Here is a 72,089-nt window from a genome sequence, read left to right as displayed (position 1 = left end):
TACAGTTCATAACCAATAGATCTGCCCCTGGAAATGTCTTACAATTTAAAACCTGGTTTCTAAATCTCTGTCTCACTATTATATAATCTATTTGATACCTTCTAGTATCTCCAGGGTTCTTCCATGTATACAACCTTATTTCATGGTTCTTGAACCAAGTGTTAGCTATGATTAATTTATCTCTGTGCAAAATTCTATCAGACGGCTTCCTATTTCATTTCTTACACCCAAACCATATTCACCTACTATGTTTCTTTCTCTCCCTTTTCCTACTCTCGAATTCCAGTGACCCATGACTATTAAATTTTCGTCTCCCTTCACTACCTGAATAATTTCTTTTATCTCATCATACATTTCATCAATTTATTCATGATCTGCAGAGCTAGTTGGCATATAAACTTGTACTACTGTAGTAGGCGTGGGCTTCGTGTCTATCTTGGCCACAATAATGCGTTCACTATGCTGTTTGTAGTAGCTTACCCACACTCCTATGTTTTTTATTCATTATTGAACCTACTCCTGCATTACCCCTATTTGACTTTGTATTTATAACCGTGTATTCGCCTGACCAAAAGTCTTGTTCCTCCTGCCACCGAACTTCACTAATTCCCAGTTTTCTTTCTCCTGATAACGACGTCCTCCTGAGTAGTCCCCGCCCGGAGATGCGAATGGGGGACTATTTTACCTCCGGAATATTTTACCCAAGAGGACGCGATCATCATTTAACCATACAGTAAAGCTGCATGCCCTCGGTGGTAGTTAGAAAACCAGAATCACGCATTTCCTCGATGAAAAAAAGGCCCGATAACGGTAGATGTGGTAAATCCAACCCATACCGTGACTTTCTCGTCGTGCAATGGAGTTTCCACGACAGTTCTAGGATTTTCGGTAGCCCAAATTCTGCAGTTGTGGGCGTTGACAGACCCTCGGAGCGTGAAATGAGTTTCGTCTGTCCACAACACGTTACTCAACCAATCGTCATCTTCCGCCATCTTTTGAAACGCCCACACCGCAAATGCCCTCCGCTTCACTAAATCGTCAGGTAACAGTTCATGATGCCGATGGATTCTGCACGGATAGCATCGGAGGGTACGCCTCAGTGCCAACCAAACAGTAGTGTATGGAATGCCGGTGCGACGTGCGACTGCACGAGCGCTGACTTCCCCGTGCATAGGCGAACCCGCTACAGTCTCCATTTCTTCCTGAACTGTCTCAGCAGCATTACGCCTTGTGCTCGGTCGGCCACTACGGGGTCTATCGTCTAAACAACCCGTGGCTTCGAACTTCGAAATCATTCTCGCCACAGCTGCATTTGTCAACGGACCTTTACCCGTTCGAATCCCCTTCCTATGGCGACAGGATCGTAACGCTGAACTAGCACATTCCCCATTCTGATAATACAGCGTCACTAAAAGCGCTTTTTCAGGTAACGTCAACATGCTGCGACTGCTGGCGCATGTGATTCTCTCTCTCATTACAGCTCCTTTTATACACGATTGTCACTCGCAGTCACTGACGTTTTGCTGTCCAGCGCCATCTGTCGGACATGAATTTTTTTTTGTTCTAATAAAACCCCATGTCATTCCAAGCATGTGTGTCAATTTTTACCTCTCTATCTACATTATTCCGTGGTTTATTAAGTTTTCAAATTGATACTGACTTTTTGATCACCCGGTACATACTTCTCTGTTATATTTATTAAAAATTAGCACACTAAAATTGGGTACCTAATAACACGCCAGCATTAGAATTCAGCATTGTGTCAAAATTTCAAAGCAGTTGGTCCAGAACTATCGGAGACACACGGCTTTGAGGAAATGAACAATTTTTATTTGTATAGAGTCTCCAGATCCGAAGAAAGATATCTGTTTAATTGCAAAGCGTCGTTGAACCATTGCAAAACAGTAATGACCATATTCTTGAAAATAATTAAGCTGAAAGGATCGTAAAGGAATGAATTTTTCTGCCCACATACGAGCGGGCCAGTTCCGCGAATGATTCTGCATGTCTCGTGCCCGGTATCGTGTTTCCCGCTAGCGTGCTGTCCCGCCCTTCGGCTGCAGCCTCGCTGATCAGCCCAGAGGCCGCGTCGCTCCGTGCGTGGAGTAAATGGGCGGATAAGCATATCCAGACACTCCGGGATGATGATGGCATTGAAACAGAAGATGACACGCGTAAAGCTGAAATACTAGACACCTTTTTCCAAAGCTGTTTCACAGAGGAAGACCGCACTGCAGTTCCTTCTCTAAATCCTCGCACAAACGACAAAATGGCTGACATAGAAATAAGTGTCCAAGGAATACAAAAGCAACTGGAAAGTCCACTGGACCTGACGGGATACCAATTCTACACAGAGTACGCGAAAGAACTCCCCCCCCCCCCCCTTTCTAACAGCCGTGTACCGCAAGTCTCTAGAGGAACGAAAGGCCCCAAATGATTGGAAAAGAGAACAGGTAGTCCCAGTCTTCAAGAAGGGTCGTCGAGCAGATGCGCAAAACTATACACCTATATCTCTGACGTCGATCTGTTGTAGAATTTTAGAACACGTTTTTTGCTCGCGTATCATGTCATTTCTGGAAACACAGAATCTACTCTGTAGGAATCAACATGGACTCCGGAAACAGCGATCGTGTGAGACCCAACTCGCTTTATTTGTTCACGAGACCCAGAAAATATTAGATACAGGTTCCCAGGTAGATGCCATTTTCCTTGACTTCCGGAAGGCGTTCGATACAGTTCCGCACTGTCGCCTGATAAACAAAGTAAGAGCCTACGGAATAACAGACCAGCTGTGTGGCTGGATTGAAGAGCTTTTAGCAAACAGAACACAGCATGTCTTTCTCAATGGAGAGACGTCTACAGACGTTAAAGTAACCTCTGGCGTACCACAGGGGAGTGTTATGGGACCATCGCTTTTCACAATATATATAAATGACCTAGTAGATAGTGTCGGAAGTTCCATGCGACTTTTCGCGGATGATGCTGCAGTATACAGAGAAGTTGCAGCATTAGAAAATTGCAGCGAAATGCAGGAAGATCTGCAGCGGATAGGCACTTGGTGTAGGGAATGGAAACTGACCCTTAGCATTGACAAATGTAATGTATTGCGAGTACATAGAAAGAAGGATCCTTTATTGTATGATTATATGATAGCGGAACAAACACTGGTAGTAGTTACTTCTGTAAAATATCTGAGCGTATGCATGCGGAACGATTTGAAGTGGAATGATCATATAAAATTAATTGTTGATAAGGCGGGTACCAGGTTGAGATTCATTGGGAGAATCCTTAGAAAATGTAGTCCATCAACAAAGGAAGTGGCTCACAAAACACCGACCTATACTTAAGTATTGCGCATCAGTGTGGGATCCGTACCAGATCGGGTTGACAGAGGAGACAGAGAAGATCGAAAGAAGAGCGGCGCGTTTCGTCACAGGGTTATTTGGTAAGAGTGATAGCGTTACAGAGATGTTTAGCAAACTCAAGTGGCAGACTCTGCAAGAGAGGCGCTGTGCATCGCGGTGTAGCTTGCTGTCCAGGTTTCGAGAGGGTGCGTTTCTGGATGAGGTATCGAATATATTGCTTCCCCCTACTTATACCTCCCGAGGAGATCACGAATGTAAAATTAGAGAGATTCGAGCGCGCACGGAGGCTTTCCGGCGGTCGTTCTTCCCGCGAACCATACGCGAGTGGAACAGGAAAGGGAGGTAATGACAGTGGCACGTAAAGTGCCCTCCGCCACACACCGTTGGGTGGCTTGCGGAGTATAAAAGTAGATGTAGATGTAGATTACCTGATTTTTCCGCGGACGCGGCACTGCGGTGCTTGCAAGAGAGGCCAGAGGTCAGGAGCCGCGATAGTACGTTTTACAGTGTGGCGTTTTACGACTCATCTGATTGTGGTACATATTCGCCTTTTGAAACTCGTTTGTATCGTAGAAGGGGAGTTATTATAGACGATAGAAGGAATAAAACTGAGGCGACCGCCAGCTACTTGGACTCAAGGCACCTGCACAGCTTGTCGTTCTGCGGGAGCGGCAACAGTGCTCAGTGGATGAGCAACATCAAGATTTGCAAAATTTTGGAAGCGAAATCGACAAACTGAGCAATACTCTGGAAGGTTTCCAGGTGATTTTTTTTCGATAAGTATGTTTTTGGGGTGGAAAACTGGAAATCACTCCTCAAGAACTATAGCAATTCGCTTGGGGGAGCTTATTATCAGAACCGTCAGTCGGAAGTAAGGGCACAAATTTTGCAAAATGGGCCGGTTAGACAGCTACTGAAGGTGAGTTCCTATGGTCCGTGACCTTGATGCTACACATGCTGTGAGGTACTTCTATTTCTTTAGGAAGGTAGTTCAAGGTTTCGGCTGTGACTGTTACTGGCGACAATGGGTCAGAGGAACTGTTGTGAGAGTCTGGTCAGACTGCACCTGTGCACACACCAGCCACTGCCTTGCATCTCACGCATGGAGCGTAGAAGCCATGAAGGCTTCTGACACCAAACTCTTATAACCAAACTATAGTGTGCGTCATTTACGATGGCGGCCGAGTTTAGGTTCCTTCTGCGCATCTGACGTCAGAAAACACAGCCAGCCAATGAACAGAGAACGACGTTGCCAGAGCTTGACTGCAGTGCAGAGCATGGACGAGTGTCTTCAGTTTTAGATACGTTCAGTCATGAATAAAGTAATTGAAGAAAAACAATATCTTGATAGCAGACTATGTTTTATACAAAGTTTGGAAAAAGCATTCTTTATATCAATTGCTTCATATTCTATTAATTAATTAAATCAAACAAACTATAAGCCTCCTAATTCAGGCGATAGCAAGGAAAGGTGTTTGTATCATTCTCACAAACCGCTTTTTCGCAATAAAGAACAGCGGTAATTGTTTATTTCCTATCGTACTTCGACGAAACGTGAGTAATTCGTAGTCATACCAAAAATGTTTGTCGGTATTTTGCGCGATATTTTACAGTCCTCCAGGAGTTCTATTAAACGACGAGCTGCGTTAGCAAAATGGTTAGGGTGTTTGCCTGCTAAATGAAACGTTCTGAATTCATACCTTGTTCGGTGCTTAATATTTTCTTTATTTAAAAACAATATCGAAGTGTCTTACCTCATGAATTTTATTCGTTTGAATGTAATTTTTTGAAATTACTAGTTCCTTGTCTCTTCAATGTAATCATAATAAGTTTTCGGTTTTTCTAATTTTGTCCTCCAATATTTCTTTTCACAACAATTAAAAACAATGAAAAGGCACACATACAATATTCATGTTATCTGGTTTGTTTGTATATCTTCTCTTCCACAGTCGCTGTTTTACTATTCATCGAACATTGAACATCGAAACAAAATTAGGTCATTTATGAGGGAAGGTATCAGTCAAGATGATGTGTAAAAATCAAATTTTTGGGCCAAATAGTTTTTGTGAAATCGAATGATAAGTGTGTCAAAGCAGTCGGAACACCATGTGTCTGCACAGGCGAGCAGTCATGACAAAATCGCGCTCAGCGCGGAATGCGGGGAACACGTTTCTGTAGCATAGAAAGGGTTAATGCGGCCGTGGTGGCTTTACTTCATAAACTGCGCGCTCACCCCTAAACTTAAGTTTGCGAACTGTACTATACTATGGCGCTGCTTCTCTTGGCGCGTGTGTCGTTTGCAACTGGCAACGCAGCAACCTCCCGCGTCTGGGCGGGCATGCGCGAGCCGACAAGATAAAAGAATGGAACTATAGCTGAGCTCCTCCTTCCCCCTTTTCCCGTCCATATTCTCCACCCCCTCTCTGACCGACCCCTCCCCCCTCTCTCCATACAGCCCCTCGCGCTCTTTCCATCTCCGTCTACCTCCTACTCCCCCCCCCCCCCCTCTGTCTAAATGCTCCACCACTCCTCTCTGCCTCTGTACTCCACCCCTTCTCTTTCTCCATCGGTTCCTATTCTGTCCCGCTACCCTCCTCCCTACTCTGCACATTTCCACCCCCTCTCTCAGTAGGTCTATGCTTCCATATTTTCTCTTTCTATCTCCATCCACTCTCTGCTCATTTGCACCTCCCTCACTCTCTGTTCATCTCCTCCTCTACCCTTTCTATGACATTTTTCTCCTCTCCATTTCTCTATACAACCCCTCCTCCCCCTGTCTCTGTCTGTCTTCTCCTTATGCCTCTCTGTCTGCCCATCTCCTCCTTTACCTCCCCCTATCATTCTCCACCAGTCATCATCCCCTACTCCAACAGAAAGTCGACGATTGTTGCGTCGTTCTCAGCAACACAGTATATCTTTCCAAACAGCAACAATATGTGCACCAAGTTTGGTTGAAATCGATCCAGGAGTTCGGGAAGAGCTTTTGTTCTGCGCTTTTGCCGGGTCCCCACACCTCACATGCATTTCACCTGTATTTAACATGTTCTTGTTGTTTTGGTCTAGAGTCCAGAGACTGGTTTGATGCAGCTCTCCATGCTACTCTATCCTGTGCAAGCTTCTTCATCTCCCAGTACATACTGCAACCTACATCCTTCTGAATCTATTTAGTGTATTCATCTCTTGGTCTCCCTCTACGATTTTTACCCTCCTCGCTGCCCACCAATACTAGATTGATGATCTCTTGATGCCTCAGAATGTGCCCTACCAACCGATCCCTTCTTCTACTCAAGCTGTGCCACAAATTTCTCTTCTCTCCAATTCTATTCCATACCTCCCCATTAGTTATGTGATCTACCCATCTAATCTTCAGCATTCTTCTGTAGCACCACCTTTCAAAAGCTTCTATTCTCTTCTCGTCTAAACTATTTATCGTCCACGTTTCATTTCCATATATGGCTACACTCCAAACAAATACTTTCAGAAACGGCTTCCTGACACTTAAATATATACTAGATGTTAACAAACTTCTCTTCTTCAGAAACGCTTTCCTTGCCATTGCCGTACATTTTATGTCCTCTCTGCTTCGACCATCATCAGTTATTTTGCTCCCCAAATAGGAAAACTCCTTTACTACTTTAAGTGTCTCATTTCCTAATCTAGTTCCGGCAGCATCGCCCGATTTAATTCGACTACATTCCATTATCCTCGTTTTGCTTTTGTTCATGTTCATCTTATACCCTCCTTTCAAGACACTGTCCATTCCATTCAGCTGCTCTTCCAGGTCCTTTGCTGTCTCTGACAGAATTACAATGTCATCGGCGAACCTCATAGTTTTCATTTCTTCGCCACCTACACCAAATTTTTCTTTTGTTTCCTTTACTGCTTGCTCAATATACAGATTGAATCAAATCGCGGATAGGCTACAACCCTGCCTCACTCCCTTTCCAACCACTGCTTCTCTTTCATGCCCCTCGACTCTTATAACTGCCATCAGGTATCGAGACGTGGCTGCACGATCCGTTACAGCCATGCAGATAAGACGCCTGTCATCTCGACTGCTAGTGGTACGAGGCCGTTGGGATCCAGCACGGCGTTCCGTATTACCCTCCTGAACCCATCGATTCCATATTCTGCTAACAGTCGTTGGATCTCGACCAACGCGAGCAGCAATGTCGCGATACGATAAATCGCAATCGCGATAGGCTACAACCCGTCCGTTATCAAAGTCGGAAACGTGATGGTACGCATTTCTCCTCCTTACACGAGGCATCACAACAACGTTTCACCAGGCAACGCCGGTCAACTGCTGCTTGTGTATGAGAAACCGGTTGGAAACTTTCCTCATGTCAGCACGTTGTAGGTGTCGCCACTGGCGCCAACCTTGTGTGAATGCTCTGTAAAGCTAATCATTTGCATATCACAGCATCTTCTTCCTGTCGGTTAAATTTCGCGTCTGTAGCACGTCATCTTCGTGGTGCAGCAATTTTAATGGCCAGCAGTGTAGATTAAGAAGAGCAGAGGGCCTGAAACGCCACCACGGTTACCCTAGATATTGCCTTGGTTTAAGTCGGTGACGTCCTGTCTGTTACAAATCTGTGACCATTCTGGCAGGAAATCACGGCTCCAGTCGTACAACTGAGACAATACTCCATATGCACGTAAGCCATACATATTACAAAAATTTACGTATACGTGAATTCGTTCCACATCTCCTCCTAAAACACTGGATCGATTCCAACCAAAGTTAGTACACACATCACTTCCTGTCTGGGGGAAGGGGTGCGGGTGGCTGTGAAAAAGTAGCGTAGCTTACAAAGCGTAAACAGCGAGTTATATTCATCCACTAATTGAAAAAAAGAGCACTTAGTGACTTGTATCAAACTTTACACATAATTTCAAACCTTTACGAACTTTTTCTCGCTGACACTCTCGGAAAATGATGAAAGATGAAAAGTTTACCACTTATCACATTTTGGAAGCGTGTATTCGTCATCGCCATACTGGCGTATCACCCGGCGTGATGGTGTGGGGTGCCATTGGTTACACGTCTCGGTTAACTCTTGTTCGCATTGACGGCACTTTGAACAGTGGACGTCACATTTCAGATGTGTTACGACCCGTGGCTCCACCCTTCATTCGATCCCTGCGAAACCCTACATTTCCGCAGAATAATGGACGCCCGCATGTTGCAGGTCCTGTACGGGCCTTTCTGGATACAGGAAATGTTCGACTGCTGCCCTGGCCAGCACATTCTCCAGATCTCTCACCAACTGAAAACGTCTGATCAATGGTGGCCGAGCAACTGGCTCGTCACAATACGCCAGTCACTACTCTTGATGAACTGTGGTTTCGTGTTGAAGCTGCATGGGCAGCTGTAACTGTACGTGCCATCCAAGCTCTGTTTGACTCAATGCCCAGGCGTATCAAGGCTGTTATTACGGCCAGAGGTGGTTGTTCCGGGTACTGATTTGTCAGGATCTATGCACCAAAATTGCGTCAAAACCAGTCACATGTCAGTTCTAGTATATTATATTTGTCCAATGAATACCCGTTTATCACCTGCATTTCTTCTTGGTGTAGCAATTTTAATGGCAAGTAGTGTATATAAACGATTTAGGAGACAACCGATTAGCATTCTTAGGTTGTTTTCTGGTGATTTTGCCTTTTACACTCTAGTAAAGTTGCGAGAAGATCATAATGTGCCATAAAATCATTTACACAAGACATTCATATGGTGCGATTAATGGCAGCTGATGCTGAACAATAAAAAGTGTGCCGTTCTCCTCACGGGCACTAAAAAAAAAAGGAATTTAAATTTCGGTTACATGAAAAATCCCCCAAATTTAAGGGTTGTCTTTTCAGTTAAATACCTATGAATTACAATTATAATCAACTTGAATTCCAGCCCTCACATAGGAAATGCTGTGGGGAAGAAGAAGAAGCTATGACTATGTTATGCTGGCAGAACACTCTGAAGGTGCAACAGATTTACTAACGAGACTGCCTATACTACGCTTGTCTGTCCTATGATAGAGCATTGCTGGGAACTATGGGTTCCTAATCGGATACGATTGGCAAAGTATATCGAAACAGTTCAAAGAGGAACAACTTGTTTTGTGTACTCGTGAAATGGGTAATAAAGTGTAATGGGTATGATAACCGATTTGGGGTGCCAATCTTTTTTTTATTTCTCCTCTGAAATAAAAAAAATTTTTTGACTCCACCTGTGTAGGGACAAATGACCATCGTGATAAAACAAGAGAAATCAGAACTCGCACGGAAAAATTAGGTGGTAATTCTTTCCATGTGCTCTTCAAGAGTTAAACGATAGAGGAGTAGTGTAACAGTTGTCCTGTAAACACTCTACCAAACACCTCAGTGTGTACTGCAGTGTAATCCTTTAGATGTAGCTGCCATTCCGCCAGCAGTGCACCATGTGCTAAAGAAGTGAAATGCACTAAGTCCGCCTGTCAATTTTAAAACTGTTGCGTATAAATAACTAACGCTCAGGAAGTTTGACCATGGTATAATTATTAAATAAATTGATATACTGTTTTATTTAAATCTTACGTAGTGATAGAAAGACGTTTATTGTTTTGTTTCAAACACTTTCGAGTCAGGCTAATGTAATTTTGAAAACGGCAGTTACCATCAACATAAAAATGGCTCGAAACGAATAATTCATATGGAAATACGAGTAAAAAGAATTTATGATGGGCTTGAATTGCGTTCTTGCAGTTAATGAACTTAATGCTGTAATTTTGTAACTAGCTAATTGCTGCACTCAAATATGTTTCTTGCATTAGTAGGTCTGATTGCAATTTGCTGCAAGTAAGTATGCTATTTCCTAGTTAACAACTGTAGTTGAAGCAAATTTTTCCAAGAGCTGGATAGCGTAATAAATCCATCAACACGTGTACAGAAATTTACTTCTCGTCAAGGCACTAACAAGATGTTCACTGCGATTTCAGATGAGTCCTCGTAAGTTTCCCTATGCAAGAAAGAGCATGGTATGTCCTGATATTTGCTGAATTTAAGTTTATTCTTACAGTTCAGTATAACTATAGACAAGAGCGTAATTTTGCTACAGTTTGCTCCTTAGGATTAAGGAAATCATTAAATAAGACTATACGCGTGGACATCTCCAGGAGACAACTTTTCAATAATCAATCAGTTTGATTATACTGGCAGACGAAAGGTACAGAAATAGAACTACGAAAGTGCTCATTGTCGTACTTTCATTCATCAGTTCATTAATTCATTCAATCATTCTCTTAGAAGACAAAGGCTATGGGAAATTCGCACCTAGGAAAAATAAGAAAATAAAAAGCCGAGGCATCTCAGGCATTATCACATAGCCACGACATAAAGAAACGAAAAACCGAGAGATAATAGTGAATATTGAAATTGGATTAAGGGTTCGGTAATAACTAGGAAGAAATTTGTGCGCTATGTAAAAGGAACGAACGTGTCACGCGAAATATTACTACGAAAATTGAGCTGAGGAGAAAGTTCAGAAACAGAATCAACTAAGAGGCACAAAAAGCTTAACGTTAGGGCTGCGATGAAATGTCGAGTGTGCTAGAGTGAAGTCATTGGTATAAGAGTGCATTGGACACTCATCCATTAGAAAGGAAACGGAGATATGACATCATGTATGAAGATTAACAGTGTGGTGTGGAAACAAAATACATGGGGAAGAAGCAATGTGGAAATTCCTAGCAAAAAATGAAAAGGAAATGTACAAGGGTCAAAATATGCTTCTTAAATGATGTGATGAGCACTAGGGGAAAGACTTATTCAGAAATTTAAATCTTTTATAGACTGTGAGAAGATTTCTGATAATGTAGAATGGAAGAAACGTTCACAAATAACGAGGAAACGAAGAATGGCCTGTAAAGGTGGAATATTTATTAAAGCGCTGTACTTAGCACAAAATATAATGGTCAGAACGGAAGTGCAAGAATGGATCTTATAAGAAATAGATAAAGATGTAAGACTAGCTGTGTTATTCCATACTTTTCAAGGAATATCTACAATACACGATAATGAATTTCCCAGAACAGTCAAAGGTATGCAAGATATGGAAAAAATGTGTTGACTGAAATTTGCAGACCATGTGGTCCTCCGAACAGACAGTGAGAAATAACTTCAGGAATTGTGGAAAGAGTAGTATACTGAAAATGTTTTTGGGATGTAAATTGTTGTGAAAGCTGGAAGAAATGTTAAGTGGAGAAAAACTAGAATACGTACAATAATACAAATATCTAGGAAGCAGAACAGAGGATGGAAGGAGGAATTTGAAGTGAGCAGAAACTCGACTAGCAACAACGTAGAAGGCGTTTGTTAAGAAGTGTATGATATTTTGCAAAAATGCCATCCTCAGCCTGAAGAAATGGCTGATACATTTTGTCTGGAATGTCCTGTTACATAATGCAGAAAATTGGATTACATAGGTTGGCATGGTGTGAAATAAGGAAGTGCTCAAAAGTGTGGGAGAAGACAAGCAATTACTAACAGCAACAAAAGTAAGAAAGAAAAATCTCATTAGGTTTATGCTAAGAGTATTTTGAATCACAAAAAAGGAACGTGGCAAATACTGCAAACTGGGAAAGGAAACAATGGCTTGTACAAAAGTAATGAAGTAATCCAGAAATCAGACATCTGCCATATTAGGTGAAAAATACTGATTTTACACGAAAGTAACTGAGTCTAGGTATCAAAGATTGGAGTTTATAAATTCTGTGGATTTGAAGAATATTATGCCATGTAATTTTTTCAGAAAAACTATTTTTTATGTGTGTGGATAGTTGTGTTGAAGAAATTGTCGCACTTGAGTTCTCAGGTAATACTCAGTACACTGGAAGTGTTTTGTATCTCGCACAAAGTGCGAGCGATGAACAGGTCAACTAACAGAAACATCATGGCACTCGATCCCTTTCTGTAAAAACTGCGGCTAGTGAGAATTATTTTGAAGTCATGATGTGGGATTCCTCTTGCAGAAGCTGAAGACGAGTAGGAACGCATTCTTTACCCACAGGACAGTGCTTCATCGCATTTCGGCTCAGAAGTGCTAAATAAGCTCGCAACCGTTAGGCTGCTGACGGACATGTACATTGTGCACACTGACTGCGCCTTCACGTTCCAGATCTCACAATTCTAATTTTTTTCTGAAGCCATATTAAGGACGTAGTTTAGTCTGCGAGTGTTGTTTCATTCATTTGCAAGCACAGCAGAAATAATAATTGCAGTTTTACTATGTGGGGCCCAGGTATAGGATAGAAAGGGAATCTCGTTGAGATTTATGGTAGAAAGGGAATCTTGTTGAGATTTATAGTGCTGAAAATCTTACCCATAATGGAGTTTATTAACGAGATGATAAAAACATACATAGCTTGCCAATATTTTTACATAGTGTATATCATTCTTATGTGCAATAACATGTTACAGTGTCAAATATAGTTACTGTTACTGAAATACTGGTCATCTAGATATTATCAGTGCTGAGTGACTGGAAATATACGATTGGTACTTCAGGTGACAGGACTAAGAATAAAACATGGAGAAAACATGGTCACTCTACTTAATTTTCAGATACACAACAGTCAAGTTTGTTTCGCCAGAAAATAAAAAAAACTAATTACTTGAGAATAAACCTTTCTTTTCAAATTGTGGAAGCATCTGCTTTACAGCTTCCACATACGAAGCACCTGCGAAGGCCTTTCTGTTGGTATCACTGTCATTTTCTTTGACTGAAGACTCTACGTCGAACCTCGTCTCTTCTTCAGTGCGTACAACCGGCAACACACCTACCGATGCGAATACGGCGTACAGACAGTGCTCTTCGAAATCTTCCAGAAGCTCCTCGAAGGATATCTGTTTGTCGGTACTGACACCAATATCGCTCATCACTTCGACTAAATGGTTGTGGTACTCTTTCAAAAGGTCTGTCAGGTGATCGGAGTACACTTCTTCCGTGAGACTCGTGTGTGTAAAATACTGTAAGTCAATCGAAGGCGAGTTGTATGAAGCCAACTGGAAATCAAGTAGAACCACGTCTCGGACGACTCCACCTGCATATTTGAACATGATGTTGTTGACCCAGGTATCTGCGTGGGTTAGCACACGAAACTTTCCCTTCCGTTTCACCAACTCTAGTAGCCGTGGAAATATGTTTTCCGAGAGAGCTCGCACTTTGGGTGCGTACTTGGAGTACGATTTCTCTAACGTCTCCAGCTGATCTGCAAGTAATTTGCAACCCTGTTTCACGTAGGGTTCCAGGTGCTTAGCCATGTCTCCCTCAAACATTCGAAAGGTCTGGTAGCGGTCCAGCGCAGATGGTCTCTGCTCGTACAGCCTGACTGAAGACGCGTGGAACTCCGCCAGTTTCCTGACCACGAGTCTGGCGTGCGCCAGATCCAGTCCCTTGCACCTCTTCGCCAAAGCGAACCCTCTGGCCTTCAAATCCTCGAGCACTACGTAGCTGACTGGCTCCCGTCCGGAGGCGAAACACTTTGCTGACAGCTGCGTGTATTTGCCGGGGGCCGCTTCCTCCAGGATTTTCGACATCGCGGGAATCGTCTCGCAGAACATGAGAGTCTCTTGCTCGAAGGCTTGCATGTCCTGTGCTATTGTCTTCATGACTTCGCTGTCTGGGAGACATTTTATTATCAACGACACGCTCCTTTTATACTGTTTCACGTTGTGCTCTAGGTGAACGGTCATGCGGTAGACTTCACTCAGGTAGTTGTCACCCGGAGCTGTCGCTCGTTGGACGTCTACTGACAGGATCTTGAAGTCTCCACAACTGTTCGACTCCTTCAGCGAACTTTTCGCGAAGTCTTTGTTAAGCCACACGGGCAGAACGACGGCGGCTTCGGCGGTCATTTCCTGCAACAAAAGAAACGAACTATGTGTTAATCTTTGATTAAAAACTGAACTTCCACGAATGTCTGACGGAGTCTCGATGTCATACGTTTCAACAAATACACACAGTGATACATATTTTATTTTCAAGTCAATTTTATTACTAATTTGTTAAAATATTAATCTGTTGAGGATTACATGACAAGTATCATTTCGTACTCTCGTGATTCACCAAAATACAGACATCAGCTTTTTAAAGATTGTAATTATCGATGCGAGACATTTCTTATAAAAGATGAGCTACCTTACAGTGTTATTCTGTAAAACGTGATGTGCAGTATATTAACTTCTTCATTATTGTGACGTTCATTGACGTGAAGAGCAGAACTTTTCGGCCCTATTTTTTCGAGAAGCATTAGCATGTTCTATTTGTAATTCTTGTTAATGTATAAATGCTAAAAGATTCGAAAACCGTCTAATTATTAGCACCTGAGTCTGTACAACATTTATCATTGGTATCACATCATTTGTTGAACAGATCTGAATAAATTACATATTTGTAAATTAAAAGAATGTCTTTTAGAACCATTTCTACAATTTGCTTTGTTGTTATCAACCTTTATGGACTACAGTAAAATTAAAATCAATGAAAACGATCTATCTTGGCTTATCATTCGCATATATGACACATAGCAATGGACTCAAGAATAAACATTGCAGAACTTCGTAAGTGATTTAACCATAGTCAGACAGTTCTGTTTTACCTCCACTAGTTCAATGGTTTAGCGTTTAAATAATGTTTAGTATTCTGTTCAAAGACAGTAAACTAAATTATCGTTTCTTTTACTAAAATATTTATTAAAACTGTACAAATTGCGTTTATCTGTAATCATAGTTCTTTAGGAAAACTTTTTATCTGCCAAGAGCGTAGGGATGGGTAGTTCGATTACTGTTTTCGACAACTTAAATGGCCATCTTCAGATCTGAAAGTATAGGTACGGCTACAGTCCAGTATTCATAATACGAACAGTGGACGAAATTAGCGATTTTATAATAGTTGTAACAATACATATCGCATAATAGAAAGTAGTGTCTAGATCACCTATTGATGCAAGATGCATTGTCACAAGAGTATTTACAATTCCAAAGCGTAAGATGAAGTTGAATCAAATTTATGGAAATAATCCACAGTCGTCAATAAAAAAAACTACATACGAAGAGATTTTTTAAATAAAACTTATCTCAGAAACTGTGATTATTAAATACGCTATTCATCTTTTCATTGTCCAGTATAACAGTTACATCATAGTCAATTAATGAGACAAGATAAGAAGCATCTTCCCTGTTGACCGTATCGGATGAGGTTATCAACCGGCAGCAACAGGCAAACTGTCCGCTATTGTGGATATCACTTTTTGTCATTGAAGCTGTCAACAGGCTGCATTTCAGTAAACAAAGAATTCTTTTACATATTAATATAAAGGAATTAAATAATGTGCAGTAGTCTAAAAACAGGTTGACGCAGAGTACATCAGAATGTTTTTAAACTGCTGCAAATTTTGCATTTTTTTATATTATTCTGTAAGAGTATGATATGATCACGTAACTGTCACCTGGGGCAGCTTCTATGATTAAAATGTTCGTATTCACAATATCGGTCAGTCTGCCTATTACTGTCAAATGGTTAACTTCATCCGATACTGTCAACAGACAAAATGGCTCCTTAATGTTGTCCCATTACATCAGAATGGTTCAAATGGCTCTGAGCACTATGGGACTTAACATCTGAGGTCATCAGTCCCCTAGACTTAGAACTACTTAAACCTAACCAACCTAAGGACATCACACACATCCATGCCCGAGGCAGCATTCGAACCCGCGACCGTAGCAGCAGCGCGGCTCAGGACTGAAGCGCCTAGAACCGCTCGGCCACAGCGGCCGGCTGTATCTGTCGTACTGCACAATGAAATAGTGCATAGCGTATCTAATATCTATTCAGGGTTATTCAGCTGTTCCTACCACTGTCGTTTTAAGTAACCCCATTGTTATAACTGGCCTTCAAAAACCATATGTGAGGATTTCGTACCATCTCTCTCGCTATGAGCAAACTATTAGTTCTACAGGAAAAATTGAGGAGGACACTTTTCGTGGTTTCATTGATTCACAGGTGTCATGCTACGGTCGCAGGTTCGAATCCTGCCTCGGGCATGGCTGTATGTGATGTCCTTAGGTTAGTTAGGTTTAAGTAGTTCTAAGTTCTAGGGGACTGATGACCACAGCAGTTGAGTCCCATGGTGCTCAGAGCCATTTTTCACAGGTGTCACATCGGACAGCATTGTGAAAGTTGCACTATATTTCAACGTGACAGCTGCTCGTCATCTTCAGGTGCTTAGTTACGAGTTGCTGCAGTGGCGCGCCAGAATGTACGCTGACTCGCTAGAAAAGCGCAGGCGCCAACGGGTGGCGCAGTCGCGTCACCGTAGACGAGTCCTAGAGCACGGCGACATACACTCCTGGAAATGGAAAAAAGAACACATTGACACCGGTGTGTCAGACCCACCATACTTGCTCCGGACACTGCGAGAGGGCTGTACAAGCAATGATCACACGCACGGCACAGCGGACACACCAGGAACCGCGGTAGCATGCCGCGACAGCGTGGACGTGAACCGTATGTGCAGTTGACGGACTTTGGGCGAGGGCGTATAGTGGGCATGCGGGAGGCCGGGTGGACGTACCGCCGAATTGCTCAACACGTGGGGCGTGAGGTCTCCACAGTACATCGATGTTGTCGCCAGTGGTCGGCGGAAGGTGCACGTGCCCGTCGACCTGGTACCGGACCGCGGCGACGCACGGATGCACGCCAAGACCGTAGGTTCCTACGCAGTGCCGTAGGGGACCGCACCGCCACTTCCCAGCAAATTAGGGACACTGTTGCTCCTGGGGTATCGGCGAGGACCATTCGCAACCGTCTCCATGAAGCTGGGCTACGGTCCCGCACACCGTTAGGTTGTCTTCCGCTCACGCCCCAACATCGTGCAGCCCGCCTCCAGTGGTGTCGCGACAGGCGTGAATGGAGGGACGAATGGAGACGTGTCGTCTTCAGCGATGAGAGTCGCTTCTGCCTTGGTGCCAATGATGGTCGTATGCGTGTTTGGCGCCGTGCACGTGAGCGCCACAATCAGGACTGCATACGACCGAGGCACACAGGGCCAACACCCGGCATCATGGTGTGGGGAGCGATCTCCTACACTGGCCGTGCACCACTGGTGATCGTCGAGGGGACACTGAATAGTGCACGGTACATCCAAACCGTCATCGAACCCATCGTTCTACCATTCCTAGACCGGCAAGGGAACTTGCTGTTCCAACAGGACAATGCACGTCCGCATGTATCCCGTGCCACCCAACGTGCTCTAGAAGGTGTAAGTCAACTACCCTGGCCAGCAAGATCTCCGGATATGTCCCCCATTGAGCGTGTTTGGGACTGGATGAAGCGTCGTCTCACCCGGTCTGCACGTCCAGCACGAACGCTGGTCCAACTGAGGCGCCAGGTGGAAATGGCATGGCAAGCCGTTCCACAGGACTACATCCAGCATCTCTACGATCGTCTCCATGGGAGAATAGCAGCCTGCATTGCTGCGAAAGGTGGATATACACTGTACTAGTGCCGACATTGTGCATGCTCTGTTGCCTGTGTCTATGTGCCTGTGGTTCTGTCAGTGTGATCATGTGATGTATCTGACCCCAGGAATGTGTCAATAAAGTTTCCCCTTCCTGGGACAATGAATTCACGGTGTTCTTATTTTAATTTCCAGGAGTGTACAATGCCCGGACTCTTTCGTCTGTGGTTGACGATGTCTTAGTATCGCCAATGCTAGTTCCTATGCTATGCTGAGCTGAAATGCCGTGTCTCTATTAATCAGGTCGTTACTTACAGGGCCGGCCGGGGTGGCCGAGCGGTTCTAGGCGCTACAGTCTGGAACCGAGCGTTCGCTACGGTCGCAGGTTCGAATCCTGCCTCGGGCATGGATGTGTGTGATGTCCTTAGGTTAGTTAGGTTTAAGTAGTTCTAAGTTCTAGGGGACTGATGACCTTAGAAGTTAAGTCCCATAGTGCTCAGAGCCATTTGTTACTTACAGGTATTTCGACTGCTTCTATAAAGATGGAGTCCCAGTACGTGCAAGCGGACGGAAGGATCTCTCCATAGTTCACGCTGTGTCCCGTGTCAAGACAGAGTTCCGTAACAGCAGACGTTTCTGGCTGACCCAGAATGGTGTGACATCTGTGTCTGTCCGTAACACTACGACACGTCTGACCAACGTACGATTTCCTACACTGGCACGGGATTTTATATATTCCTGGTCTCCTTAGACCTAAAGCGTCTTTAACAGAAGCCAGCATCGTTTGCAATCGCTCTAAAGGGCAAAAGACAAATTTCATTTGATGTTTCTTGGACGGTCTGCCGATCATAAAGGACACACCGCCGACGTAGCGTAGAAGAACCATCCTCGTGGGGTTCTCCGTTTCTTCTGGCTGCTCTTGAGGTGTAGCGAGTGCAAGTTGAAATGCATTACGAATCTGTTTACCAGAGTACCAGTTTTGTACAAAAACAGAGCGAAGATGGCTAAGCTTCGCTGTTAAGCTCCCTGCATCTAAGTATGAACGAGATGAGTGATGGCAACTCGTAGCTCGTACATAGGAGGTCAGTGTGACTTGGTTCACGAAGTACAGTGTGACCCAAGAAACAGTTTTCTTTTCTGCGGACCAAGGCATCTAACAACGGGAGGTCTCCATTTTTCTCTACTTCCATGGTGAAGTAAACGCTCGGATGGAAGGAGTTAAGGTGTTCCGAAAACACAGGATGTCTTACTGCTCCATGTGGCCATATTACGAAGGTGTCGTCCACATATCTTCAAAAACATTTAGGTTTCAACACCGCTGACAGAAGTGCTTTTCCCTCGAGGTGTTCAAATGTGTGTCAAATCTTATGGGACTTGACTGCTAAGGTCATCAGTCCCTAAGCTTACACACTACTTAACCTAAATTATCCTAAGGACAAACACACACACACCCATGCCCGATGGAGGACTCGAACCTCCGCCGGAACCAGCCGCACAGTCCATGACTGCAGCGCCTTAAACCGCTCGGCTAATCCCGCGCGGCCGAGGTGTTCCATAAAAAGGTTAGCTACTATGAGAGACAAGCGGTTAACCATAGCAACACCGTCAGTTTTCTCAAAATATTGTTCATTAAACGTGTTGACAATGCCACGAGGTCACTTTCGGACAGGACACTGCTCCAGGCCGTAGCGCGAAAACTTCCAAGTTCCACCACCTTACATGCCAATCATCGCAAGAACATAAACCCATGCAGACGCACTGTGTTTAATTTCACAAATAAACAACTGAGTAACACTGCAATATCAGAGTTGGAAAAGGGACTGAACTTTGTGCCCACTCCAAATACCTTTCCTATCAAGATTTTTATTAGTGTCATTGAGCAAGATGTCCTGAAACTTCCCAGCGAGAGTGCTGAAGAAATGAGACGAGAGACTCGCAGGACCACAGCTAGGATGCCCGAACACAAGCAGAACATCAACATCGAAGAAAGAAAAGCGGTCCTTTCCTTAAGAGAATACACAGAAATAATAATTTCACCTGCTGGTAAGGGAAATGCTACTGTTATTTTGCCTGCAACATCTTACATCGGCGAGATGACGGATTTACTGCAATAGTCAACGCATCGTCGCCTCCAGAAGGATACAACTATTGCATTACAACGGAAGGCATTCGTCCTTTTCAAATCCAGTCAGTTTCCTGATCATCATGAAAGGAGTTTAAGAGAACAAGCTCCAATTCCACAGTGACTTTATGGGCTGCCTAAGATCCATAAGGAAGGGGTTCCGCTTCGCCCCGTTGTGACAAATATAGAAGCCCCAACATATTACCTAACAAAACATCTGCCTTCTTTTCTGAGCCCATTCCTAAAAACATCACATTCGAAACTCAGAAGATTTTATACAGGGACTGAAGACGTAGCGCCTCGAACCAGCTGACGTCTTAAGTGAGTTTCGATGTCTCTTCGTTCACTCGAGTTCCTCTGGTGGAACATTATCACGCCCCTCGTGAACCGATTTCGACAAGTTCGACCACATGTGGAGGTTCTTCTCACTGTTTATTTCGATTACAGTGGGATAGTGCATCATGGGTTTCTGACTTATGGTTGTATGGTCAATGAGGAATACTATCTGGAAGTTATGCGCCGTTCGAGTGATGCTATCTGAAGAAAACGACCAGAATTATGCCAAAACCACTTGTCGAAATTGCATCGCGATAATGCTCCCGCTCACACCTCAATATCTGTTTGTGTTTTTTGGTAAAAAACGAAACCGGTATGTTGCCTGAGCCACCTTATTCGCCGGACGCGACTTCTTTCTAGACCCGAGGCTGAAGAGAACCACAAGCGGACATCGTTTTTTCACCTCTGACGGGATAAAAACAGAATCGCTGAAGGAGCTGAACACCAGAACGAAAAGTGAATTCCAGAAGATTGGAAAAAGCGCTGGCACAAGTGTATTATATCTGAGGGGCGTAACGGGACATCCTCCTCTGGCATCACTTTTCCTCAGCAGTAGTTGTCGACACCAGTTTTTTTTTGTTTCGAAATTTGGACGGGTAAATATTTTCTCATTTGCTTTTCTGAAAACTTTCATATAATTGTATACACAGTATGTTATATTTCAAGCTAAAATTTATGAAAAGAAATTACTTCATATAATATTTTAGTTTCATTGTTAGAATCGATAACTACTAGTTCTGAATGTACAGTTAAAATTATTTTTTTAGAGACATTTGAAATTACGAATTATTTGCACACTTAAAATTTCTATTATTTATTACGCAATCCTGTACTGTTTACTAAGTTTATTTCTGGATTCATTTATGAAATAATAATCGAAATTAATAATGTAACGAAAACTAGTAGGAATTCATTTGTTACGAAAAAGTGTAAACCGTTGGAATATTGTTATTTCCGCAGAGTGTGAGAGCCGTAAGCTTGCCTCTGATGTGATCGGACGTGTTCTTGTGTAACAGGTGCGAAAAAAATGTAATTTCGGCTTTGTTACTGTATGAAATACTAAAATTTGAGAAAATCAGTGGAAAACATATTTACAAAAAAAAAAAAAAAAAATTCTGCAGCCACAATCTTCCAACTTACTTAGTTCATACCAACCGTGAGGACCTGGGATGTTAGATTTTCAGCTTCAAGAATCAGACCCCTTGACAAGAAGAACTGAAGCCATCTCAACATGACAAGCTAAGTAAACTTGAAACTTTATTGTAACCTTTGCCCCTCTCAAATCTTCGTAAAAGACTTTGCTTATTAATTACTTGGACTGGGCATTATTTAATGTGGACAATAGATGGAACAAGGAAGGAAGGTGGAGATTACAGGGGGATTACTTTGAAGTTGAAGTTGATAAATAAGCAAAGACTCGTAAAACATTCCCGCTGTTTTTGATCACACCTCGTGTGTCTACTGTGGTTTACTAGACACTTGGGTTGTTCCACAGAAATTGTAGATTGCTGTCGTTACTTTAAAAAAAATGTACAAAAGTGAAAGAATACGATCATTACGGAACTTCTGTCAACACTGATTTTGATAAATGAAGTGAAGGAAGAAATTATGAATAATATTGTGTTGCTGAAAGTCGAGGCACTGTAAGACAAATTTGGTTAAGCATTTTAATTTATCACTGTTGTTATAACTGAACTGGTACACTCTACAGTTACGGTAATAGGTTTTACCAGCAGCTTAGGAACGCGTACGAAGAGGCGTGTGCTTCCTAGGCGCTCTGCAGTACTCTCTCTCCAAAGCGCAGTCTCAGACGCTGAATCCTGTTATTGAGGTCTCAGCGATCTACGGCGCCCACTTTGCACGGTCAGAGGCTGGGCAGCTGGTGTGGGCTAGGCCAGACTTCCTCGGCCTACTGGAAAGAAATGAACGTAAAATTAAAAGTTAATAATAATTCAGAAGTATGTATCAGAAAGTTATAGGGATGGATGTAATATCTCTTTATATTCTACTAATTATCCCTGCACAATTCTATGAGTGAATTACGTTTCCTACTTGACCATCTATATACTCGTAGAATCGATTCACAAAGTAGTACAGTACTATTACTATTCCACGAGCGCATAATTACTCTTTGTAATATTCTCTCTGTATGCGTTGAGAGGACTTTAGGATCTCCTCCGTGCCGAATAGCCGCATTGAATAATTGTAATTTTGCTATCGAGATTACTGGAAGAAAGAGATTGAAAATATATTGTATGCTACTCAAGGAAATATATACTGAGCATTTACATCAAAGTTGTGTAAGGAATTTCATTATATATGTATTCTCTAATTGGAAATTTGCACGGAGGTGTCGTTCCGTTGGTAATCAGTAGGGAACTTCCGATGAATTGGAAACGAACCTGCAGCTATTAGATCCAAGAGCTCGATTATTTCATCGGATAATTAACCTCTATCAAAGCAAACTTTCCGCTTGATGTGAGGTTTCCCGACTGACTACGCAACGCAAGAAAACCAAGACATTTTATTTACACAGGATTGCAGATCGTTTCGAATCATCGAGACTGCGGACAAGGAGAGTCATGGTCCGATTCTGATTAAACAAGTAAAGCTTAGTTATAACCTTCTTGAGCGACTGTGATGACTGTGATATGGCTGCTTATGAATGACATCATTAATAAAATACTAATAACTAACTTTCCTCCTCACCAGCAACCAGTATAAACACAATATTAATTAAAGTTATATAGACGTATTCTCTTTTGAAGAAAAGTTAAGTTCATGACTTTAGAGGTGCAATGTTTAAGTGATTCATTTCATATCTAACGGACCTATGCTCTTTTAACACTGAATCTTCTTTCGGGTATGGACAAGTTAAAAGTGTTGTTCTACAGCGTTTAATGTGAGGCCTGCTTCTGTTCTTATAACACTTTGAAAAAAACTGAAAGGGAGTAAATGAAACTTCAGCGTTTGAGAGAGTACGTCATGCGATTTCAGTGACAACATCGAGTCAATTGTAAAGAGAACTTGGTAGTATTAGCCTGCTTATTAACAGTAAGACGTAGCACCTCCTCTGGTGCGACCGCTTGCACTGATTCGGTTTGGGAAGGGTATCATAAAGCCTTGTATCGTCTTCTGAGGGAAGGCGACCTGGTCTTTGATATCTCGAATGCTGGCACCTGGATGTACTTGACGTCAGAGCTGCTGCCACACGTGTCCTGTCGCTGACAGATCTGAGGCTCTTACTGGCCACAGAAGTACCTTAAAGCACGCAGACGTTTCGTAAAGAGAAGTGCCGTTTGTGGTCGAGTGATGTCCTCTTGAAAAATGATACGGCGATGCTGTCGCACGAGAGGTGACACAAGAGGACGCAGAACGCACGTGGCATACCGATGTGACGTCATACCTCCCTCAATCGGAGGCAATCGCGACCTAAAATCATACCCGACCGCTTAGCACGCCATGCCGCCAGGAGCAACATCGCAGAGCCGTACCAACCAAAACACTGGAAGAATGGGTTCTCTCGCCAGTCCGCCGACATACTAGCCGAAGACGATCATCAGGGGTAGTGCAGATCCGCACATCATCGCACATCATCCCTTAAGAGTGTGCCACAAGTTAACTCCATCAAAACGCGGAACAGTCCAGCGCCCCAACTCGTCCGTGGCTCACCGGAGACGGAGGAGTACTACTCTTAGTTTTTCGTGCCTGCTTCTGGGCACCTTTGTCGTCAGCGACAGTGTTACATTCGTAACATGGAACGATACTGTGCCCTTACACTCTCCTATCTGATACCCACGTTCCTTGCTTGAAATATACGTTGGTGGTAACTTAATAGTCTCACAGTTTTCTTCAAATAGATGTTCTCTAAATTTACCAACAGATTTTCGCCGGAGCTACGTCGTCTTTCTTCCGTAGATTCCAGTTCAAGTTCCCCGCGTGTCTCTGCTACACTTTCGTATGGGCTGTACCCGTTTGCACTGATCCTAGCAGCGCCTCTTTTAATGCGTTCGTCTGCTGCCTTGCCTGATAGGGATTCCAGACACTATAGCAGTACTCTAAAATTGGTCAAACTAGTGTGTTGTATGCTATTTTATTAATAGACACACTCAATTTTTCCAGAACCTTCCAAAACATCTATGTCTCCCTTTCGCCTTTACATTGATTTCTTGTTGCTTTTTAGTGTTAAACCTGAATACTACCACAGATTTTATTCAACCTGTAAATTGAGCAAGTAGTAAAGGAAACAAAAGAAAAATTTGGAGTAGGAATTAAAATCCATGGAGAAGAAATAAAAACTTTGAGTGTTGCCGATGACATTGTAATTCTGTCAGAGACAGCAAAGGACCTGGAAGAGCAGCTGAACGGAATGGACAGTGTCTTGAAAGGAGGCTATAAGATGAACATCAATAGAAGCAAAACGAGGATAATGGAATGTAGTCGAATTAAATCGGGTGATGCTGCGGGAATTAGATTAGGAAATGAGATGCTTAAAGTAGTAAATGAGTTTTGCTGTTTGGGGAGCAAAATAACTGATGAAGGTCGAAGTAGAGAGGACATAAAATGTAGACTGGCAAAGGCAAGGAAAGCGATTCTGAAGAAGAGAAATTTGTTAACATCGAGTATAGATTTAAGTCTCAGGAAGTCGTTTCAGAAAGTACTTGTATGGAGCGTAGCCATGTATGGAAGTGAAACGTGGACGATAAATAGTTTAGACAAGAAGAGAATAGAAGCTTTCGAAATGTGGTGTTAGAGATGCTGAAGATTAGATGGGTAGATGCTGAAGATTAGATGGGTAGATTACATAACTAATGAGGAGGTACTGAATAGAATTGGGGAGAAGAGAAATTTGTGGCACAACTTGACTAGGAGAAGGGGTCGGTTGGTGGGGCATATTCTGAGGCATCAAGGGATCACCAATTTAGTATTGTAGGGCAGCGTGGAGGGTAAAAATAGTAGAGGGAGAACAAGAGATGAATACACTAAATAGATTCAGAAGGATGTAGGTTGCAGTAGGTACTGGGAGATGAAGAAGTTTGCACAGGATAGAGTAGCATGGAGAGCTGCATCAAACCAGTCTCAGGACTGAAGACTACAACAACAACGGACAGGACGTTACATACTCAAGACGTCAACCACTGATCTTATAATCAGGTATGATACGTGTGAATTTCGTCTTTCTCGGCGAATCTCAATGATGAATTCTCGGGTTATCAGCCGAGTCAAGACTTCGTTCTGCGGCAAAGTTTCAACAAGTTTCCTACTTGTCATCTCCGCCTGAAGATTAAAAGTTGGGAACTTGTTGTTGAAACGTTGCCGCAGAACGACGCCTTGACTCGGCTGATAACCCCAAAATACTTCATCACACATATGATACGTTTCTTCTCTTTTCTGTAACCATTATCGCGGTAAATATGCATGGTAGTTGGAGATACAACCTAAACTTCTTCCCCAATCCCTCTCCCCCCACCTCCTCCACCCCTCTCTCCTTGTCCATCTCCCCCTTCTCCCCTCCCTCTCTTTGTCTATCTCCTCCTCACCCATCTCAACATCCATTTCCTCCCCACCCCCGGCCCCCTCCTCTATCCACTTAGCCCTTTCACTCATCTTGAGCACTGTTTATTGAGCACTGTTTATTGAGGACTAAACAGGTTGGAGTCGCTGTTATTCAAGGTATGAGAGACCTCTAGTGCCGCTGGATCTATGACAATAGTAGCTTCAACGACAGTATGTCGCATAGTTTTAATCTACGAATGTATAGAATTACGAAGTTTTGGACGATTCAGATCACGAAGTAGCATTCTAGATATAAAACGATAAGCCATAAATACTCCTTCCCTGTTCTTTATAAATTCAACGGCAAGGGAGAAAACAAACAGCACATTGTTCTGTATGCAGTTTTTGTTCGAAGTTATACATAAGGAGTAAGAATATACACTTATATCTATATGATTTGCCTAATGTCTTACAAATTTACGTGCTTTGCTACCGTAGATGAAACTAACTGCCAGAAAGATAACGAAGTAGCCAGTTTTCACACCACACATTTTATTTCTCGCAGTCATTTCAGCAGAGTAGCTGTATAGTGTCGTTTAAAACACAGAAAATAAATTTTTGCCCAAATCTTCCTTAGAGTATCGTAAATCGCTGAATAACTGTTCAAAATTTCTCTTTCACTGTTCGAAATTTCTCTTTTACATACACTCCTGGAAATTGAAATAAGAACACCGTGAATTCATTGTCCCAGGAAGGGGAAACTTTAATGACACATTCCTGGGGTCAGATACATCACATGATCACACTGACAGAACCACAGGCACATACACACAGGCAACAGAGCATGCACAATGTCGGCACTAGTACAGTGTATATCCACCTTTCGCAGCAATGCAGGCTGCTATTCTCCCATGGAGACGATCGTAGAGATGCTGGATGTAGTCCTGTGGAACGGCTTACCATGCCATTTCCACCTGGCGCCTCAGTTGGACCAGCATTCGTGCTGGACGTGCAGACCGCGTGAGACGACGCTTCATCCAGTCCCAAACATGCTCAATGGGGGACAGATCCGGAGATCTTGCTGGCCAGGGTAGTTGACTTACACCTTCTAGAGCACGTTGGGTGGCACGGGATACATGCGGACGTGCATTGTCCTGTTGGAACAGCAAGTTCCCTTGCCAGTCTAGGAATGATAGAAAGATGGGTTCGATGACGGTTTGGATGTACCGTGCACTATTCAGTGTCCCCTCGACGATCACCAGTGGTGTACGGCCAGTGTAGGAGATCGCTCCCCACACCATGATGCCGGGTGTTGGCCCTGTGTGCCTCGGTCGTATGCAGTTCTGATTGTGACGCTCACCTGCATGGCGCCAAACACGCATACGACCATCATTGGCACCAAGGCAGAAGCGACTCTCATCGCTGAAGACGACACGTCTCCATTCGTCCCTCCATTCACGCCTGTCGCGACACCACTGGAGGCGGGCTGCACGATGTTGGGGCGTGAGCGGAAGACGGCCTAACGGTGTGCGGGACCGTAGCCCAGCTTCATGGAGACGGTTGCGAATGGTCCTCGCCGATACCCCAGGAGCAACAGTGTCCCTAATTTGCTGGGAAGTGGCGGTGCGGTCCCCTACGGCACTGCGTAGGAACCTACGGTCTTGGCGTGCATCCGTGCGTCGCTGCGATCCGGTCCCAGGTCGACGGGTACGTGCACCTTCCGCCGACCACTGGCGACAACATCGATGTACTGTGGAGACCTCACGCCCCACGTGTTGAGCAATTCGGCGGTACGTCCACCCGGCCTCCCGCATGCCCACTATACGCCCTCGCTCAAAGTCCGTCAACTGCACATACGGTTCACGTCCACGCTGTCGCGGCATGCTACCAGTGTTAAAGACTGCGATGGAGCTCCGTATGCCACGGCAAACTGGCTGACACTGACGGCGGCGGTGCACAAATGCTGCGCAGCTAGCGCCATTCGACGGCCAACACCGCGGTTCCTGGTGTGTCCGCTGTGCCGTGCGTGTGATCATTGCTTGTACAGCCCTCTCGCAGTGTCCGGAGCAAGTATGGTGGGTCTGACACACCGGTGTCAATGTGTTCTTTTTTCCATTTCCAGGAGTGTATTACATATGCACTGAAGCGCCAAAGAACCTGGTATAGGCATGCGTATTCAAATACCGAGATTTGTGAACAGACAGAAGACGGCGCTGCGGTCGGCAACGCCTGTATAAGACTTCAAGTGTCTGGCGCAGTTGTTGGATCGGTTTCTGCTGCTACAATAGCAAGTTATCAAGATGTGAGTCTGAACGTGGTGCTATAGTCGGCACAGGAGCGATGGGATACAGCATCTCAGAGGTAGCGATGAAGTGGGGATTTTCCCGTACGACCGTTTCACGAGTGTACCGCGAATATCAGGAATCCGGTAAAACATCAGATATACGACATCGCTGTGGCCGGAAAAGATACTACAAGAATGGGACCAACGACGACTGAAGATAATCGTTCATCGCCACAGAAGTGCAACCCTTCCGAAAATTGCTGCAGATTTCAATGCTGGGCCATCAACAAGTGTCAGCGTGCGAATCATTCGACAAAACATCATGGATATGGGCTTTCGGAGCCGAAGGCCCACTCATGTACCTTTGATGACTGCACGACATAATGTTTTACGCCTCGCCAGGGCCCGTCAACACCGACATTGGAGTGTTGATGACTGGAAACATGTTGCCTGGTCGGACCAGTCACATTTCAAATTGTATCGAGCGGACGAACGTGTATGGGTGTGGAGAGAACCTCGTGAATCGATGGAGTTTGTAAGTCAGCAGGGGACTATTCAAGCTGATGGAGGCTCTGTAATGGTGTGGGGCGTGTTCACTTGGAGTGATAAGGGACCCCTGATGCGTCCAGATACGACCCTGACAGGTGACACGTATGTAATCATCCTGTCTGATCACCTGCATCCACTCATGTCCATTGTGTATTCCGACGGACTTGGGCAATTCCAGCAGGACAATGCGACACTCCACAAGTGCTACTCCACAACTGCTACAGAGTTGCTCCAGGCATACTCTTCTGAGTTAAAACACTTCCGCTGGTACACCTAACTCCCCAGACATTAACATTATTGAACATATCTGCGATGTCTTGAAAAGTGCTGTTAAGAAGAGATCTCCACCCCCTCGTTGTCTTACGGATTTATGGACAGATCTGCAGGATTCATGGTGTCAGTTCCCTCTAGCACTACTTGAGACATTAGTCGTGTCCATGCCACGTCGTGTTGCGGTATTTGTGCGTGCTCGCGTGGGACCTACACGATATTAGGCAGGTACCCCAGTTTTTTTGGTTCTTCAGTGGAATTTGGATGTGAAATCTCACAGTCAAGCTATTCTTAGATGCTACATCTGCGTTTACATAAACAGTTCACAAGCCACCGTAAACTGCCTGGCGCAAGGAACGTTGTAATAACACTGTAGCGTCGCTACCTAGTCTTAGATGAAATTTGTAAGAGGCTGCCACAGTGCTGCGTTGGCTACTACTGGCCAGTATGCGCAGCGTTGCGACAGGATGCATGTATGCAATACGATTGCGGAATGGGGTAGCCGTGTTCTGTGGAACGTGCACCACGCAGCAACAATATCCGGCGCCAGCAGAACTGTGCGACAGCATACCCACACCAGGGCTAGAACTGTGTTACGAGTTACGGGACCGAGAGCCAGGCAGTAGCGCAGAAAATGTGCCCCGAGGCCTTATAAACAACTGCGAATTTTGGGAAAAATTCATTCAGGGCCGAGCAGTACTACCACGACGGCAGGGCTCCGCCAGCTGCAGCCGCGGGTTCGACACTAGGTCGGGGCAGCCGCCTCTCGCACTAGGTCCACCTCAGAGGATTTGGCGCCACAGTGAAACAGTCCCGCCGTCTGCACCAGCCGCCGCCAGCTTCCTGCCAGGAGGCAGCGGATTGTGTCCCGTGCACGGCAGCCGTCCTCCGTCACAGCGGAATACGTGAGTCCCGCGTGACTCGTCTCGACACGGCCGTTCGACTTCCGAAGGCAGGCACGGCAAGGAGGAGCAGCCCGCCGCTGACGTCATAGCCTTGGCTAGAGCTCCTACATAACAAACATGGGTGTTATGCAGTAACAACCTGCGGCTGTGAATTAGTTTTGCCTTTATACAGCCACTTGTAAGCACTCCGTCTTCAGGCCACGACCGCCGTGCCATCCTCAGATGAAGATGTGGATAGGAGGGGTCAGCACACCGCTCTCCCGGTCATTATGATGTTTTCTTCGAGCGGAGCCGCTACTTTTCGGGTCGAGTAGCTCCTTAGTTGGTATCACGAGGCTGAGTGCACCCCGAAAATGGCAACAGCTCATGGCGGCCCGGATGGTCACCCATCAAGTGCCGGCCAAGCCTGACAGCGCTTAACTTCGGTGATCTGACGGGAACCGGTGTATCCACTGCAGCAAGGTCATTGCCACAGCCACTTGTAAAAGAGGTGTTTATTTTTTATTCAAAAGGAGGTACTTTAAGAAATTCAGCATTTTTATTGCACACAGGTGCAGTGAAACGAATTGTTATTAATAGTTTCATCTGTCGTGTAACCAGCATTCATTTTATGTACTTCATGATAGGTTTGTTGCTTGCTGAGGGTGGTAAAAACTATGTTCTTTGATGCTTATGTTACTTGTGCCGTTTCCCTCATAATGACGAGTCCCCTACAAGAATAACTGAATTATCACTCGTCCTACAGTGCCTATATAAGAAATGGGGTTAAGTATTATTCAGTTTGTGGATGTATGTTTATGATAAGACGTATAAATACGTAAAAAATATGCCTCTCACATTTCCAGTTGTGAAAATACATCAGGAATCGAAAATGTTTGGGACGGACTGCTTCAGTACAGTTTTCGACTGGGAAGAAACGCAAGTGCGTGCAACTGGTTTCATGTTTGTAACTACTTTCATTAACGTATATTTACAATACACAATTGAGCGCCGGGTGCTTCCCAATTGTTTCTCCGACAGTATACGGCTCATCTTTTTCTTCATTCATGGTCAATAGGAAATCTAAATATGCGAAAACCATTTTTGCAATAGTTAGTGCAGTTCACAGCGGAGCAGCCACCCATATTTACAACCAGTTCTCCTATACACTTAATTGTAAATCTCCACTCGTATTGTGACTTGTATGTAAACAAGTATGAGTATCCTATATTGTGGCGAAAACGTGGCGGACAGTCCAGCTCAGGTTATACCAGCCTTAGCCTTGGCGTACTGACGGGCCGCCGGCTCGTGGCCCAGGTCTGACGTCAGCACCGTGGGGCACCGAAGCGAGTACCGCCAGAAAGCGTAGCAGTAAACTAGACTACTCAAAACGTCTTTGTCCAGTAAATCGTGATTGGCTATGGTGCAGCCGCTATATTGTAAAGGGGCGTTTGTGCTTTCTCTGCTTGCGATTTCAGAGTACTTCGGACGCATTATGTCCCATTTATTAACAAAAATGGCTATAATGATGTTGCTGTCTTCAGTCCAAGAACGGTTAGATACAACTCTCCATGCTACTCTACTGTGAAAAGCTCTTCATCTCTGAATAAGAACTGCAACCTACATCCATCTCAATCTGCTTATTGTATTCATCTCTTGGTCTCCCTCTACCATTTTTACCCCCAACACTTTACCTCCAATACTAAATTGGCAATCCCTTGATGTCTCGGGATGTGTCCTATCAACCGATCCTCTTAATTAAGCTGTGGCACAAATTTGTTGTCTTCGCAATTCTGTTCAGTTCCTTCTCATTAGTTACGCGATGTACCTAACTAATCTTCAGCATTCTTCTATAGCATTACTTTCCAAAATCTTTTATTCTCTTCTTGTCTAAACTGCTTGTTGCCCATTTTACATTTCGAGACATGGCTACACTCAGGACAAACGCCTTGAGAAAAGACTTCCTAACACTTAAGTCTGTATTCGGTGCTAACAAATTTCTCCTCTTCATAAATGCTTTACTTGCCATTCCAGCCAACACTGATGAGCCAAAACGTTATAACCATCTGCTTAACAGCTTGTTTGTCACTCTTTGGAACGAAATATGTCGCTGATTCTGCATATCAGTGATCCGACAGTTTGTTGGTAGGTTTGTGGAGGTATGTGGCATTACATGACTAAGTATAGGTCATGCAGAATGAAATTATCACTCTGCAGCGGAATGTGCGCTGATATGAATCTTCCTGGCAGATTAAAACTGTGTGCCAGACCGAGTTAGAGTCTCTGTCCGGCACACAGTTTTAATCTGCCAGGAAGTTTCATAGGTCATGCAGTTTGTGTAAATAACGGTCCGCTGATTTGGGTATGCGCTGATGGCGCTCGATAGCGACCCAGATGGGTTCCATAGGATTTACATCAGGCGAACTTGGTCGCCCAGACATTGACGTGAGTTCACTATAATGCTCCTCAAACCGCTGTAGCACAGTTCTGGCTCCGAGACACGGACAGTTTACTGCTGAATGATGACATTACCTTCGCGGAAGACATCAAGCATGAAGGGATGCAGGTGGTTCACAGCTGCCAGCGTGCCTTCGATTACTACCACACGTCCCGTGCAAGCGCAGGACAATGTCTCCCATAGTATAAAACAGCTCCCATTAGCCTGCATCCGCAGCGCGCTGCATGTTTCGAGCTGCCGTTCGACTCGATGACGACGTTTGTGCAGGCAACCATCGAGATCGTGTAGCACAAGTGTGATTCACCCGAAGAGCCGACACGTTTCCATTGATCGACGGTCGGATGCCGATGGTCCCGTGCCCACTGCAATCGTAATTGACGAAATCGTTGGGTTAAACATGTGAACACGTAGGGGTGGTCTGGCGCGGCGCTCCATGTTCAACAGTGTACGATGAACGGTGTGCTACGAAACACTTACGCGTGAACCTATATTGTGCTCTTTCGGTAGAGATGGCACAGATAACCATCTATCTACCTCGCAGAGCAGACAAGCCTCCGAGCCCCACGTTCTGTGAAGAGTCGTGGTCGTCCAACCGATTGGCTTCTATTGGTAGTTTCACTATCGTTCTACCTCTTTCCGTAGATGTTCACGACAGTAGCACGTGAGCAGTCGACCAGCTTCGCCGTTTTCGAGATACTCGTCCACAGGCTCTGCGTAATAATAATCTCCCCGTTGTCAAAGTCGCATATCTCAATGGATTTTCCCATTTGCAGGCCAAATCTCCGCTAGGGTGATCACCCGTCCGTGTCTGCCCCGCTACATACTTTCGATGTCGCGTCACGTGCCCGCATTGCCAACAGGTGTCGGTCATTCACCGTCGCCGTGGGTAGTGGTCATAATGTTCTGGCTTATAAGTGTATACTTTATATCCTCTCTACTTTGGACGTCATCAGTTACTTTGCTGCCCAAATAATTAAAATATGGATGCGGTAATCCATGGCTGAGAGAAAGTGGCCTTCAGTTTCACATATAACTTACGTATGCTTAAAAGGAAACAAAAGAAAAGTTCGGAGTAGGTATTAAAATCCATGGAGAAGAAATAAAAACTCTGAGGTTCGCCGATGACATTGTAATTCTGTCAGAGACAGCAAAGGACTTGGAAGAGCAGCTGAACGGAATGGACAGTGTCTTGAAAGGAGGGTATAAGATGAACATCAACAAAAGCAAAACGAGGATAATGGAATGTAGTGGAATTAAGTCGGGTGATGCTGAGGGAATTAGATTAGGAAATGAGACACTTAAAGTAGTAAAGCAGTTTTGCTATTTGGGGAGCAAAATAACTGATGATGGTCAAAGTAGAGAGGATATAAAATGTAGAATGGTAATGGCAAAGAAAGCGTTTTTGAAGAAGAAAAATTTGTTAACATTGAGTATGGATTTAAATGTCAGGAAGTCGTTTCTGAAAGTATTTGTATGGAGAGTAGCCATGTAAGAAAGTGAAACGTGGACGATAAATAGTTCAGACAAGAAGAGAATAGAAACTTTCGAAATGTGGAGCTACAGAAGAATGCTGAAGATTAGATGGGTAGATCACATAACTAATGAGGAGGTACTGAATAGAATTGGGGAGAAGAGGAGCTTGTGGCACAACTGGACTAGAAGAAAGGATCGGTTGGTAGGACATGTTCTGAGACATCGAGAGATCACCAATTTAGTATTGGAGGGCAGCGTGGAGGGTAAAAATCGGAGGGAGACCAAAAGATGAATACACTAAACAGATTCAGAAGGATGTAGGCTGCAGTAGATGAAGAAGCTTGCACAGGATAGAGTAGCATGGAGAGCTGCATCAAACCAGTCTCAAGACTGAAGACCACAACAACAACAACAACAACAACATGCTTAAATATTATGGACAGAAAATGATGTTTGCAAAAGGGAAAAATATGAATGCAGTAATCGATGGACGACAGGATGTGGCATTCAGTTTCACATATAACTTACGTATGCTTTAATAAAATGGAAAGAAAATGGTGTTTGCGAAAGGCAAATGCAGTTACAAAGACTCGTAAATCTTTTCAGGTTTCCAAAAGCTCACCACGAACTTCTAAAGAAATGGATGCATGCAGTGCGAAGGGACTCAATCAAAATATAACGCCATGTACAGCAATGATATTTTTAAAGACATGTACATACCTCGACCATGAACTGATATACGAGGATAATCCCAAAAGTAAGGTCTCCTATTTTTTTATAAGTACATAGACCTGTTTATTTCTAGAATGGTTTACATCAGTTTACAGCTTGAACATTTAGCTACTTTTCAAGATAATCACCACTTCTGTCGATGCATTTTTGTAGACGCTGTGGTTGTTTTTGTATGCCCATGTCATACCAGCTCGCCGCCATGCTGTTCAGAAAGTTTTGAACCTCTTCTTTCACCTCGTCTTCCGAGCTGAATCGCTTTCCGGCCAAATGTTCTTTTAACCTAGGGAACAGGTAATGGTCACTGGGCGCCAAGTCAGGACTATAGGTTGGGTGGGTGATTATGTTCCACTGAAACTGTTGCAGGAGAGCAACAGTTTGCCGAGCGATGTGTGGGCGAGCATTGTCATGGAGAATTTATACGCTAATCCTCAACATTCCTCTTCCCCAGTTCTGAATTATCCGTTTGAGTTTTTTCACAGTCTCACAGTACTTGTCAGAATTAATTGTGGTCCCAGCGATTCAGCTCCGACAACGAGATGAAAGAAGAGGTTCATAACTTTCTGAACAGCATGGCGGCGAACTGGTATGACATGGGCATACAAAAACTGTCACAGCGTCTACAAAAATGCATCGACAGAAATGGTGATTATGTCGAAAACAGCTAAATGTTCAAGCTGTAAACAGATGTAAACCATTGTACAAATAAACTGGTGTATGTACTTATAAAAAATAGGAGACCTTACTTTTGGGATTACCCTCGTAAAACTGCTGAACGATGACGCTGTACCTAGTGCATTCAGTTTTCCTGTAAAACTGCAGCCGCGCTAAGTGGCCGCGTGGTTTGAGGCGCCATGTCACGGATTGCGCGGCCCCTCCCGCCGGAGGTTCGAGTCCTCCCTCGGCCACGGGTGTGGGTATGTTGTTCTTAGCATAAGTTAGTTTAAGTAGTGAGTAAGTCTAGGGATCGATGACCTCAGCAGTTTGGTCCCTTAAGAATTCACACACATTTGAACATTTTTTGCAAAACTGCAACTGGATTCCAGTTAGAGAAGACAAATTGTTCGGAATACACCAACAGTTTCTGGGGTAAGACAGTCTATTTAACTAGCAACAAGGATACTCATTGCTGTTCATGTATCTTTATGATGTTGTGGTAGCTAGTAAATATGGCTGATTGACTGATTTCATTTGGTTTTAGGAAATGAATCAGATCCAAACAAATACTTTGTGAGAATCCGATGTCAGTCATGCTAAATATGACGCAGATGTTCGGAATAAAGTATCTCACAGAACAGTGGTGCTTAGGAAAAACGTGAGAATACTGCACACAAAGTTTAAGTGACGTGAAAAAGGTGGAAAACATGGCACAATTGATTGCAATGTTGAAGAAAAGAACCTGCCTGAATCACAATCTCGAAAGTGGAATTCAGGGACATTTTAGTGGTTTAACTGGAGATTTCTTTTTTTTTTTTCAGTTGTAAAGTAGTGGTAAATGGAAATGCCGTGTGGCTAGGGCCTCCCGTCGGGTAGACCGTTCGCCTGGTGCAAGTCTTTCGAGTTGGCGCCACTTCGGCGACTTGCGTGTCGATGGGGATGAAAGGATGATGAAAGACACACAACACCCAGTCATCACGAGGCAGAGAAAATCCCTGGCCCCGCCGTGAATCGAACCCGGGACCCCGTGCGCGGGAAGCGAGAACGCTACCGCAGAGAGTATAGTGAACTAAGTAAAGAATTGGCCTTCATTCTGCTCTGGAAACATTTACTTTGAATTCAAAGTCTTTTTATGACGGACTTATTAACTCTGTGTGCTCTTTATTTGGCGACCAAGCCAACGTACTTCGCAAGACACATAGGCCAGTATGTGTTGTTGATTGTGAAGACTTGTATAAATCACAGGTAATCCGACAGATTGCTATTACGAGTTTTCATGTTACACTGGTGTCCTAAATCAAAGAAACAAACCACTATTTCCCCGTCCTGTGTGTAATTCACGATATAATCGTACAAACTGTCAACAGATGTCAGTACGATCGTGTCCTGCACGGAAAATGGCATTATGGTTGTAAGTAGGCTGTGTAGGTTCTTATATTGGTAACGCCACGTAGCGCTCTGTATGAAAATCACTGGCTGTGCTGTGTGCAGTCTGTGGCTAGTTTGCATTGTTGTCTGCCATTGTAGTGTTGGGCAGCTGGATGTTAACAGCGCGTAGCGTTGCGCAGTTGGAGGTGAGCCGCCAGCAGTGGTGGATGTGGGGAGAGAGATGGCGGAGTTTTGAAATTTGTAAGACTGGATGTCATGAACTGCTATATACATTATGACTTTTGATGACTATTAAGGTAAATACATTGTTTGTTCTCTATCAAAATATTTCATTTGCTAACTATGCCAATCAGTAGTTAGTGCCTTCAGTAGTTTGAATCTTTTATTTAGCTGGCAGTAGTAGCGCTCGCTGTATTGAAGTAGTTCGAGTAACGAAGATTTTTGTGAGGTAAGTGATTTGTGAAACGTATAGGTTAATTTAGTCAGGGCCATTCTTTTGTAGGGAATTTTGAAAGTCAGATTGCTTTGCGCTAAAAATATTATGTGTCAGTTTAAGCACAATCACGTATAATTGTTCTAAGGTCACGTTTCATATGTCGACCCTTAGCCAAGGATACTTCACTGGAATCTTCTGATTTTTTCTTGTAGTTTGTGTAATTAGTGTAGATTTTGTTTATTGCTAGTGCGTAATTGTAGAGAGAATCTCCTTTGTAGTTGCAGTCTTTCATTGTTGTACAGTAAAACAGGTGTGGCACGCATGTAAATTTGCACGAAGTATTTCGCAGCTGCGCTTGCAATTAACTAGATATTATTTTCAGTGCTATGTTAATGTGTTCTCTTATTTTTGCTCTTCAAATTGTGTTTTTCTGTGTTGTCGTGTGAAATATTGTGACAATAATGGCGTGTGAAAAACGTAATACTAGGCTCCAAAGTAAACTGAGAAATGACAGCGAAGACGAAAGCAGTGTGTTAGCGCCACCATGTAATGAATTAACTAATGTTCGAAGTAGTAATTTGGTAACTATGCGTAGGGAAATTGAGCGGGCTGCAAATAATGGTGTAGTCAGTGAAACAATTAGTGAACAGGGAAGCATTATCGATCGATCGGTCGGCAACAGCTCGCCTCAGGATTCCGAAATGACAGGACACAATCTTGCAAATACTGTAGACTCAGGTTTTCCGTCCTCACCGTTTTCTCAAATAAATCAAGACACATTTTCTGCTTTTCAAAATGCGAATATTGCCGGTTCAAATGCACTGCCGAATAGCACTGAGGAACATGTTTCAGGAACCAGTGCATTGTTATTACAGTTAATGCAACAAATGGGACAAAGGCTACAAAAGTCAGACACAACGCTTGAACAAAATCAGAAACAAATGGGACAAAATCTTCAAAAGTTAGACACAATGGAACAAAACCTTCAAAAGTTAGACACAATGGAACAAAATCTTCGAAAGTTAGACACAATGGAACAAAATCAGAGACAAACACAGCAAAAGCTCCAAAAGTTAGACACAATGCTTGAAAAAAATCAGAAACAAAGGGGACGTTTCATAGAATACGTTTACGATATGCTTTCTTAGAAAAGAGAGCACAAATAGACATTTACCTTCACAGGAATTGCATAAATAATTTTTTCAATGACTTGGTAACTTTCTTGCAGAGTAAGTTTTTGTGATGTATCATTCTAGTGTTATGATGTGACACAGGTATTACACATGGCCATTTTTACTGTAATATTTTTTCTGCTTGAGCTATGTCATGTTTAGATATAAGTTATTGCATTTGCTGCTGCTGTTTGCCAGGCATAGTGCTACTAAATTTCACTTTGTATTACTCTATTAAGCTAGTTTTACTACTGATTTATTTTTCTTGTTGCTGCACATTGGCTCATATTAGTTGTAATGTTGCATTGCTTGGTAATTTAGATTTACTGCAGCTTGCTTTGCCAATTTGAATTTTTTGTCATTGCTGTTTGTACTAATTGTTTTGTGCTGCTGCATTGCGTCGTCCCTTAGTTGAGCATCTGAGCTCAGTAGCTTTAAGTTACCTTTAGAGGGGGTAGACTATATAAGAGAATGAGTTGCGATGAACTGGAAGAAATGCATTGAGAAGTTATATGAAAAAAGTACAGAAAGCAGGTATAGATAGGACTTTTTGGAAATAATGATGAACGAAGGGAGATCTCCGAGAAGTAAAGAAAGTTTTGTTTGGAAAATACTGCAGTAAAACAAACCCTATCCTTTCCTTGTGTTATCCCACTATGTGTTTGTGTACCCTTGGGTATTTGTGTTCTTCGTGTCTTTGTGTGTTTATCTGATGAGAGTTAAATTGTAGAATTTTTCTGATAATATGTTATTTACTTTGTAAAGATGTTTAGACATTATTTATTCTGTTTTGTTTTAATGCTCATGTGTGAAGGAGATGATTCAAAAGTTATTCTGATCTTTTATGTATTTACTTATGTCATAATTCCTGTAACACTGATGTATATGTTTAGTTCGATTTTTTTGTAAAGCCCGTATTACTACAAATGTTATCTGTACTATCATGTTCTTTACTGATGTATTTTGTACCTTTGTCATTGTATTCTTATGTTATAAAATTGTAATTGACAGCAGTTCATCAAATTAAGTAACTTGTAAGTTACATTTCACTGGACACGTTTCTGTTGGTCATAGTATACGCACAATATGTGAAAAAAAGAGGACTGTTAGAGCTCCCACGTGTGTTGATAATTCAGCAAGGGACTGGTTAACAGCATTGCTGGTTCTAAGGACAATTCCAAAAACTTTTTGAGTGCACAAGTGGTGGTTTATGGACTTGCTATATTCTCTGCAAGACTCTTCGATGGTGATTGTGCACCTGCACAGTCGCAACAGATGGTTGCTGGCCGTCTCTACAAGGACTAAGTGGGTCTACACCTTTGATGACCCACCAATACCATTATTTCTACAAGGACTGCAGTGGGTCTGCACCTCTGGTGGCCCACCAATGCCATAATCTCTACCAGGACTACAGTGGGTCTGCACCTCTGGTGGCCCACCAATACCGTAATCTCTACCAGGATTACAGCGGGTCTACTCTGTGATGACCTACCTACCAATATTCTTCAAAACTTCGAATGACTCTGCTGTGGGTTTGCTCTATTGTGGCCCATTACCTGTCTGCATGTCAAGAGTCAGCACAGTCCTTCCATTGGAAGGACAACACTACTTCTTCAAGACTGCATGGAAATCCACTACTTCCATGTGCATTTTCTTTTACTGCTTAGACTTTGAGAAAAACACTGCAATTTTACTGTGATGAACGATCAGGACTGTCTTTATGGACTGTGAGAAAATTTTAGCTTTTGACCAACATTGTATCAATAAGTGTGTGCATTTGAATTCTTTGTTATTGTAAGTGTGAAAAAATTTTAACAAATATGTATTGGCCAGTGCCCAAAACAATTTGTAAAATTTTTTGTGGGGAGCATGGGGGCTATGTAAGTAGGCTGTTTAGGTTCTTATATTGGTAACGCCACGTAGCGCTCTGTATGAAAATCACTGGCTGTGCTGTGTGCAGTCTGTGGCTAGTTTGCATTGTTGTCTGCCATTGTAGTGTTGGGCAGCTGGATGTTAACAGCGCGTAGCGTTGCGCAGTTGGAGGTGAGCCGCCAGCAGTGGTGGATGTGGGGAGAGAGATGGCGGAGTTTTGAAATTTGTAAGACTGGATGTCATGAACTGCTATATACACTCCTGGAAATGGAAAAAAGAACACATTGACACCGGTGTGTCACACCCACCATACTTGCTCCGGACACTGCGAGAGGGCTGTACAAGCAATGATCACACGCACGGCACAGCGGACACACCAGGAACCGCGGTGTTGGCCGTCGAATGGCGCTAGCTGCGCAGCATTTGTGCACCGCCGCTGTCAGTGTCAGCCAGTTTGCCGTGGCATACGGAGCTCCATCGCAGTCTTTAACACTGGTAGCATGCCGCGACAGCGTGGACGTGAACCGTATGTGCAGTTGACGGACTTTGAGCGAGGGCGTATAGTGGGCATGCGGGAGGCCGGGTGGACGTACCGCCGAATTGCTCAACACGTGGGGCATGAGGTCTCCACAGTACATCGATGTTGTCGCCAGTGGTCGGCGGAAGGTGCACGTTCCCGTCGACCTGGGACCGGACCGCAGCGACGCACGGATGCACGCCAAGACCGTAGGATCCTACGCAGTGCCGTAGGGGACCGCACCGCCACTTCCCAGCAAATTAGGGACACTGTTGCTCCTGGGGTATCGGCGAGGACCATTCGCAACCGTCTCCATGAAGCTGGGCTACGGTCCCGCACACCGTTAGGCCGTCTTCCGCTCACGCCCCAACATCGTGCAGCCCGCCTCCAGTGGTGTCGCGACAGGCGTGAATGGAGGGACGAATGGAGACGTGTCGTCTTCAGCGATGAGAGTCGCTTCTGCCTTGGTGCCAATGATGGTCGTATGCGTGTTTGGCGCCGTGCAGGTGAGCGCCACAATCAGGACTGCATACGACCGAGGCACACAGGGCCAACACCCGGCATCGTGGTGTGGGGAGCGATCTCCTACACTGGCCGTACACCACTGGTGATCGCCAATGGGACACTGAATAGTGCCCGGTACATCCAAACCGTCATCGAACCCATCGTTCTACCATTCCTAGACCGGCAAGGGAACTTGCTGTTCCAACAGGACAACGCACGTCCGCATGTATCCCGTGCCACCCAACGTGCTCTAGAAGGTGTAAGTCAACTACCCTGGCCAGCAAGATCTCCGGATCTGTCCCCCATTGAGCATGTTTGGGACTGGATGAAGCGTCGTCTCACGCGGTCTGCACGTCCAGCACGAACGCTGGTCCAACTGAGGCGCCAGGTGGAAATGGCATGGCCAGCCGTTCCACAGGACTACCTCCAGCATCTCTACGATCGTCTCCATGGGAGAATAGCAGCCTGCATTGCTGCGAAAGGTGGATATACACTGTACTAGTGCCGACATTGTGCATGCTCTGTTGCCTGTGTCTATGTGCCTGTGGTTCTGTCAGTGTGATCATGTGATGTATCTGACCCCAGGAATGTGTCAATAAAGTTTCCCCTTCCTGGGACAATGAATTCACGGTGTTCTTATTTCAATTTCCAGGAGTGTACATTATGACTTTTGATGACTATTAAGGTAAATACATTGTTTGTTCTCTATCAAAATCTTTCATTTGCTAACTATGCCAATCAGCAGTTAGTGCCTTCAGTAGTTTGAATCTTTTGCTTAGCTGGCAGTAGTAGCGCTCGCTGTATTGCAGTAGTTCGAGTAACGAAGATTTTTGTGAGGTAAGTGATTTGTGAAACGTATAGGTTAATTTAGTCAGGGCCATTCTTTTGTAGGGATTTTTGAAAGTCAGATTGCTTTGCGCTAAAAATATTATGTGTCAGTTTAAGCACAGTCATGTATAATTGCCAACGATGATGTCAGGGCACCTATCAAACGAGATAGTGTTTACCGGCTGGTCCCACATCCACTGTCGTTGTGTATGCAGTCGCAGACGGTGCAGTACGGCACACAGAAGACGCCTACGAGGTTCTTTATGGTGAGGGGGACATGGAAAGAATGAAAGCAGGATACTTAGAAACTGATGTGACGTAATGGCTTAATGTGAATCGTTCTGTTGTTTGTCGGATGTGGTAACAGTTTATAGAGATCGAAACTGTCCCAAAGACCAGAGCAGGCCCGACCACGTGTGACATCAGGAACAGAGAACCGCTATTTGGCTGTAAGGGCACGACGTTACCATCTTAATACTGCACGGAAACTGACATCTGACCTAGCAGCATCCGCTGGACGTGTTGTATCGAGGTAAACGGTGTACAGAAGGCTTTGGCAGAGTGGCCTTAAATGTCAGACCTGCTGTACGTGTACCTCTGACGCGTCATCACAGAAGGGAACGTCTAGAGTGGAGCCGTCAACATACCACCTGGTCGGTCGAATAGTGGGCCAATGTTCTTTTCACAGGTTTGCCCCGATTTGGTGTGGACGGTGGTTCCTGACCGATTTGCATCTGGAGGGAACTTGGAACACGACTTCGGGACCAAACCATTGTGGGAAGAAACCGATATTCAGGATGATCCCTAATGGTGTGGGCGGGCAGGGAAATTGTACGGTTAAATCGGCTGTCAGGTATCGTGATGAGATATTGGGACCTCACGTGCGGTTGTTGCGAGGTGCTGTGGGCCCACACTTCGTATTGCTGGACGAACTCATGGAGCACGGGTGGTTGACGTTTTCCTGGAAACAGAAGATATTGCACCCACGACGTGGCCTCCTCGCTCTCTCGATTTCAATCCCATAGAGCATGTGTGCGATGCAGTGGGACACGGTTTGCATCACGTCAGCATCCACCAACCGCTCTCCAAGATTTGTGAGCAGCCCTGTTGGAAAACTGGGCGTTATTGGCTCAACATGAGATCTATGACATCATTCACGCATGCCCCGTCGTTCGTCAGGCCTGTGTTGCTGCCAGAGGTGGTCACAGCCCATACTGAGGGCATTAACGAGCTTTCGGAATGTGTGTGTAAACCCTTTAAGATGGAAGAAAACGAAGAACATTTTCGTCTGCCATTACGCATGTTGCAGTTGTTTACTTTCTGTATTCTTTATATTGGTTTTACTTCGCTATCACCTGAATATACTGTTCTGTGGCAAAATAAAAGCAACGTTGAAAAATTTCGGTTGGAGTTTTCCTATTTGGGGAGCAAAATAACTGATGATGGTCGAAGTAGAGAGGATGTAGACTGGCAATGGCAAGGAAAGGGTTTCTGAAGAAGAAAAATTTGTTAACATCGAGTATAGATTTAAGTGTCAGGAAGTCGTTTCTGAAAGTATTTGTATGGAGTGTCGCCATGTATGGAAGTGAAACATGGACGATAAATAGCTTGGACAAGAAGAGAATAGAAGCTTTTGAAATGTGGTGCTGCAGAAGAATGCTGAAGATTAGATGGGTAGATCACATAACTAATGAGGAGGTACTGAATAGAATTGGCGAGAAGAGGAGTTTGTGGCACAACTTGACTATAAGAAGGGATCGGTTGGCAGGACATGTTCTGAGGCATCAAGGGATCACCAATTTAGTTTTGGACGGCAGCATGGAGGGTAAAAATCGTAGACGGAGACCAAGAGATGAATACAGTAAGCAGATTCAGAAGGATGTAGGCTGCAGTAGGTACTGGGTGATGAAGAGGCTTGCACAGGATAGAGTAGCATGGAGAGCTGCATCAGACCAGTCTCAGGACTGAAGACCACAACAACAACAACAACAAGAAGAACCTTTAATTTTGGACACCAGCTTATATTACAAGCACAGACAAAGAAAGCAATACGTGCTGCACAGGACAGCAATTCTGGTATGAGTGCACGACACAAATCTTAGGCAAGCTAATTACATTTATCAATGTGTGGCATGTTGAAAGTATGTGTTGAATGAAACAAAATAATAAATACAAAATTAAATATGTTCTTTATCTGTTACTAATTCGACCATCTTCCTTTCTGAAAATTCTTGTACGCAAATTATTAAAGCATTTTTTTCTCTGTCTGTAGCTAATTTATATAAAATGTGAAGCAAAGCATTCGTTTAGCAGTTTTCTTGCTATGATTTGGACGGGACCCTTTTTTTTCTCGTTGTTGCTATGATTTGGACGGGACCCTTTTTTTTTCTCGTTGGGTGTAGAAAGAGAAGCATTTTGTATCACATGACTCATCGCCTGAAAGATCGTTACCCAGCCTCATAATTCAGGAAATGTCCGTCCCAGCAGCTGAATGGTCAGAGTCTGCCTTCGGCGGTGCTACGGCACGGACGTCTGTTTACGTCCCTGCCGGAGAAGTTCGCGCTCGCGCAGTTGTTTACCTCGTCGGCGTACTAGTGCGTTTAGACGACTCGATATAGAATGGCACATGCATACCGAAAGTCGACTCTCAAGATTAGTTTTTCGAATGAATATGCGAGACCGAAAGCCTACGAAATAGAAAGGTTCCTACGAGACGAAGTTAAACTTGACTACAACGAACTTATCGGAATCCACCTCTCCATAGTGAGCAGTGTTGTTTACGTCAAGCTGATTAACGACGCAGTATGTGACAGAATCATCCGAGATACTAAACATGGACTCAAATTTTGTCACTCTGATGGACATGTTGGAGAAGTAACAATTGATCATGCAGGACTGGGCTTACGGAACATACGTATTTTCGAACTTCCCTTCGAGGTTCCGTCTAACTTGGTCGTTGACGCCTTACGCCCATATGGAAGAGTGCTTAGCCACGTTGAGGAAAAATGGTCCAACTTCACGACTTACCCCGTTCTCAATGGGGTGCGTCAAATCAGAATAGAACTGACACGACATGTGCCCTCGTACTTGTTCATCGGCGGATGCAGAGCTATAGTCATCTACGATGGACAACCCAAAACATGCTCAGGCTGTGGGAAAGAGGGCCACGTCCGTTCCGAATGTATGCAGCGGAGGATAGTGCAAGTTCCAAACGGCGAACCAGTACCTCCGTCCACGTTGACGCCGCTGCCACTAACGTATGCGGACGCATTTCGAACGGATCCCATCACGAAGAATGACCAGCTACAGAATCCTGACAGTTTACGGCAACCGACTGCGGCAGAGGCCGCCTCCAGTGACGAAACGACGCACACCTCTGCCGCTCCGGCGCCGACGACGCACTTAACCGAGCGGAAAGGATCGGTAGGAGAAATGGAAATTGATCCTGCTGTTGTGCCGACAGCTGCTTTCGTCCCTGAGCACCGGGAGTCACTTCCGCACTCGGATACGGAGGCGCACACGCGCAAACAAAGATCACCGAAGCGCCACAAGAAACGACGGCTCGCGCCGTCGGATACCTGCTTACTGCAGTCCACGTCAGACGAACTTGGGTGTAACGTCGATACAGTGCATCCGGATGCACAACGGGAGGATCTACCTCCCACACAGCAGTACGACGCGAATCATGCTAAGCAGGGGTTGAATACAGACACACCGGACGGAAAGCCGACGGACGGAGTCCCTCCACCCACCGCAGCAACGCCACCGCCTTCGGTCAGCCCGGCCGGAGAGACACGACGGGAGCTGGACCTCCAGCACAGGAACTGGGCCGACGAATCCGATACTGACCCCCACACCGACGACGCACCCGCAATGGCGAGTGCTGAGCCCACCGGATGTTAACCGCGCAGAAGATGCAGACTGACGCACAGACAGCATGTCGCCGGACAGCAGCACACAAATTAACATAAGCGTTCATGTGCGCTTTACGCACTGAGGAACAGCGGCAGGCATATCGAACAGCCTCTATTAATATTAATACGATCAGAACGCCTGTCAAATTGCAATTATTACGAGACATGTTGCATGCGTCAGACGTCGACATCGTTCTGCTGCAGGAAGTATGTGTTGAGAGCTTCCCCGACCTCTATGAGTACGATACGTACATTACACCTACTACCGACGGCGGCAGCGGAACAGCGATACTTCTACGTAGCGGCATAGTAGCCGAGGACGTGGTGTACCTGCCGTCAGCGCGAGGACTGGCGCTCACAGTGCTGGGAGTACGGGTCGTTAACATTTACGCACCGTCGGGGTCAGACAGACGGCGCGACCGATCCCGATTTTACGCAGAGGAGATTGCAACACTATTCTTAGGTCGGTATGAACATGTCTTATTTGGAGGCGACTTCAACTGCGTGCTCGCACCAAAAGATCAACATCCCCGTTATACTTCATGCCCGGAGCTGCGGCAACTCATACTGGACATGAATCTCATTGATACATGGGAGCAGATACATGGCGACAGACGTGGATACACCTACGTCACGAGTCACTCTGCAAGTCGTCTCGATCGCATTTACGTAACACGTCGTCTCGAACCTGCGATCCTCGATGCGGAATTGTGGCCTGTCGCCTTTTCAGATCACATAGCATATATATGCACGGTCTCCCTGAGTCGTCAACAGGTGTGGAGGAGTCGCAGTGTTTGGAAACTGAATACAGCACACCTTAGGGAACCTGAGTGCAGACGCTTAGTCGAAGACACTTGGCATGTGTGTGAACGACGCCTCCCGACATATCCGACGACGTTGCAGTGGTGGCTGGAATGCGTTAAGCCTGCATTGCGCCGAGCGTTAATTGCATACGGAAGAGAGCAGATGATGTGGAGGCGGTACACGACGGAATTTTATTTCACGATGCTCCGCGAACTATCTGTACAAGCACCTTCACAGGAGCGTCGTGCCGGTATAAAACGAGCACAGGCCCAAATAATTTCCATAACGCGCCGCCGACTGGAGGGTGTCGCAATCCGTGCAAGGGCCTTTGAACGAGTCCGTGGAGAATCCCCGTCGATGTATCACGTTATTAGAGAAAAACAACGTAGCCGCAGAACCTTAATACAGACGGTCGTACTGCCAGATGGTCGCCGCATGACAACGCAAAAAGACATTGCCAACGCTTTCGTGGAACACTACGGTCATCTCTATGAAGAAGCGGAACACGATCAGGCAGCCTTTCATGAGGTCCGACGAACGCTCTCCGCGTGTCTCGACGAGTCGGCCAACCTGGAGTTAACAGGTGAAATCACAGTTGACGACGTAATGGAAGCGATTGATAAGGGAGCGTCGCACAAATCGCCGGGGCCCGACGGGTTTCCGTTAGAGTTCTATCGTACATTTAAAGATCTCATGATTCCACGATGGACTGCCATGTACGGCGAATTGATGTCTCCCAACGTGCCTCTTCCACCCTCCTTCGTGGAAGGAATGATCATCCCCATCCACAAACCATCTGGCGGCACAGGGATACTGGCCTACCGGCCACTGACCCTTCTTAATTGCGACTACAAGATCTACGCCAGGATACTTGCAGCACGCTTTAAACGCGTAATACGACAAGTGATTTCACTCGACCAAACCCAGCTAGGAGGAGCTAGCAATATACAAACGGCACTCAGCGACTACCGCGATGTTATCGCACTGGCATCAACATGTCGTCTCCGGGGTGTATTGGTATCGATAGACTTCGATCGCGCATTTGACAGGCTGAGTCATGCTTATCTCACGGACGTGATGATGAAAATGAAGTTTCCGGAAAGTTTTGTCACCGTCGTCATGCGACTGCTCCACGGAGCCGCATCCAAAGTGCTCATCAATGGACGCTTGGTGGGGCCCATCACCATCTCACGATCGGTCAGACAAGGGTGCCCGCTGTCAACGATATTGTATGCCATCGCTGTCGAGCCGCTGCTTTGCGGGCTCCGGAATCGACTCCAAGGAATGACGATAAGACACACCAAGTTTGTATGCCGAACATACGCAGATGACCTAGTGTTTTTAGCAAGGTCAGGCGACGAGGCAGGAGCGGCCTTGCATTGGATTAATTTGTATTGTATGGCTACGGGAAGTCGCCTGAACATGGCAAAGTCGGGAGCGATGAACATCGGGAGAGGACTCCCAACAGGAAGTGTAGCACCATTACAGCCGATCAACAAGATGAAATGCCTAGGAATTATCTTCACTACCGACGTTCGACGCACGGTGGCACTGAGTTACAGAAATCTTCTGCAAACAATTCGTGCGAGTGTCCGAAGTCACAGGTTAAGGGCACTGGATATGATACAACGGGTCACCTTTGCCAACACTTATCTAGCCTCTCGCATCCCCCACCTGGCACAAGTTCTTCCTATGCCGGTGGTGTTGGCCCGCCGAATCCTGGCGGCACTCGGATATTTTGTGAGCACAGGTCTGCTTTTTAAGGTAGGGTACGAAACCCTCACCCTTCCTCGTAGTCGTGGAGGTCTTGGACTAGTCCACGTACGCGACCGAGCAGTGGCTATTTATGTAACCACAATGATAAAGATGTGGACACGACACCAGACAAGTCTGACGGGCAGCTTGATAGACGAACTCGCTCCACCTTCTCTTTCGGCTCCGGTAACGGTGGCTCACATCTCACCATCGCTTGCCCATATGCGAACCTTCTTTGTGGAACACAGTTATGTACATATGGAACTACCGACTACCAGGACGGCAACGGCACGTGATATATATCACATCTGCACTCGACGACGGCCGAATAATCCCGTAGAGCGCCGCCAACCAACAGTTACGTGGTCAGTGGTATGGCGTACAGTGCAACACCCACACCTCGATACGGGAACGCGCGCATTGTGGTATCAGGTGGTAAATGGGAAATACGTGACTCGTTCCAGGTTGCATACAATTCATATGGCGGACGAGCCACTGTGTCCGCAGTGCAATGTTATAGACACTGAGGAGCATCGCCTGATATGCGGTCCTTCGGCGGACGTCTGGTGTTTGGTCAAAAAATGATCGCCTTCCTCCTTAGGGTGGGGCCGAAAACAATAGAACCACGCACACTACTTCTCCCAGATAGGACATATTATCCCCGAACGAAGACAAACGCAGTGACTTGGATTCGAGGTTTGACTGTGCGTTATCTTTTCCGAGACGGCAGTAAGAATGTGCTTGACTTTTGGGCCTTACTACAGGAACATCACTCACAGCTTATGAGACATCCGAGATATAGAACATATTACGCAAATTTTTTAGGGAGTGCCTTGCTTGATCCCCCACCCAGTTGGGGTGTCCCGGGTAGGAGAATGTAATTATTGTCTATAAGTATCAGAACAAGAAAGGACCAGGACAGTGGAGAGGATCCACAAACACACGTGAAGACGTACCCGACACCAATGCGAGGTGTGACGGGATTAGCGAGGTACGCGCCTAAAAGAGGAACGTAGACCGTTATTGTTTGTACTGCCAGAAGCAGGATATTTTATTTATTATTTTTCACTATTATGTTAAAAAAAATCCACTTAATTACGTTTCCCAGAAACATTTTCTTTTATAGTCATCGTCTTATATATTTAAAAAAATGCTAGAAGCAGCTTATGTTTGTTATTGTAAAAAAAAAATAAATAAATAAATAAATAAAATAAAAAAAATAGATGTTCTGCACTTTCGTACAGCAGGTCACGGGTTCAAAAAAAAAAAAAAAAAAAAAAAAGTTGGTAGAGCACTTGCCCGCGAAAGGCAAAGGTCCCAAAAAAAAAAAAAAAATAGTGCTCAGAGCCATTTGAACCATTTTGTACTTGTGTACAGTAAAATTAATCGAATGCTGGGCGAAATATTTTCACGCGATCAAATCAGAAGTTTGCTAAAAAAAAAAAAAAAAAAAGAAAAAAAAAAAAATGGTCAGCATGACGGACTACCGTCCTAAGGTGCCCGGGTTCGATTCCCGGCTGGGTCGGGCATTTTCTCCGTTCAGGGAGTGGGTGTTGCCTTCATCATCATATCATCCCCATACGGCGCGCAGGTCGCCCAATGTGGCGTCGAATGTAATAAGGCCTGCACCAAGGCGGCCGGACCTGCCCCGCAAAGGTCCTCCCTGCCAATGACGGCAAACGCTCATTTCCATTTTTTCGTCATTCAGGAAATAAAAGGCGCAAAGTGAATGCAAAAATCTCTTGGACAGATGTAAGGTTTTTTTTAAATCTATATCTACGTGGATACACTGCAAATCACACGTAAGTGCCTGGCTGATCGTTCATGCGAACCACCAAAAAGTATAATCTGCAATTTGTAACGGCGGCGGGAAAGTACGAAAATTACGTATGTACACAGAACAGTATAATTGTGAAAGTGATCTTGACCGGAACGATTAGCAGATAGAAAGCAATATTAACACTTAACCATAAACCAAACTCAGACAGACTCGCATTGTATCCATAAATCGTAACTTATTTATTCTGTATAGCAGAACAGATTGACAGCTTGCCCTGGTTTGACATGGCGGCTGTGACGCCAAGTGTCAAGCTTTGCTTCGTGTAGTATGCGTTCTCTCCAGTTTGGTACCAGCTCTCTGGTACTGTCCATCTACGGTGGAGGTCAGCCGTGTGTCTGCCTCTCATCGACGACGGAGAAATGTCAGAATTAAAAGTAATCACTGGTCCGTCGCTGGGCCCCACTGGAGCATCACGCAGACAGAGTGGTGCGTCCAGAACTGTAATATCGACTTTGTTTTCTGTCCCACTTCCCTATCTTAGTCTCACGATTCCTATGTCATACGTTGGTCGCACCACAATGGTCTCACAGTCTTCTTCGAATATAGAATCTCTAAATTTACCCAGCAGGGTTTCACGAGAACTGCATCGTATTTCTTCCAAAGGTCACCTTTTGAGGTCCCCGAGAAAGTCTGTTAGACTTTCGAATGGGATATTCAGACCTGTTAACAATCGCAGCAGTGTGTATCTGAATTTGTTCGACAGCTGTTGTCACGGATTCTTGATAAGACCTGAAAATGCTGGAGCAGTACCCTAGGGTTGGTAACGCTGCCATCTTGTACATCATGTCCTATACAGAATCGCCGACTGATTCAAGACCTTTGCAGCAGCAATTAAGTCTTCCATTTGCGTTCCCTGATACTGACTTTATACGTGAACATCTCTTTCCATGTAGTTTCTTACAAGCGATAACCCGCCGTAGGCCGCTCTCTAACACAGCCGAAACTTCGCAGGGTGATAGAAGGTTGAAAATAAAGCACCACCTATTTTGGCTTAGGTGCCAAAACGCAATAACTTCTAAGAAAGTGACGCTCAAAGTTTCAACAGGTCTTCAGCACGCTATTCTCTCGACTGAAAACTAAGCGCTCTGATAATGCAGTGGTAAGAGCACAGTCCCGAAAGTGAGGCTGAAGTCGCTCAGAAACTTCGAGCGTCGTTTTCTCGGAAGTTATTACGTTTTGGCACATGAGCCGGAACAAGTGAACCTCTATTTTCATCCTTCTAGTACCCTGCCAAATTTCGACTGTGTTACAGAGCGATCTAAGACGAGCTATCCCTTGTAAGAAACTACGTAAAAAGAGACGGGCACGTATAGTCACTATTCTAGTGTTCAAATCCAATCATATGTTTGTTTTCTTTTATGTCGAGGACGTATACAACGTATGATCAAAATGTAACGCGATTTCTTTTCGTTAAATAGTCTTTATTTATTCATCACAGCCGACTCTGTCTCCTTCAAAGTACTCCACCTCATATACACTCCTGGAAATGGAAAAAAGAACACATTGACACCGGTGTGTCAGACCCACCATACTTGCTCCGGACACTGCGAGAGGGCTGTACAAGCAATGATCACACGCACGGCACAGCGGACACACCAGGAACCGCGGTGTTGGCCGTCGAATGGCGCTAGCTGCGCAGCATTTGTGCACCGCCGCCGTCAGTGTCAGCCAGTTTGCCGTGGCATACAGAGCTCCATCGCTGTCTTTAACACTGGTAGCATGCCGCGACAGCGTGGACGTGAACCGTATGTGCAGTTGACGGACTTTGAGCGAGGGCGTATAGTGGGCATGCGGGAGGCCGGGTGGACGTACCGCCGAATTGCTCAACACGTGGGGCGTGAGGTCTCCACAGTACATCGAAGTTGTCGCCAGTGGTCGGCGGAAGGTGCACGTGCCCGTCGACCTGGGACCGGACCGCAGCGACGCACGGATGCACGCCAAGACCGTAGGATCCTGCGCAGTGCCGTAGGGGACCGCACCGCCACTTCCCAGCAAATTAGGGACACTGTTGCTCCTGGGGTATCGGCGAGGACCATTCGCAACCGTCTCCATGAAGCTGGGCTACGGTCCCGCACACCGTTAGGCCGTCTTCCACTCACGCCCCAACATCGTGCAGCCCGCCTCCAGTGGTGTCGCGGCAGGCGTGAATGGAGGGACGAATGGAGACGTGTCGTCTTCAGCGATGAGAGTCGCTTCTGCCTTGGTGCCAATGATGGTCGTATGCGTGTTTGGCGCCGTGCAGGTGAGCGCCACAATCAGGACTGCATACGACCGAGGCACACAGGGCCAACACCCGGCATCATGGTGTGGGGAGCGATCTCCTACACTGGCCGTACACCACTGGTGATCGTCGAGGGGACACTGAATAGTGCACGGTACATCCAAACCGTCATCGAACCCATCGTTCTACCATTCCTAGACCGGCAAGGGAACTTGCTGTTCCAACAGGACAATGCACGTCCGCATGTATCCCGTGCCACCCAACGTGCTCTAGAAGGTGTAAGTCAACTACCCAGGCCAGCAAGATCTCCGGATCTGTCCCCCATTGAGCATGTTTGGGACTGGATGAAGCGTCGTCTCACGCGGTCTGCACGTCCAGCACGAACGCTGGTCCAACTGAGGCGCCAGGTGGAAATGGCATGGCCAGCCGTTCCACAGGACTACATCCAGCATCTCTACGATCGTCTCAATGGGAGAATAGCAGCCTGCATTGCTGCGAAAGGTGGATATACACTGTACTAGTGCCGACATTGTGCATGCTCTGTTGCCTGTGTCTATGTGCCTGTGGTTCTGTCAGTGTGATCATGTGATGTATCTGACCCCAGGAATGTGTCAATAAAGTTTCCCCTTCCTGGGACAATGAATTCACGGTGTTCTTATTTCAATTTCCAGGAGTGTATAATACAATTGTGGGAGGGCTTTTTCCAATCTTGGAAAGGCTTCTGAAACTCACTTTTTGTTATGGTGCTCAGCTCCTTCAGCGATTCCGTTTTTAAGTGGGCTGGATAAAAAGTAGTGGCAACACTGTCGTAACTTAAAGGATGTACGTCACATGTCATACCTGCTGTCTGTAAATGACAGTAGAAGGACATTTGAAGTAGTTCAGTGAGCGGTGACGGTTGCGTTTGAGTCAGTGGCATTGTGTGTTGTCTGAAAGTGCAGGAAGCCGGTTCTACCTCCCTAAGAGTATGTTTAGGAAAGACGAACAACATGCGTGGACCAAGACTGAAGGGGCATGTAGTCGGAGCGCGCAACAATCTTTCCTTCCGGCACTGCATCCCGTCCTCCATCATGACAATGCACTGCGCCACATGGCGAACGCCGTGCAGGAGCTCATGCGTACGTGTGGGGGTGGGAGATGCTGGAACATCCACCGCATTCGTCCAGTATGAGTCCGTGCGATTACGTCCTGTTCCCGAAATGAAGGAATCTCTTCGTGGCAAGTGTTACAACACAAGGAAAAACATACTCCGTGCCACAGGATGGTCCTTGAGAGACATCGACAGAGATGAATTGGCTGACTTCTTTTTTTTATTTGCTTGCACGTCTAGTTCCGTAGTACCAAATTGGGGAGCAAATCTCCAAGGTCACGGAACTGTCAGTACGTGAAATTACAACATGAAAGTAATAACAGATATCATAAAATGCTTATGAACCCAAACAAGTCAAGCTATAAGTTTAAGTAAACACAATCAACAATATGACATAAGAATCATCTTAATTTTTCAACAAACTCCTCAACAGAATAGAAGGAGTGACCCGTGAGGAAACACTTCAGTTTCGATTTGAAAGCGCGTGGATTATTGCTAAGGTTTTTGAATTCTTGTGGAAGCTTATTGAAAATGGATGCAGCAGAATACTGCTTGGCTTTCTGCACAAAGAGTTAAGGAACTGGATTTCTGCCGAGCATTAACTGAGTGAAATCTGCTTATTCTTGGGAATAAGTTGATATTGTTAACAAGAGACGACAGTAAAGAGTATATGTATTGAGAAGCCAATGTCAGAATACCCCGACTAATGAACAGGGGTCGACAAGAGGTTTGTGATTTACGCCACTTATTGCCCGAACCACCCGTTTCTGAGCCAAAAATATCCATTTAGAATGGGAAGAGTTACCCCAAAACATAATACCGTGTGACATAAGCGAATGAAAATAAGCAAAGTAGACTAATTTTCGTGTCGAACCATCACTCACTTCAGATACTGTTAGAATAGTAAAAATGGCAGCATTAAGCCGTGTCACATGATCCCGAACGTGGGTTTCCACGACGGTTCACTATCTGAACACCTAGAAATTTGAACTGTTTAGTTTCACCAATCATACGCCCATGATGTGAAATTAAAACGTTGGATTTTGTTGAATTGTGTGTTAGAAACTGTAAAAGGTGAGTCTTACTGTGATTTAGAACTAGTTTATTTTCTACGAGCCATGAACGTATGAACTGCACTATTTGAAACCGAGCCAGTGTTGCACACAACATCCTTTACTACCTAGCTAGTGTCATCAGCAAACAGAAATATTTTAGAATTACCCGTAATACTAGAGGGCATACCATTTATATAAATAAGACGTTGTACTGCGCCCTCCATCTGCGTACGGGAAGGTGATCGAGATATGGTGCTATTATGTTGAGGGTGTGTGATACGGTGAACGTCTGTCAATAAAGTCTGTATGAATTACAACCGCATTGCCATTACATTTTATCCAGCCCATCTATCTCATCAATGGTGGCAGAACGACGTCCTTTCAGCGTTCTCTTTAGCCTCGGCAATAGAAAGAAGTCGAAGGTGACTATGTCCGGTGAATTCGGTGGCTGAGGCAACATAACGGTTTCACTTTTATGCCAAAACATCACTAAATGCATTGAGGTGTGAGCATTATCGTGATGCTCTTTCCACGAGTGGTTTTGCCATAATTCCGGTCGTTTTCTTCGGACTGCATCACTCAAACGGCACTTAACTTCCAGGTAGTACTCTTTATTGATCGTACGGTCATAAGGCAGACACTCATAACATACTGTTCCATTGAAATCGTAAAAGCAGTGAAAAGAACCTTCAAACGTAATCGAACTTGGCGAATTTTCTTTCGGTTTTGGCTTTTCAGGCAGTTTCCACTGGGACGACTGGTCCTTGGATTCGACGTCATACCCTTATACAAATGTTTCGTCACCTGTTACAATCTTCTTTACAAGTTCTGGATCGTTGTCGACTTCATCCAACAGTTCCTGAGCGATGTCTACGCGACGTCGTTGTTGGTCGAAATTCAAGAATTTCGGAACAGACTTTGCTGCCGCACATTTCATGCTCAAAACATCCGAAAGAAAAAATGATTGGCGTTAGCAAAAGGATATGCTGACATCATCAGCAACGTATCTGGTGACTCCTTTCACACTGGCGCCAGTAATTGATGCGCTAGTGCGTCCAGGGCGGTCATTGCCTTCGAAGTCTTCTCGACGCTCTTTGAAACATTTACACCACTCGCAGTCTCTTGTCTTATTCGTAGTAGAGTTACAAAAAGCCACAGTCAACATTTCAACTGCGGTGCTTCTCTTTATTCCACAGTTGAAGCAAAATTTAATGCACATTCTTTGATCCATCTTTTCCGAAACCAAAATTTCATCGGGCACTCGGAAACACATATAACCTTCTCGAATGTCATTTAAAACTAAATAGTCATATCAGATGAAAATGCAAACATACATCAGGAACGTGTGCAACAACAATACAAAAAAAAAAATATTAAAAATCCGTTGTACACGGCCGCCAAAATAAAAAAAACTCCCGTTACTTTTCGGTTGGTTGGTTGATTCGGGGGAGGGGACCAAACATCGAGGTCATCGGTCCCATCTACATCTACATCTACATTTATACTCCGCAAGCCACCCAACGGTGTGTGGCGGAGGGCACTTTATGTGCCACTGTCATTACCTCCCTTTCCTGTTCCAGTCGCGTATGGTTCGCGGGAAGAACGACTGCCGGAAAGCCTCCGTGCGCTCGAATCTCTCTAATTTTACATTCCTGAACTCCTAGGGCAATATGTTCGATACCTCATCCAGAAACGCACCCTCTCGAAACCTGAACAGCAAGCTACACCGCGATGCAGAGCGCCTCTCTTGCAGAATCTGCCACTTGAGCTTGCTAAACATCTCCGTAACGTTATCACGCTTACCAAATAACCCTGTGACGAAACGCGCCGCTCTTCTTTGTATCTTCTCTATCTCCTCTGTCAACCCGACCTGGTACGGATCCCACACTGCCGAGCAATACTCAAGTATAGGTCGAACGAGTGGTTTGTAAGCCACCACCTTTGTTGACGGACTACATTTTCTAAGGACTCTCCAAATGAATCTCAACCTGGCACCCGCCTTACCAACAATTAATTTTATATGATCATTCCACTTCAAATCGTTCCGTACGCATACTCCCAGATATTTTACAGAAGTAACTGCTCCTAGTGTTTGTTCCACTATCATATAATCATACAATATGTATTTGCAATACATTACATTTGTCTATGTTAAGGGTCAGTTGCCACTCCCTGCATCAAGTGCCTATCCGCCGCAGATCTTCCTGCATTTCGCTGCAATTTTCTAATGCTGCAACTTCTCTGTATACAACAGCATCATCCGCGAAAAGCCGCTTGGAACTTCCATCGGAGTAGGGAAGTATGGGGAACAAAGTCGGCCGTGCCCTTTCAAAGGAACAATCCCGGCATTTGTCTGCAGCGATTGAGCGTTAATTGCGGGAAACCTAAATGAAGGTGGCCGCAGGCGTATTTGAATCGTCGTCCTACCGAATGCAAGCTACGTGCGCCAACCACTGCGCCACCGCGCTCCGTGTTAATTTTTGATCACACCGCGTATCACATCAACATTTTATCGTGAATTACAATGGAAGTAACGGCGAAAGAAATAAGGATTTGAAACCTTATTAAAAACAGATTTTGTCAATAAGGGTTAACCACCTTCGCACAACTGAAACGATACTCCTTAGGCATGCAATCTGATTGGAAGTAGCTTCTGAGGTACGTGACAAAAGCCTTCTGGAAATCTAAAAATATGGAAGGAAATTGATATCCACAGTTAACAGCAATGATTACTTCGTGGGATTAAAAAATGGTTCAAATGGCTCTGAGCACTATGGCACTTAACATCTGATGTCAGCAGTCCCCTAGACTTAGAACTACTTAAGCCAAACTAACCTAAGGACATCACACACATCCATGCCCGAAGCAGCATTCGAACCTGCGACCGTAGCAGTAGCGCGGTTCCGGACTGAAGCGCCTAGAACCGCTCGGCCACAGCCGCAGGCCCGTGAGAATAGAAAGCTAGTTGTGTTTCACAAGAACCATGTTTTCTGAATCATTGTTGTTTGTTTATTAATAAATCGTTTTCTTCGAACACAGTATATGTTGGAAATTCCTAATACAAGTCGACGTTAGAGATGTGGGTCTGTAATTTAGCGTATTACTCCTTCTTTCCTGGGTATTGACGTGACCTGTGCAACTTTCCAGTCTTTAGGTATGGATCTTTCAACGAGCTATCGGTTGTATTTTGATTGTACTAAATATGGAGCAATTGTATCAGAGTACTCTGAGAGGAGACCTGAGTGGGATACGATCAGGACCGGAGGCCTTAACTTTATTAAGGGGCTCCGGAAAGGCTCAAAATCATGAAAAGTTCAATTTTTACTTTTTTGCGTTTTTTGATTCTGCAGACTATTACCTTTTAATAGATATATAATTTATTCAATTCCGAAGACTACAACTATTTTTAAATTTTTTTTTTGAAATGTGTTCTACATGGGCGTGACCCACTGTGGCGCTGTTAAACTGCTGGCAAATTGTGTTATTATTAACGTCCGTGTTCATCAGGTACATTTTAGTGATGTGAGAAAAGGAATGTGTTGTGGCTAACCTATTTTCAGAGACTTAGCAGCACCTGAACTGTTGAAAAAGTGTATTCACAGAAAAACTCAAAACCCCAATGAAAGTGTAAATAGTGTTATATGGTCGAGAATCCCCAAGACTGTATTTGTTGGAATAGAAACACTTCACTTTGGTGTGTATGATACTGTTGCGACTTTCAATGATGGCAATATTGTAAGGTGCAAGGTATTTAGAAATATGGGAATGAAGATAGTTTCTAACATGGTACGAGTGATGCTTGCATTAGACAAGGAACGCCTTCGGGCTGCAGACAGGGCTGTAAAGAGTCTAGAAATACAAGCAAGAGTAAACAGGAGGAAGGAACAAGAGGAAGCTGGAGGAGGAGTTTGCAGAGGATGAAGATAATCCATCCTATGGACCTGGAATGCACTAAAAAGTTAATCCAATCTTTGTCGCTCGATTCCCAAAACTTTTATTTTCTCATACTAATTACATGTTTTCTAAGGATCTTCCAAACATATTTGTTTCAAACTTTCAGTAAATGTTACACAGTACCTTCTGCATAATTTAACACAGCCTTTTTCCAAAAAAACTGTATATTTTTGAATATACAAATAAAATATTGCAAAAAAATGTTTTGAATTTTCATTACAATTGAAAAAAATCATCTTTAATAACTGAACTAAAATTTTGTAAAATCCCTGTGTTAAGTTGTAGCCCATATTCCAATAAATAATCTGTAAAAAGTTCAACTTCCTACCTCAAATACTTTGTGAGGAAAGATGTAATTTATAAGCGTTATTTTAACATTGCAAGTATAGGGCGTTCCGGAGCCCCTTAAGTGATTTAAGCTGCTACGCAACGCCGAGGATATCAGTTTCTAAGTTATAATGTTGGCAGTTGCTCTTGGTTCGAATTCAGAAATATTTACTTTGTATTCTTTGTTGAAGGAATTTCGGTAAACCCTATTTAGTATCCCTGCGTTAGTAGCGCTGTCATCAACAACATCACCACTGTTCTCGCGCAGTGAAGGTTTTGATTGTGTCTTTTCGCTCTTGTTCTTTACATACGACCATAATCTATTTGCATTTTCTTTCGTGAAAATGGAACCATTTCTGTACATTATTGACTCGGGCGGTAGGCAAAACGATCCATACTTACACGACGCTCTGCTTGTCGATGAAATCAGAATACCGACATGTTCATTAAAACTAATCCCGCCGAAGTACATGCCGTTATGTAAGCTCTGCGACGCATGCTTTTAATGACAAGTGAAGAACTACATTCGCGGGTGCTCAACTGTCACCGTCATCAAAAGGAAATCGCAAGTAAAATCGATGCAATTGAAGCACACACTTTGATCCATAATCAGTTGCAGGCTCCTGATTCCGAGAAAATGCTTCGAGATGCTTGGTTTATCGTGAAACTGTTACCACATTGCTAGGCTGTTTTCCTAATGATATTCACATAAAAAAATGTGACTGTGCCTTTGCACGCTGCTCGTGGTGCTCCTAATTTTTATGCTCTGAATGTTTTTATGAATGTACTGGTTCTTTTAAAGCCAAAAAAGTAAAAATGAAAAAGCAAAACTTGAAATACTAGTATTTTTATATTTTTAATTTTCAATTATCCTTGATTATGGGAGGTTATGTATAATCAACGATAAAATCTATTTTATTTCTTTTGTCAGTAGTTCCATTGTATTTCACGATGTCATAAAAAATACTGATGTGACATACTTCCGCCTCAAAAAAAGAAATACAAAACATAACATTGGATTTGAACACGGGACGGGCAATTTCGAAACCGTGTTCGTAGCCACTGCGCCACTTACTCACTACGTCATGCGATGAGCTAGTGGACCGATGGGCATCGCGTTGAAGGTCTGGCCGTCATTTTCTCGAAAACCTGTTGAGTGTTGGCATCTAAGCCGATACAGATGTCCCTTTATTTTCACCCCCTTGCGCCGCGCCAAGTTTCGAATATATCAGGGAGCGAGCTAGGCGGGTTCCATTTGTTAGCATTAAACCGCGAACACTTACACTATTTTCTCCAACACTCTTGTTAAAGGTGTTATGTTACATCTGTCCACATTTAAAGATATCTACCATTCACTACACTAAGTAGAATATTTTTCCAAGTCTTTATGCATCTCCGAACCATCACCAACGGCAATACGAGTACTTGCCTGCAGAAAACTGCGTCGTCTGTGAACCAACCATCTTATAACGCTGCTGATTCTGTCTGACAAGTCCTCTACTCTGTTAGTTTCAAGGTCTGTGGGCCATTTGTAAGATTACTAGTAATAATGTGAAGCGGACTCATTTTATATTTACATTAAACATTCATTTGTAATTATCGCTACATGCTGACCATTTACAAGTGGTTTGTTTAATACAGATGCGAATTTGTAATTCCTGCTCATCACCTTTTGCACAGTACAAAAATAGAAATTCTCCTACAAAATAGAACAAGTTGTCATGAAACAACTTTCTCATTTTGTTTTCAGATGTAACTTTTTTCCGTCTGACAGACATTTTATATCATTGGGTGAATGAGCAAATACTTTTTCGGCAGCATCCTGCACCCCTTTTTGTGCTAAAGACAAATTTAATGTGGAATAATAATTGCCATTTTTTCATTTGGTGTCGTAATTACGTACGACATTGCTCCTTTTGACTGTAGTGTGTTATTTGGAACAAACTTGTTAAGGCTATAAATTTTCAGTGAGGTAGTAGTCAAAATGCCTAACTCCTTAAACATGTGTATACAGGATGATCCTGGGTGAGCACCACATATTATTCTTGCAGAACGTTTTTGAGAAATTACGATTTTGTTTCTTAAAGGTGAGTTACCATAGAGAATTATTCCACATGCAGTTACTGAATGAAAATATGTAAAAATCTCAACTTACCTATATGTTTCTTCCCAAGTTTTGCAATGAAAATGTGGCTGAACTAAGTTCAGTACTCCAAAAATATTTTTTCATTCTCTTTAAATTCTCACCAGTATGGACACCCAGAATTTGTGATGTTTTCACATATTTGTTATTATTCTCTCATCATGTAGAACACTTACCATTGGTGTAGTACCTATAGATGAGCAGAACCAAATATGTTAGGTCTCTATGAAACTAAGAGTGAGACCATTTGCGGAAAACCGTTTAATAATACTGCTAAGAATATTATTTACCATTTGTTCTACTGTCGTGTCTACCTTTCGTATGACGAAAATGATGGCACTATCATCTGCAAAAAGAACTAATTCTACTTGTTGTGTATAAGACGGAACGTCCGTCATTTATATCAGAAATAATAGTGTACTTAAGACTGAGCCTTGTGGATTTCTCCCCAGTCGGAAGAATCTATGCTACTTACAATTGTAGAATTATTAAGTACGAATTTTTACATTCTTTTGGTTGAATTTGACAGTGTCGATTGGTTGGCTATACCCTCAATTCCATAAAACCTTAGTTTATCTATGAAAATAGTATTGTGATTCACACGGTGAAGTGCCTTATATAGGTCACAAAATACCAAGTAGTGCTATTTCGTTATTTAATGTTTGTAAAATTTGGCGAGTGAACGTGTAAACTGTATTCTCATTTGAGCAAATCTTCAGCAACCCTGACTGTGACTTACTGTGGATACTATTGTTGCTCTGGTGAAATATTAGAGTACATTATCTTATCAAAAACTCTGGAAAATTATATCAGTAGTAAAACGCAGTGGTTGTTATTTACATCTCTGATTTCATCTTCTTATAGAGGGGTTTAACAATGACGCATTTCAGTTTGTGTGGAAAAATTCCCTGAGTTAATGATGCATTACATATTTCGGAAAAAATTGCTTATTATACGGCAACAAGTCTTTAGTGACCTGTTGGAAACTCCTTTAAATCCAGATAAGCTTTTATTTTTAAGAAAATATATAAGTTTCTTAACTTCAGAAGGAGCAGTGGGTGGGACATCCATATGATTGAATTTTATGAGAGTTACGTTTTCAACAAACTGCTGTGATTTTTCTATTGAACTGTTTGTCCCTATAATTTCTACTATATTCAATAGATGATTATTAAATATATTTGCTACCTGTGACTCATCATTTATAGCCCTCCCATTCAGTTCGGTAGTGACATTATCCGGTTCTGTGACCTGTTCTCTTGTCTCTTGTTTCACTATGTTACATACAGATTTAAATCTCGATTTATTACCTAATGTGCATGTTCCTAGACTTTTTAATAATCTCTGTTAAGAATTACGAGTAGTTTTTGTAGTGTGCAACTACTGTATGATCTTTACTTGTTCTTCAAAAAGGTAATTTACCTTTTTCTTTCACAATATGCTATAAATCTCTGTGGTGGTGCAAGCTTTTTTGCTTAATGTGATTTCTGATTAGTGTATGAGGAAAGCTATTTCCAAATTATGATATGAATTTATCAACGAATGAATTAAAGTTTATGTCAGTGTTTGTTTCATTAAAAAATTCATCTCTGGTAGCGACACCAGCGTGATATGCAAAATATTGGAGGTCCTATTACACCAGCTTGGGGCACATCTTCTTTCCTTTCTGTGTAACATTCACCGTCGAGAATATTGGTGATGGTACTTCTTATGATTGTATCTTAGCTGTCAATGGTGTGGCACAGTGTCGAACTCTTTACGTTGACTGTGACTGTATCATATTGTTAAATCTGGAAGTCAGTACTCCCATGTAACATTAATCTTCCCTATACCACAATAACTGGACCACTAGAACGATCATGTTCGACAATATTGGACGTACCGTCGCATAGCGAGAGGTGGAAACACCTGCATTCAGGAAAACTGTCCAACGCGATCGTTCTGGTGGTACAAGTATTGCGGCGTGGGGAAGTGTGTTATATTGGCGCATTGACCTCCTAATCTTTGAACACTGTACACCCACCTGTCATCGTTATTACGACACTGTATTTATTTCCAAAATGCGTCTTTTCAGGAATGCATTTGCCCCTGACCGCATGTTCATGGATGGTAATGCACGACCACTTCGAACACCGCAGATGGAGCAGGCACTGCCCTTTGTGGTGATCACACACCTTGTTAATAACCACGTCCTGCCTTTTATAATGTTCAGGGGAATATGATTAACCGTGGTGACTTCAGTGTATTATTGTCTTTGAATAAAAGTGTCATTTATGTTCGTCTCTTTGGACGTTTGTTTCATTTACCTCCTGTACCTTACTGCAGCAGCTCCTTTTATGTATGGTCCAAGTTTCATTGAGCTATGATACTTGGCAGTGAAACATCATGTGAGAGTTACTTCCGCCAAGTTTCACACACCAGTCTATATTACTATATGGATTCCATGGACAACAAAAATTTTGTTCTTTCGTGTTGTTATTGTGGTCTTCAGTTGGTGCAGCCCTCCATGTTACTCTATCCTATACAAGCCTCTTCATCTCCGAGTAACTACTGCAACCTACACCTCTTTGAATCTGCTTACTGTATTCATTTCTGGGTCTCCCTCTACGATTTTTACCCCCCAATCTCCCCTCCAGTGCTAAATTAGTGATCCCTCGGCCGGCCGCTGTGGCCGAGCGGTTCTAGGCTCTTCAGTCCGGAACCGTGCTCCTGCTACGGTCGCAGGTTCGAATCCTGCATCTGGCATGGATGTGTGTGATGTCCTTAGGTTAGTTAGGTTTAAGTAGTTCTAAGTCTAGGGGACCTCAGACGTTAAGTCCCATAGTGCTTAGAACGATTTGAACCATTTTTGTGATCTCTTGATGTCTCAGAATGTGTCCTGCCAACCGATCCCTTCTTTTAGTCAGCTTTCACCACAAATGTCTCTTCTCCCCAAGTCTGTTCAACACCTCCTCATTAGTTACGTGATTTACCCATCTAATCTTCAGTATTCTTCTGTAGCACCACATTTGAAAAGCTTCCATTCTATTCTAGTCTACACTGTTTATCGTCCATATTTCACTTCCATACATGGCTACACTCCATACAAATACTTTCAGAAAGGACTTTCTTACACTTAAATCCACACTCGATGTTAACAAATTTCTCTTTTGCAGAAACGCTTTTCTTGCCATTGACAGTCTACATTTTATATCCTCCCTGCTTCGACCATAATCAGTTATTTTACTTCCCAAATAGCAAAACTAATTTACTACTTTAAGTATCTCATTTCCTAATCTAATTCCCTCAGAATCACCTGATTTAATTTGACTACATACCCTTATCCTCGTTTTGCTTTTGTTGATGTTCATCTTATATCCTCCTTTCAACATAATGTCCATTACATTGAACTGCTCTTCCAAGTCCTTTGCTGTCTCTGGCAGAATTACAATGTCGTCGGCAAACCTCAAAGTTTTTATTTCTTCTCCCTGGGTTTTAGTTCCTACTCAAAATTTTTCTTTCGTTACCTTTACTGCTTGCTCAATATACAGGGTGTTACAAAAAGGTACGGCCAAACTTTCAGGAAACATTCCTCACACACATATACAGAAAAGATGTTATGTGGACATGTGTCCGGAAACGCTTAATTTCCATGTTAGAGCTCATTTTAGTTTCGTCAGTATGTACTGTACTTCCTCGAGTCACCGCCAGTTGGCCCAATTGAAGGAAGGTAATGTTGACTTCGGTGCTTGTGTTGACATGCGACTCATTGATCTACAGTACTAGCATCAAGCACATCAGTACGTAGCATCAACAGGTTAGTGTTCCTCACAAACGTGGTTTTGCAGTCAGTGCAATGTTTACAAATGCGGAGTTGGCAGATGCCCATTTGATTTGATTTACAAGTATGACACAACATGTGGTTCATGCACGATGGAGCTCTGCACATTTCGGTCGAAGTGTTCGTACGCTTCTCAACAACAGATTCGGTGACCGATGGATTGGTAGAGGCGGACCAATTCCATGGCCTCCACGCTCTCCTGCCCTCAACCCTCTTGACTCTCATCTATGGGGGCATTTGAAAGCTCTTGTCTACGCATCCCCGGTACCAAATGTAGAGACTCTTCGTGCTCGTATTGTGGACGGCTGTGATAAAATACGCCATTCTCCAGGGATTCCATGAGACGGAGGGTGGATGCATGTATCCTCGCTAACGGAGGACATTTTGAACATTTCCTGTAACAAAGTGTTTGAAGTCACGCTGGTACGTTCTGTTGCTGTGTGTTTCCATTCCATGATTAATGTGATTTGAAGAGAAGTAATAAAATGAACTCTAACATGGAAAGTAAGCGTTTCCGGACACATGTCCACAAAACATATTTTCTTTCTTTGTGTGTGAGGAATGTTTTCTGAAAGTTTGGCCGTACCTTTTTGTAACACTCTGTATAACCCTGTCTCACTCCCTTCTCAATCACTGCTTCCCTTCCGTGCTCCTCAGCTTTATAACTGCCATCTGGTTTCTGTACAAATTGTAAACAGCCCTTCGCTCCCTATATTTTACCCATGCCATCTTTAAAATTTGAAAGAGAGTATTCCAGTCAACATTTTCAAAAACTTTATCTAAGTCTACAAATGCTATAAACATAGAGTTGTCTTGCCTTAATCTATCTCCTATGAGAAACCGTAGAGTCAGTATTGCCGCACGTGTTCCTACATTTCTCCGGAATTCAAACTGTTCCTCCCCGAGGTCGGCCTCTAACAGTTACTCCACTTTTCTGTAAAGGCTTCTTGTTAGTGTTTTGCACCCATGACTTATTAAACTGATTATTCGGTAATTTTCCCACCTGTCAACACGTGCTTTCTTTGCAATTGGGATTATTATATTCTTCTTAAAGTCTGAGGGTATTTCGCCTGTCTCACATATCTTGCTCACCAGATGGAGGAGTTTCGTCGTGGCTCTCTCTCCCAAGGTTATCAGTAGCTCTAACAGGATGTTGTCTATTCCCGGGGCCTTGATTCAGATTTAAGTCTTGCACTGCTTTGTCAAATCGTTCACGCAGTTCATCTCTCCTTTCTCCTCTTCGTCTGCGTTTTCTTCCCTTTCCATAATATTGCCTCAAGTACATCTCTCTTTTACACACCATCTATACACTCCTTTAATCTTTTCTGGTTTCCCTTCTTTGCTTAGGACTGGTTTTCCATCTGAGCTATGGATATTCATACAGGTAGTTCTCTTTCCGCCAAAGGTCTCTTTAATTTTTCCTGTAGGCAGTATCTATCCCTAGTAACACATACTTCTACATCCTTACATTTGTCCTCTAACTATTGTGAAACTCAGCTCGCCCTATTTGCCCAAGAAATTCACAGTGCCGTAGACACTGGCGAGCAGATTGATGCCGTATTCCTGGACTTCAGGAAGGCATTTGATACGGTTCCGCACTTAGGTTTAGTGAAAAAAATACGAGCTTACGGAATATCGGACCAGGTTTGTGATTGGATTCAGGATTTCCTAGAAGAAAGAACACAACATGTCATTCTTAACGGTTCAAAATCTGCAGATGTAGAGGTAATTTCGGGAGTACCGCAAGGAAGCGTGATAGGACCTTTATTGTTTACAATATACATAAATGACTTAGTTGACAACATCAGTAGCTCCGTGAGGCTATTTGCAGATGACACGGTTGTCTACAAGAAAGTAGCAACATCAGAAGACTCGTACGTACTCCAGGAAGACCTGCAGAGGATTAATGCATGGTGCGACAGCTGGCAGCTTTCCCTAAACGTAGATAAATGTAATATAATGCGCATACATAGGGGCAGAAATCCATTCCAGTACGATTATGCCATAGGTGGTAAATCATTGGAAGCGGTAACGACCGTAAAATACTTAGGAGTTACTATCCGGAGCGATCTGAAGTGGAATGATCACATAAAACAAATAGTGGGAAAAGCAGGCGCCAGGTTGAGATTCATAGGAAGAATTCTAAGAAAATGTGACTCATCGACGAAAGAAGTAGCTTACAAAACGCTTGTTCGTCCGATTCTTGAGTATTGCTCATCAGTATGGGACCCTTACCAGGTTGGATTAATAGAAGAGATAGACATGATCCAGCGAAAAGCAGCGCGATTCGTCATGGGGACATTTAGTCAGCGCGAGAGCGTTACGGAGATGCTGAACAAGCTCCAGTGGCGGACACTTCAAGAAAGGCGTTACGCAATACGGAGAGGTTTATTATCGAAATTACGAGAGAGCACATTCCGGGAAGAGATGGGCAACATATTACTACCGCCCACATATATCTCGCGTAATGATCACAACGAAAAGATCCGAGAAATTAGAGCAAATACGGAGACTTACAAGCAGTCGTTCTTCCCACGCACAATTCGTGAATGGAACAGGGAAGGGGGGATCAGATAGTGGTACAATAAGTACCCTCCGCCACACACCGTAAGGTGGCTCGCGGAGTATAGATGTAGATGTAGATTCGTGCTTAGCCGTTTTGATCTTCCTGTATTTCATATAATTATTTTCCAAATCTAAAAATTTTAACGCAGTCATAATCTCCACGTTACGAAGCACAAGCTTTCATTCAAGGCTTAACACAACAAAACGAGAATTAAAATTAGGAAATCTGTATCTGTCTTGAGTTAACCTAGCTCATGGCGCAAACTGCCCAAACTATAATCATCCAGAGTTTAATAATGGCGGCACTCAGCGATTTCCAATAAGTTCTAAACACAATTTCAAACTGTTTCGAAACTTGTTGTCGCTGACCCGCTCCCCTCCCTCCCCACTCAAAACAATGAAAAGAAAAGAGTTTATCGCTTACTAAATGTTCATTGTTCATATGGTAAGACTTCGCCATTCAGTATGACGTTTTAATTCAGCACTTTTGAAGATATTTTACACGCGGGACTTCGATTAAGGAAACGATGTGGGGTTACTGCTTACATGAGATTTTTAATTGATCGGAAGTTGCAAGACCACAATAAAAATAACCTCCTTTATCAACAGCAAGCGGTCCTGTAGAAAACTATTTGCTCTAAAAACGTCCTGAAAACATTACTGTTTCTTTTTTCCTGCCACTGCCACATAGTTCCAGTTATTTTTAGTGACTGTTTGTTTTGACAATCGCTTCACCACTCAACAAATTCACCACGAAGCAGATTCATACAAAACATCTAACTATCGACAACTATAGAAGTTTCCGAGACAGAACACAGAATTCGTTTTTTGCGAACGTTGACGATTGTGGAATCAGAATAAGAAACGCCGTTGAAAACAGACGCTATGCCAACTCACTTCAAGACTTTGGATGAGAAACCAACTCTCTGCAACATATATACTTCGTTTTACTTTAGGCACAACGACATTAATGATATGACAAAAATCATTATCCATTTCGGAAATATATTGGTCATCTTCAAATTCTAAATAACACATGTGGCCTTACCCGGACAATGCGTTGTGATACTACATGTAAGAGATAGATTTAGTATGACAAAGCCTTCTTTACTAAGTACAGTCTATTTCGTACAGAATCTGAAGATGGTTAGTGTTTGTCTAACACCGGTAACGGTTGTTATCGTTCTGTGAACAAAATGCGTCTCAAATAAAAGCAACCGTGTAATACATCAAAGAGTCTTCTCCATTGGCAGGATAATTTTTCAGTCTTGTATTCATAATTTTCTTGATCAAATATGATAGACATATGACATTTAAGTGGTTTAGAAAATTTAGAATAGGAATAAAAAGTCCAGGGAGAAGAAATAAAAACTTTGAGGTGTGCCGGTGACATTGTAATTTTGTCGGAGATAGCAAAGGACTTGGAAGAGCAGTTCAGCGGAATGGACAGTATCTTGAAAGGAGGACATAAGATAAACATCAGCAAGCGCGAAACGAGGATAATGGAACATAGTCGAATTAAATCATGTGATGCTGCAGGAATTAGATTAGGAAATGAGACACTTAAAGCAGTAAATGATTTTTGCTATTTGGGAAGTAAAATAACTGATGATGGTCTAAGTAGAGAGGGTATAAAACGTAGACTGGCAATGACAAGCAAAGCGTTTCTGAAGAAGAGAAATTTGTTAACATCGAGGATAGATTTTAGTGTCAGGAAGCCTTTTCTGAAAGTATTTGTAGCCATGTATGGAAGAGAAACATGGACGATAAACAGTTTAGACAAAAAGAGAATAGATCCTTTTGAAGCGCGGTGATACAGAAGGATGCTTAAGATTAGATGGGTAGATCATATAACTAATAAGGCGGTACTGAACAGAAAGGGGGAGAAGAGAAATTTAATTGACCATAATGAATGTTTGATGACGCCCTGATAGGTTACTTTCGTAACAATATATTGGATTTTTAGTTCTAATGACGTGTCAGTATCATCGAAACCAGTTCGCTGTAATATATCTAGCAAATGCAAACAAGACATCTGTAAACAAAATAATGTGTTTCAAATATATTACGTTTTACTACTTGATAATGTCAAATTTCATTGAGTATATCCTCTTTCTAAAAAAAAGCCACAGGATAAAATATTTAATTTTTTTTTTACCTTTGGACGCAGTGTAATCCTACGTTAAGTTCTAACTTACGTAAGAGATTGTTGATCTTATGTGGATATTAACATTAAGCAAAAAAATAAGTCTGAAAGACGAGGAAGGAAGGACTTGTATCAAAAATAGTGTAAACACGGCTACAGCTTTTTGCTCCTACGGTCTGACCAATGCATCGAAGAAGCAGTTGCGGAAATAAAAGGTACTTCAAATGTGGAATTAAAATTGAGTGTGAATTGATTTCAATGATAAGATTCGCCGATGGCATTGCTGTCCTCGGTGAAAACGGGAAATAATAACAAGACTTGTTGAATGATATGGACAGTATAATGAGTACCGAATATGGATCGCGAGTAAATCGAAGAGGAAAGAGGAATTTAATGAGATGTGGCAGAAATATTACTAACGATAAACTTAACATCAACATTCTCGAGCATGAACAAGCAAGTGAAATAAATTTGCTACTACCTTGGAAGCAAAATAAAGTGTGACGGTCGAATCAAGGATTTAAAAACTAAACCAGCACAGAAAAGAAGGAATTTCCTGACCGGAAAAAGAATACTAGTATCGAACACAGGCCTTAAGGGGGCTAGGACATCAAACGGGCCGACTTGGAGCAGGAGAGGCACCACGGGACGTTTTAATTTCCGCTATCTATATTTTTACAAATAAACTCATAAAACTTTGTCAGCATATCCAAGAAGGATTCAGGATTCACACTCATAGCAGTGAAAGTTCAAAAAAATAACAAAATAATTCTTTTACATGTGAAATTTCATCATTTTTTCGCTTATTATTGGCTGCATTTGTTGCTCTAGGTATACTTTCCTTCATAAGCATCAGGAGTTCTTCGACGAATTTTGCACAGCATTACAAACCATGCTTACAGGTTTATGAAACTCCAGAATTTTCCAAATCTATTAAAACTGTGGTAAAAATTGAGATAATCAACTGTAAAATTTGAGTTTTTTTTCTAAACGTGATGTTTGAAATGTAACAACTCATTCATCTTTTCATAAATTAAATAAATTCTAGTGTTTTCAATGCAGCAATAGTAAACGAAAAAATGATGAGATTTCACATGTAAAAAAATTTATTTTGTTAGGTTTGTGAACTTCCACTTCTATGAGCGTGAATCCTGAATCCTTCCTAGTCATGCTGACAAAGTTTTATGAATTTATTTGTAAAAGTATAGACAGCGGAAATTAAAATGTCCTGTGGTGCCTCTCCTTCTCCACGTCGGCCCGTTTGACGTCCTACCCCCCCTTAATCTGAGCAAGATTTCTCTGAGAATGTACATTTGGAGCACAACATTGTATGGTAGCGAGTCATGGTCTGTGGGAAAACCGGAAAAGAGAGAATCGAAGCACTTGAGATAAGATGTTATTGAAGCATGTTGAAAATTAGGTGGACTGATTATGTGAGGAACGAGGATGTTCTCCACAGAATCGGTGAAGAAAGGAACCTGTGGGAAATACTGACAAGAAGAAGGAACAGGATGACAGAGCTTATGTTAAGACATCAAGGCAAAACTTCCACGGTACCAGAGGGAGCTGTAGAGGGTAAAAACTGCAGGGAAAGACACAGATCGGAATTCACTCGACAAATAATTGAGAACGTATGGCGTGAATGCTGCCCTGAGATGAAGATGTTGGCATAAGAAAGGAATATGTGGCGGTCCGCTTCAGACCAGTCCGAAAACTGATACCTAAATAGAAAAAGACGTGCCTTTCACTGCCGCTACTTACATATGTGCCGGAGATGGAACGTGGTATCTCCCGTGCTAGTGCTCAGAATTCCGACGTTGACCGTCACCAACGGCGCACCTCCGTGGACTGGACGTGGCCCGAATGGTGAACGCAGGTCCAGGAGAAACAGGCGCGTTCCGGTGGTGCGGGTCCTTATGAAGCCAGCGGGGGTCATTTCGCCAGCTGAGCGTGACGTCTGTCATTTCGCTCTTCCTGCGTTTCGGCCAAACGCCTCTTGTAATTGCCGTGCGCTACGACCTAGCCTCAAGGTCCCTCTGTTTATTGCGGTGCCGGCGGCGCGTGTCTTATTTTCACATGTGCTCGGCTGTTATCAGCGACAACAGAGCCAGCCTCTGCGTTCGTCCGTCATTGTTCTCTGAGATACTGCGCTGAACACAATAGATGACCGCCGACGGCTGTTCCTCCTCTGTGGGGACGAAATTATGCAAGTGGGTTAGATCACTCCGCCACTGACGGTTCGTTATCTCTGAGCTACCATTTTCGATGCGGAGACGCCTAATTGTTGCTAACGTTCACATTATTCCGATAGTGTGTCATTCCCACGCTGCTTGCTGAGGATTCGGATTCGGTAAGGATGTTTTGATAGTTTTATACTACCACCCACGCATCTCCCATCTCCCCACTCCTCGTCACGTCGCATAATTACGTCGAGTTGTGCAACAAAGGAAAGAGTGAGGTTTCTAGTGCCAGTGTCGTTCAAATGGTTCAAATGTCTCTGAGCACTATGGGACTTAACTTCTGAGATCATCAGTCCCCTAGAACTTAGAACTACTTAAACCTAACTAACCTAAGGACATCACACAAAAACATGCCCGAGGCAGGATTCGAACCTGCGACCGTAGC

General features: G+C 43.8%; 1 protein-coding gene across 3 annotated transcripts; it reads right to left on the bottom strand.

Moving 5' to 3' along the window:
• Nucleotides 1-12,711: 12,711 nt before the first annotated feature.
• Nucleotides 12,712-71,356, bottom strand: LOC126092335 (uncharacterized). Of its 3 annotated transcripts, none has more exons than XM_049907873.1 (3): nt 71,226-71,356; nt 22,043-22,224; nt 12,712-14,255 (listed from the first exon to the last, which is right to left on the bottom strand). In XM_049907873.1, exon 3 carries the CDS (start codon nt 14,250-14,252, stop codon nt 13,002-13,004), a length of 1,251 nt encoding a protein of 416 aa, XP_049763830.1. In that variant the 5' UTR covers nt 14,253-14,255; nt 22,043-22,224; nt 71,226-71,356; the 3' UTR covers nt 12,712-13,001. The 3 variants fall into 3 exon arrangements, with proteins under 3 accessions (XP_049763830.1, XP_049763829.1, XP_049763831.1); XM_049907872.1 differs by having other exon boundaries at nt 22,043-22,221; nt 71,226-71,336; XM_049907874.1 differs by having other exon boundaries at nt 22,064-22,221; nt 71,226-71,336.
• Nucleotides 71,357-72,089: the final 733 nt, after the last annotated feature.

Source organism: Schistocerca cancellata, chromosome 7 (genome assembly GCF_023864275.1).
Source record: "Schistocerca cancellata isolate TAMUIC-IGC-003103 chromosome 7, iqSchCanc2.1, whole genome shotgun sequence".
NCBI lineage: Eukaryota > Metazoa > Arthropoda > Insecta > Orthoptera > Acrididae > Schistocerca > Schistocerca cancellata.
This window is presented reverse-complemented; position numbering and strand designations above follow the sequence as displayed.

Coding starts and splice junctions, on each gene's coding strand:
- LOC126092335 (XM_049907873.1), bottom strand. CDS start 14,252: ATGACCGCCGAAGCCGCCGTCGTTCTGCCCGTGTGGCTTAACAAAGAC.